The 72089-nt window shown below is 32.8% G+C and overlaps 1 long non-coding RNA gene and 1 pseudogene across 2 annotated transcripts; one reads left to right on the top strand and one right to left on the bottom strand.

Annotated features, from left to right (window-relative positions):
• Window positions 1-22218: 22218 nt before the first annotated feature.
• LOC137233911 (uncharacterized) lies at window positions 22219-34207 on the bottom strand. 2 transcript variants are annotated; one of them, XR_010947602.1, is made up of 3 exons: window positions 33512-34207; window positions 22906-24219; window positions 22219-22844 (listed from the first exon to the last, which is right to left on the bottom strand). It is a non-coding gene; the product is annotated as an uncharacterized lncRNA (long non-coding RNA). The 2 variants fall into 2 exon arrangements; XR_010947601.1 differs by having other exon boundaries at window positions 22219-24219.
• Window positions 25627-55560, top strand: LOC137233910 (mitochondrial uncoupling protein 4-like; annotated as a pseudogene).
• Window positions 55561-72089: the final 16529 nt, after the last annotated feature.

Here is a 72089-nt window from a genome sequence, read left to right as displayed (position 1 = left end):
AAGATTGAAAATTTTTAGGCTATTTTGATTATATTTATGACTTATCGCGTTTCAAGTGTTTTTGACTAATTAAGGGCTTTTGAATAATCAAATAAAGCGTAGCGAATTTTTTTAAAAAAATTGGGAAAAGTTTAAACAGCGTTAAATTAACACTTTTGAATAACAACAAAGATTCTACTTAAGTCAATAGGAAGTATATCTGTTTACTGTTATGAATTTTTTTGTGTTTGTTAATGAAGAAAGTGTTTACACACTGACATATGGTTTTATAACAATAGTTTATTTAGTTAAAAATAAGAGTTGTTTGCTGCGTAAAATCACTAAATGCCATCAGATCTGAAGATGGAAAATTTTCAAGCTAGCTTGATTATATTTATGACTTATGGCGTTTCAAGTGTTTTTGACTAATTAAGGGATTTTGAATAATCAAATAAGGTGTAGCGAATTTTATTAAAAAAATTGGGAAAAGTTTAAACAACATTAAATTAACACTTTTGAATAACAACAAAGATTCTGCGTGAGTCAATAGGAAGTATATCTTGTTTACTGTTATGAATTTTTTTTGTTTGTTAATGAAGAAAGTGTTTACACACTGACATATGGCTTTATAACAATAGTCACTAAATGCCATCAGATCTGAAGATGGAAAATTTTTAGGCTAGTTTGATTATTTTTATGACTTATGGCGTTTCAAGTGTTTTTGACTAATTAAGGACTTTAGAATAATCAAATAAAGCGTAGCGAATTTTATTAAAAAAATTGAGAAAAGTTTAAACAACGTTAAATTAACACTTTTGAATAACAACAAAAATTCTACGTAAGTCAATAGGAAGTATATCTTGTTTACTGTTATGATTCTACGTAAGTCAATAGGAAGTATATCTTGTTTACTCTTGTGAATTTTTTTGTGTTTGTTAATGAGGAAAGTGTTTACACACTGACATATGGCTTTATAACAATAGTTTAATTAGTTAAAAATAAGAGTTGTTTGCTGTGTAAAATCACTACGTGCCATCAGATCTGAAGATGGAAAATTTTTAGGCTAGTTTGATTATATTTATGACTTATGGTATTTCAAGTGTTTTTGACTAATTAAGGGCTTTTGAATAATCAAACAAAGCGTAGCGAATTTTATTTAAAAAAATTGGAAAAAGTTTAAAAAACGTTAAATTAACACTTTTGAATAACAACAAAGATTCTACGTGATTCAATAGGAAGTATATCTTGTTTACTGTTATGAATTTTTTTTTTTTTTGTTAATGAAGAAAGTGTTTACACACTGGCATATGGCTTTATAACAATAGTCACTAAATGCCATCAGATCTGAAGATGGAAAATTTTTAGGCTAATTTTTAGTGTTTTTGACTAATTAAGGGCTTTTGAATAATCAAATAAAGCGTAGCGAATTTTATTAAAAAAATTGGGAAAAGTTTAAACAACGCTAAATTAACACTTTTGAATAACAACAAAGATTCTACGTAAGTAAATAGGAAGTATATCTTGTTTACTATTATGAATTTTTTTGTGTTTGTTAATGAAGAAAGTGTTTACACACTGACATATGGCTTTATAACAATAGTTTATTTAGTTAAAAATAAGAGTTGTTTGCTGCGTAAAATCACTAAATGCCATCAGATCTGAAGATGGACTATATTTAGGCTATTTTGATTATATTTACGACTTATGGCGTTTCAAGTGTTTTTGACTAATTAAGGGCTTTTGAATAATCAAATAAAGCGTAGCGAATTTTATTAAAAAAATTGGGAAAAGTTTAAACAACGTTAAATTAACACTTTTGAATAACAACAAAGATTCTACGTGAGTCAATAGGAAGTATATCATGTTTACTGTTATGAATTTTTTTTGTATGTTAATGAAGAAAGTGTTTACACACTGACATATGGCTTTATAACAATAGTCACTAAATTCCATCAGATCTGAAGATGGAAAATTTTTAGGCTAATTTGATATTATTTATGACTTATGGCGTTTCAAGTGTTTTTGACTAATTAAGGGCTTTTGAATAATCAAATAAAGCGTAGCTAATTTTATTAAAAAATTTGGGAAATGTTTAAACAACGTTAAACTAACACTTTTGAATAACAACAAAGATTATACGCAAGTCAGTAGGAAGTATATCTTCTTTACTGTTATGAATTTTTTTGTTTGTTAATGAAGAAAGTGTTTACACACTGACAAATGGCTTTATAACAATAGTTTATTTAGATAAAAATAAGAGTTGTTTGCTGCGTAAAATCTCTAAATGCCATCAGATCTAAATTTGGAAAATATTTAGGCTATTTTGATTATATTTATGACTTATGGCGTTTCAGGTGTTTTTGACCAATTAAGGGCTTTTTAATAATCAAATAAAGCGTAACGAAATTTATTAAAAAATTTTGGAAAATTTAAACAACGTTAAATTAACACTCTTGAATAACAACAAAGATTCTACGTAAGTCAACAGGAAGTATGTCTTGTTTACTGTTATGAATTTTTTTGTTTGTTAATGAAGAAAGTGTTTACACACTGACATATGCCTTTATAACAATAGTTTATTTAGTTAAAAATAAGAGTTGTTTGCTGTGTAAAATCAATATGCCATCAGATCTGAAGATGGAAAATGTTTAGGCTAGTTTGATTATATTTATGAATTATGGCGTTTCAAGTGTTTTTGACTAATTAAGGGCTTTAGAATAATCAAATAAAGCGTAGCAAATTTTATTATAAAAACTGGGAAAAGTTTAAACAACGTTAAATTAACACTTTTGAATAACAACAAAGATTCTACGTAAGTCAATAGGAAGTATATCTTGTTTATTGTTATGAATTTTTTTGTGTTTGTTAATGAATAAAGTGTTTAGACACTGACATATGGCTTTATAACTATAGTTTATTTAGTTAAAAATAAGAGTTGTTTGCTGCGTAAAACCACTAAATGCCACCAGATCTGAAGATGGAAAATTGATAATATTTATGACTTATGTCGTTTCAAGTGTTTTTGACTAATTAAGGGCTTTTGAATAATTAAATAAAGAGTAACGAAATTTATTAAAAATTTTTGGAAAATTTAAACAACGTTAAATTAACACTCTTGAATAACAACAAAGATTCTACGTAAGTCAACAGGAAGTATGTCTTGTTTACTGTTATGAATTTTTTTGTTTGTTAATGAAGAAAGTGTTTACACACTGACATATGCCTTTATAACAATAGTTTATTTAGTTAAAAATAAGAGTTGTTTGCTGTGTAAAATCACTATATGCCATCAGATCTGAAGATGGAAAATTTTTAGGCTATTTTGATTATATTTATGACTTATGGCGTTTCAAGTGTTTAAGGGCTTTTGAATAATCAAATAAAGCGTAGCGCTTTTTATTAAAATAATTGGGAAAAGTTTAAACAACGTTAAATTAACACTTTTGAATAACAACAAACGTAAGTCAGTAGGAAGTATATATTGTTTACTATTATGAATTTTTTTGTGTTTGTTAATGAAGAAAGTGTTTACACACTGACATATGGCTTTATAACAATATTTTATTTATGATAATTTTTATAGCCTTATGCGTTTACGATATGTTAATAATAATGAGCTTAAAGGCCGTGGTTAAATAAAACACAATGTTTAAAATTTCATTGGTTTTTTTAATTTGTCAATATTTCGGCTTCAGTCTGAAGCCATCTTCAGGACTGTAAGTAAACACAAATGTATAAAAAGGGGGCATTCATTTCAGATACATGGTCATTAAAATTTACGTTATGCAACTAGGTATACATATAAACGAGACACAACTTACACTTGTGGTTATTCTTTATCGACTGATCATATGTTGGGAAAACAAAAGTAAAATAAACATCAAAAATGTATACAATTTTAAAGTACAGTAAGTGTAAACTAAAATATGCACAAACAAATATATAGGGATACAAACAATAGATCAACGAATATGTCGTCATCCAACATTATGATTTGTTGATCCCAAGTATGCTGCTAGCGGAATAATTTCTGTACGCTGCTTTCTTTCATGTGCGCCGTGAGACTTGCATTTTGTGTTGTTGCTTAAGCAATAAATTGCGATATGCATATGCGCATTGGTCTGTGTCACTTTTAAAATTAATTCTCTTATCATTAGGCGTGTTCATAATGTGGAGCATTTCCATGGTGAAGCGCTTATTATATTGTTTCTCTATGTCCAATATAGTAACATTCTGGAAATCGGGATAGTGGCCCGTATCCTTACAGTGGGCCGTTAAGGCCGTTTTATTTTCCGAAGCGTTGTTTCTAAGTTTAATATTGGACTTATGGCCGGAAATCCTTGTCTTTAATTTTAATTTTGTTGTCCCCACATATACCTTCTCTCATAAGTGAGACCCGTCACCGTTGCATGGGATTCTGTATATTAGGTTGGATTTCTCATCCTTTGGAATTCTGTCCTTTGTATTACTGTAAATTTGTTTCAATGTATTGTTGTATGTGAACGCTATTTTGACCTTTTCTTTGTCATATAAATCCGATCTCTTGATCCTCTCTGCTATTCTTGGGACATAGGTTATCGCTTTGTATATTTTGTTATTTGCTTCTTCAGGTTTACGTTCATTACGTGCTCTGGTATAGAAATTTCGGACCAGTTTATTGACCAAGCTACTTGGAAACTCATTATCCTCTAGAGTTTTTTTGATGATCGTGATATTTTTCTTGTGGTACATTCTGTCGCTTATTGTAAGTACCCGTCTTATGAAGCTTTTGGCAGTATTTATTATTGTACTTTTTCGTGTTTTGAATAATAGTTAATTAGTCTTCCCGAAGCTGTGGGTTTTCTGTACCAGTCAATATATAATTTGTTGTTTCTCCTATTGATTAACGTGTCCAAGTACGATAGTTGACCATCTTTCTCAACCTCTATTGTAAATTTAATGTTTCTGCTGTAGCTGTTGAGTTCAGTGAGAATGTTTCCAATTTGTTCAGTTTTTACAATGGCAAATAAGTCATCTACATACTTTGTAAGTAGGCGTGGTTTGCTAGTAGTTTCATTTTCGAATCTTGTTAGCAGCTCCTCCATGACAATGTCAGCTATGACTGGGGAGGCTGGTGAGCCCATGGGCATTCCTGTACGTTGTTCGTATATTTTTTCATTGTATTTAAAATATCGATTCTCTTTTATGCAAAATTTCACCATTGTGATAAATAGTTCCCTTGTTAAGGATGTATATTCTTTTATGTTTTCCCACTTTGCGGATATGATTTCAATGGCTAAATCAACCGGAATGCTTGGGAACAAGGAGACTACGTCCAAGGAAACAAGGCTTTCATCATCATAAATATATGTGCCATTGACCTTACTTTTAAATTCTGTTGAGTCATCGACATTATATTTAGAAGAACAAGTGATATTTTTGAGTATTCTCACGACATATTTACAGAGGTTGTATGACGGGGAGTCGATAGATGAACAAATAGGTCGGAGTGGTATACCTTCTTTATGAATTTTTGGTAATCCATAGATTCTGGGAGTAATAGCATTTTTACACAGTAGCTTGTTCTTTTCTTGGATATCTATGGCACCGCTGTTGAACATCCTTTGAACAATCTCATTTTTTTTGTCTTGTAGCTTGTTCGTCGGATCGCGTTTTAAAACTCTGTTACGTTATGCAACTAGGTATACATATAATGACCATGTATCTGAAATGAATGCCCCCTTTTTATACATTTGTGTTTACTTACAGTCCTGAAGATGGCTTCAGACTGAAGCCGAAATATTGACAAATTAAAAAAACCAATGAAATTTTAAACATTGTGTTTTATTTAACCACGGCCTTTAAGCTCATTATTATTAACATAACGTAAACGCATAAGGCTATAAAAATTACCAAAAATGTTCAAACGGAGAGCACACCAAAAGAACGGAGACACCCTTAAGGTGTACCAAACCATCAAACACAAATATAATACACGGATCAACAGGGACATCAAACAATACCAGCAAAAAACACAACAAATTATTAAAATATCAGAGTCGACGAAATTCTTGGAGAGATGCAAGCGAAGTGGAATAACACCAAATTTTTTAAGAGATGCAACAAAAGATATTATGTACATCATAAAAAACAACACCAATAATTGCAGAATTCCACGTAAGTACACAAACAAAGTTGTCGCATTCATTAATCAAGTGCAGGCGAAGCTTTTAAATATGATAATATGTATCAAACATGACCTCCTAAGACAAAACAGAAGGGAGGCAAATAGACTGAGAACAGAAATCGATCACACTCTTAATTCTCACCATTCAACCAAATTCTACGAAAGTGAAAATATACTGTTGGACAACCTCACAAGCAAGATTAAACAGAGACAAACAAAAAAGTACGAAAAACTAAGACAACAAGAGAAGGAAAAACTCAATATTAGGGTGGTACCACAATGGTTCCGAAATACCACACACACTGAAATACCACATGATATACAATGGCTGTTATCACTGGGCCCGAAATATGCCCTCTCGACCGAAAACAAGAAATTTCCTCTATTTAAGTTTATAGCAGACGGGGAAAACATTATACAAACGGCGAAAGATAAGGAATCACAAGAAGTGGCAAGAAACAACTTCACGACACTGATACACGACCATCTAAAAAACAATACGATTTCCACACGAGACAAATTCACACGCAAAATACTGGAAGAGACAAAACGGTTCCTCAAACACAACAAACAATTACTTGTACTCAATGCCGACAAGGGCAACGCTACAGTGGTGATAGACAAAAACGAATACGATACAAAGATTCAGACACTGGTGAACGACATCTCTACCTACAGAGTTTTAAAACGCGATCCGACGAACAAGCTACAAGACAAAAACAATGAGATTGTTCAAAGGATGTTCAACAGCGGTGCCATAGATATCCAAGAAAAGAACAAGCTACTGTGTAAAAATGCTATTACTCCCAGAATCTATGGATTACCAAAAATTCATAAAGAAGGTATACCACTCCGACCTATTTGTTCATCTATCGACTCCCCGTCATACAACCTCTGTAAATATGTCGTGAGAATACTCAAAAATATCACTTGTTCTTCTAAATATAATGTCGATGACTCAACAGAATTTAAAAGTAAGGTCAATGGCACATATATTTATGATGATGAAAGCCTTGTTTCCTTGGACGTAGTCTCCTTGTTCCCAAGCATTCCGGTTGATTTAGCCATTGAAATCATATCCGCAAAGTGGGAAAACATAAAAGAATATACATCCTTAACAAGGGAACTATTTATCACAATGGTGAAATTTTGCATAAAAGAGAATCGATATTTTAAATACAATGAAAAAATATACGAACAACGTACAGGAATGCCCATGGGCTCACCAGCCTCCCCAGTCATAGCTGACATTGTCATGGAGGAGCTGCTAACAAGATTCGAAAATGAAACTACTAGCAAACCACGCCTACTTACAAAGTATGTAGATGACTTATTTGCCATTGTAAAAACTGAACAAATTGGAAACATTCTCACTGAACTCAACAGCTACAGCAGAAACATTAAATTTACAATAGAGGTTGAGAAAGATGGTCAACTACCGTACTTGGACACGTTAATCAATAGGAGAAACAACAAATTATATATTGACTGGTACAGAAAACCCACAGCTTCGGGAAGACTAATTAACTATTATTCAAAACACGAAAAAGTACAATAATAAATACTGCCAAAAGCTTCATAAGACGGGTACTTACAATAAGCGACAGAATGTACCACAAGAAAAATATCACGATCATCAAAAAAACTCTAGAGGATAATGAGTTTCCAAGTAGCTTGGTCAATAAACTGGTCCGAAATTTCTATACCAGAGCACGTAATGAACGTAAACCTGAAGAAGCAAATAACAAAATATACAAAGCGATAACCTATGTCCCAAGAATAGCAGAGAGGATCAAGAGATCGGATTTATATGACAAAGAAAAGGTCAAAATAGCGTTCACATACAACAATACATTGAAACAAATTTACAGTAATACAAAGGACAGAATTCCAAAGGATGAGAAATCCAACCTAATATACAGAATCCCATGCAACGGTGACGGGTCTCACTTATGCGAGAAGGTATATGTGGGGACAACAAAATTAAAATTAAAGACAAGGATTTCCGGCCATAAGTCCAATATTAAACTTAGAAACAACGCTTCGGAAAATAAAACGGCCTTAACGGCCCACTGTAAGGATACGGGCCACTATCCCGATTTCCAGAATGTTACTATATTGGACATAGAGAAACAATATAATAAGCGCTTCACCATGGAAATGCTCCACATTATGAACACGCCTAATGATAAGAGAATTAATTTTAAAAGTGACACAGACCAATGCGCATATGCATATCGCAATTTATTGCTTAAGCAACAACACAAAATGCAAGTCTCACGGCGCACATGAAAGAAAGCAGCGTACAGAAATTATTCCGCTAGTAGCATACTTGGGATCAACAAATCATAATGTTGGATGACGACATATTCGTTGATCTATTGTTTGTATCCCTATATATTTGTTTGTGCATATTTTAGTTTACACTTACTGTACTTTAAAATTGTATACATTTTTGATGTTTATTTTACTTTTGTTTTCCCAACATATGATCAGTCGATAAAGAATAACCACAAGTGTAAGTTGTGTCTCGTTTATATGTATACCTAGTTGCATAACGTAAATTTTAATGACCATGTATCTGAAATGAATGCCCCCTTTTTATACATTTGTGTTTACTTACAGTCCTGAAGATGGCTTCAGACTAAATAGTTTATTTAGTTAAAAATAAGAGTTGTTTGCTGCGTAAAATCACTAAATGCCATCAGATCTGAAGATGGAAAATTTTTAGGCTATTTTGATTATATTTATGACTTATGGCGTTTCAAGTGTTTTTGACTAATTAAGAGCTTTTGAATAATCAAATAAAGCGTAGCGAATTTTATTAAAAAAATTGGGAAAAGTTTAAACAACGTTAAATTAACACTTTTGAATAACAACAAAGATTCTACGGAAGTCAATAAGAAGTACATTTTGTTTACTGTTATGAATTTTTTTGTGTTTGTTAATGAAGAAAGTGTTTACACATTGACATATGGTTTTATAACAATAGTTTTTTTTAGTTAAAAATAAGAGTTGTTTGCTGCGTAAAATCACTAAATGCCATCAGATCTGAAGATGGAACATTTTTAAGCTAGTTTGATTATATTTATGACTTATGGCGTTTCAAGTGTTTTTGACTAATTAAGGGCTTTTGAATAATCAAATAAAGTGTAGCGAATTTTGTTTTTGTTGTTTTTGTTGTGTAGCGAGTTTTATTAAAAAAATTGGGAAAATTTAAACAACGTTAAATTAACACTTTTGAATAACAACAAAGATTCCACGTGAGTCAATAGGAAGTATATCTTGTTTACTGTTATGAATTTTTTTTGTTTGTTAATGAAGAAAGTGTTTATACAATGACATATGGCTTTATAACAATAGTCACTAAATGCCGTCAGATCTGAAGATGGAAAATTTTTAGGCTAGTTTGATTATATTTATGACTTATGGCGTTTCAAGTGTTTTTGACAAATTAAGGGCTTTTGAATAATCAAATAAAGCGTAGCTAATTTTATTAAAAATATTGGGAAAAGTTTAAACAACGTTAAATTTACACTTTTGAATAACAACAAAGATTCTACGTAAGTCAATAGGAAGTATATCTTGTTTACTCTTGTGAATTTTTTTGTGTTTGTTAATGAAGAATGACATATGCCTTTATAACAATAGTTTATTTAGTTAAAAATAAGAGTTGTTTGCTGCGTAAAATCACTAAATGCCATCAGATCTGAAGATGGAAAATTTTTAGGCTAGTTTGATTATATTTATGACTTATGGCGTTTCAAGTGTTTTGGCTAATTAAGGGCTTTTGAATAATCAAATAAAGTGTAGCGAATTTTATTAAAAAAATTAGAAAAGTTTAAACAACTTTAAATTAACACTTTTGAATAACAACAAAGATTCTGCGTGAGTCAATAGGAAGTATATCTTGTTTACTGTTATGATTTTTTTTTTTTTGTTAATGAAGAAAGTGTTTACACACTGACATATGGATTTATAACAATAGTCACTAAATGCCATCAGATCTGAAGACGGAAAATTTTTAGGCTAGTTTGACTATATTTATGACTTATGGCGTTTCAAGTGTTTTTGGCTAATTAAGGGCTTTTGAATAATCAAATACAGCGTAGCGAATTTTATTAAAAAATTGGGAAAAGTTTAAACAACGTTAATTAACACTTTTGAATAACAACAAAGATTCTACGTAAGTAAATAGGAAGTATATCTTGTTTACTATTATGAATTTTTTTGTGTTTGTTAATGAAGAAAGTGTTTACACACTGACATATGGCTTTATAACAATAGTTTATTTAGTTAAAAATAAGAGTTGTTTGCTGCGTAAAATCACTAAATGCCATCAGATCTGAAGATGGAAAATTTTTAAGCTATTTTGATTATATTTATGACTTATGGCATTTCAAGTGTTTTTGAATAATTAAGGGCTTTTGAATAATCAAATAAAAGGTAGCGAATTTTATTAAAAAAATTGGGAAAAGTTTAAACAACGTTAAATTAACACATTTGAATAACAACAAAGATTCTACGTGAGTCAATAGGAAGTATATCATGTTTACTGTTATGAATTTTTTTTGTTTGTTAATGAAGAAATTGTTTACACACTGACATATGGCTTTATAACAGTAGTCACTAAATTCCATCAGATCTGAAGATGGAAAATTTTTAGGCTAATTTGATTATATTTGTGACTTATGGCTTTTAAAGTGTTTTTGACTAATTAAGGGCTTTTGAATAATCAAATAAAGCGTAGCTAATTTTATTAAAAAATTTGGGAAACGTTTAAACAACGTTAAATTAACACTTTTGAATAACAACAAAGATTCTACGTAAGTCAATAGGAAGTATATCTTGTTTACTGTTATGAATTTTTTTGTTTGCTAATAAGGAAAGTGTTTACACACTGACATATGGCTTTATAACAATAGTTTATTTAGTTAAAAATAAGAGTTGTTTGCTGCATAAAATCACTAAATGACATCTGATCTGAAGATGTAAAATTTTTAGGCTAATTTGATAATATTTGTGACTTATGGCTTTTCAAGTGTTTTTGACTAATTAAGGGCTTTTGAATAATCAAATAAAGCGTAGCGAATTTTATTAAAAAATTTGGGAAAAGTTTAAACAACGTTAAATTAACACTTTTGAATAACAACAAAGATTCTACGTATGTCAATAGGAAAAAATTTGGTTACTGTTATGAATTTTTTTTGTTTGTTAATGAGGAAAGTGTTTACACACTGACATATGGCTTTATAATAATAGTTTGTTTAATTAAAAATAAGAGTTGTTTGCTGCGTAAAATCTCTAAATGCCATCAGATCTAAATTTGGAAAATTTTTAGGCTATTTTGATTATATTTATGACTTATGGCGTTTCAGGTGTTTTTGACTAATTAAGGGCTTTTGAATAATCAAATAAAGCGTAACGAAGTTTATTAAAAAATTTGGGAAAATTTAAACAACGTTAAATTAACACTCTTGAATAACAAAAAAGATTCTACGTAAGTCAATAGGAAGTATATCTTGTTTACTGTAATGAATTTATTTGTTTGTTAATGAAGAAAGTGTTTACACACTGACATATGGCTTTATAACAATAGTTTATTTAGTTAAAAATAAGAGTTGTTTGCTGCGTAAAATCTCTAAATGCCATCAGATCTAAAGATGGACAATTTTTAGGCTATTTTGATTATATTTATGACTTATGGCGTTTCAGGTGTTTTCGACTAATTAAGGGCTTTTGAATAATCAAATAAAGCGTAACGAAATTTATTAAAAAATTTGGGAAAATTTAAACAACGTTAAATTAACACTCTTGAATAACAACAAAGATTCTGCGTAAGTCAATAGGAAGTATATCTTGTTTACTGTTATGAATTTTTTTATTTGTTAATGAAGAAAGTGTTTACACACTGACATATGGCTTTATAACAATAGTTTATTTAGTTAAAAATAAGAGTTGTTTGCTGCGTAAAATCTCTAAATGCCATCAGATCTAAAGATGGAAAATTTTTAGGCTATTTTGATTATATTTATGACTTATGGCGTTTCAAGTGTTTTTGACTAATTAAGGGCTTTTGAATAATCAAATAAAGCGTAGCGAATTTTATTAAAAAAATTGGGAAAAGTTTAAACAACGTTAAATTAACACTTTTGAATAACAACAAAGATTCTACGTATGTCAATAGGAAAAAATTTGGTTACTGTTATGAATTTTTTTTCTTTGTTAATGAGGAAAGTGTTTACACACTGACATATGGCTTTATAATAATAGTTTGTTTAATTAAAAATAAGAGTTGTTTGCTGCGTAAAATCTCTAAATGCCATCAGATCTAAATTTGGAAAATTTTTAGGCTATTTTGATTATAGTTATGACTTATGGCGTTTCAGGTGTTTTTGACTAATTAAGGGCTTTTGAATAATCAAATAAAGCGTAACGAAGTTTATTAAAAAATTTGGGAAAATTTAAACAACGTTAAATTAACACTCTTGAATAACAAAAAAGATTCTACGTAAGTCAATAGGAAGTATATCTTGTTTACTGTAATGAATTTTTTTGTTTGTTAATGAAGAAAGTGTTTACACACTGACATTTGGCTTTATAACAATAGTTTATTTAGTTAAAAATAAGAGTTGTTTGCTGCGTAAAATCTCTAAATGCCATCAGATCTAAAGATGGAAAAGTTTTAGGCTATTTTGATTATATTTATGACTTATGGCGTTTCAAGTGTTTTTGACTAATTAAGGGCTTTTGAATAATCAAATAAAGCGTAGCTAATTTTATTAAAAAATTTGGGAAACGTTTAAACAACGTTAAATTAACACTTTTGAATAACAACAAAGATTCTACGTAAGTCAATAGGAAGTATACCTTGTTTACTGTTATGAATTTTTTTGTTTGTTAATAAGGAAATTGTTTACACACTGACATATGGCTTTATAACAATAGTTTGTTTAGTTAAAAATAAGAGTTGTTTGCTGCATAAAATCACTAAATGCCATCTGATCTGAAGATGGAAAATTTTTAGGCTAATTTGATAATATTTGTGACTTATGGCTTTTCAAGTGTTTTTGACTAATTAAGGGCTTTTGAATAATCAAATAAAGCGTAGCGAATTTTATTAAAAATTTGGGAAAAGTTTAAACAACGTTAAATTAACACTTTTGAATAACAACAAAGATTCTACGTATGCCAATAGGAAAAAATTTGGTTACTGTTATGAATTTTTTTTGTTTGTTAATGAGGAAAGTGTTTACACACTGACATATGGCTTTATAATAATAGTTTATTTAATTAAAAATAAAAGTTGTTTGCTGCGTAAAATCTCTAAATGCCATCAGATCTAAATTTGGAAAATTTTTAGGCTATTTTGATTATATTTATGACTTATGGCGTTTCAGGTGTTTTTGACTAATCAAATAAAGCGTAACGAAGTTTATTAAAAAATTTGGGAAAATTTAAACAACGTTAAATTAACACTCTTGAATAACAAAAAAGATTCTACGTAAGTCAATAGGAAGTATATCTTGTTTACTGTAATGAATTTTTTTGTTTGTTAATGAAGAAAGTGTTTACACACTGACATATGGCTTTATAACAATAGTTTATTTAGTTAAAAATAAGAGTATTTTGCTGCGTAAAATCTCTAAATGCCATCAGATCTAAAGATGGAAAATTTTTAGGCTATTTTGATTATATTTATGACTTATGGCGTTTCAAGTGTTTTCGACTAATTAAGGGCTTTTGAATAATCAAATAAAGCGTAACGAAATTTATTAAAAAATTTGGGAAAATTTAAACAACGTTAAATTAACACTCTTGAATAACAACAAAGATTCTGCGTAAGTCAATAGGAAGTATATCTTGTTTACTGTTATGAATTTTTTTATTTGTTAATGAAGAAAGTGTTTACACACTGACATATGGCTTTATAACAATAGTTTATTTAGTTAAAAATAAGAGTTGTTTGCTGCGTAAAATCACTAAATGCCATCAGATCTGAAGATGGAAAATTTTTAGGCTAATTTGATAATATTTATGACTTATGGCGTTTCAAGTGTTTTTGACTCATTAAGGGCTTTTGAATAATCAAATAAAGCGTAGCTAATTTTATTAAAAAATTTGGGAAACGTTTAAACAACGTTAAATTAACACTTTTGAATAACAACAAAGATTCTACGTAAGTCAATAGGAAGTATATCTTGTTTACTGTTATGAATTTTTTTGTTTGTTAATGAAGAAAGTGTTTACACACTGACATATGGCTTTATAACAATAGTTTATTTAGTTAAAAATAAGAGTTGTTTGCTGCGTAAAATCACTAAATGCCATCAGATCTGAAGATGGAAAATTTTTAGGCTATTTTGATTATATTTATGACTTATGGCGTTTCAAGTGTTTTTGACTAATTAAGGGCTTTTGAATAATCAAATAAAGCGTAGCGAATTTTATTAAAAAAATTGGGAAAAGTTTAAGCAACGTTGTCAAGCAGTTTGATTAAGACGATATCTAGCGAGCAATAGCAGTGTTATTTTGAATAGTAGAGTTTCATTGAGCTATCAATCAGTGTGGTTATTAAGCAAGCTATTCGTTGCACAGTTTGTTATTGTGAAGTACTTTAATAAAAGCCGTTTTGCATTATTACAAATTGGAGTTATTTATTCAACAGTTTAGCGATACGAACGTTGGCAGTAGATTGCAAATAAGAGCATTTGCAGTAAATTCGTTATAATTGGTTTGAATAACAACAACGATTCTACGTAAGTCAATAAGAAGTATATTTTGTTTACTGTTATGAATTTGTTTGTGTTTGTTAATGAAGAAAGTGTTTGCACACTGACAAATGGCTTTATAACAATAGTTTATTTAGTTAAAAATAAGAGTTGTTTGCTGCGTAAAATCACTAAATGCCATCAGATCTGAAGATGGAAAATTTTTAAGCTAGTTTGATTATATTTATGACTTATGGCTTTTCAAGTGTTTTTGACTAATTAAGGGCTTTTGAATAATCAAATAAAGTGTAGCGAATTTTGTTTTTGTTGGTTTTGTTGTGTAGCGAATTTTATGAAAAAAATTGGGAAAATTTAAACAACGTTAAATTAACACTTTTGAATAACAACAAAGATTCTACGTGAGTCAATAGGAAGTATATCTTGTTTACTGTTATGAATTTTTTTTGTTTGTTAATGAAGAAAGTGCTTACACAATGACATGTGGCTTTATAACAATAGTCACTAAATGCCATCAGATCTGAAGATGGAAAATTTTTAGGCTAGTTTGATTATATTTATGACTTATGGCGTTTCAAGTGTTTTTGATTAATTAAGGGCTTTTGAATAATCAAATAAGGCGTAGCGAATTTTATTAAAAAAATTGGGAAAAGTTTAAACAACGTTAAATTAACACTTTTGAATAACAACAAAGATTCTACGTGAGTCAATAGGAAGTATATCTTGTTTACTGTTATGAATTTTTTTTTTTTTTTTTTTTGTTAATGAAGAAAGTGTTTACACACTGACATATGGCTTTATAACAATAGTCACTAAATGCCATCAGATCTGAAGATGGAAAATTTTTAGGCTAGTTTGATTATATTTATGACTTATGGCGTTTCAAGTGTTTTTGATTAATTAAGGGCTTTTGAATAATCAAATAAAGCGTAGCGAATTTTATTAAACAATTTGGAAAAAGTTCAAACAATGATAAATTAACACTTTTGAATAACAACAAAGATTCTACGTATGTCAACAGGAAAAAATTTGGTTACTGTTATGAATTTTTTTTGTTTGTTAATGAGGAAAGTGTTTACACACTGACATATGGCTTTATTACAATAGTTTATTTAGTTAAAAATAAGAGTTGTTTGCTGCATAAAATCACTAAATGCCATCGGATCTGAAGATGGAAAATTTTTAGGCTAATTTGATCATATTTATGACTTATGGATTTTCAAGTGTTTTTGACTAATTAAGGGCTTTTGAATAATCAAATAAAGCGTAGCGAATTTTATTAAAAAATTTGGGAAAAGTATAACAACGTTAAATTAATACTTTTGAATAACAACAAAGATTCTACGTATGCCAATAGGAAAAAATTTGGTTACTGTTATGAATTTTTTTTGTTTGTTAATGAGGAAAGTGTTTACACACTGACATATGGCTTTATAAAAATAGTTTATTTAATTAAAAATAAGAGTTGTTTGCTGCGTAAAATCTCTAAATGCCATCAGATCTAAATTTGGAAAATTTTTAGGCTATTTTGATTATATTTATGACTTATGGCGTTTCAGGTGTTTTTGACTAATTAAGGGCTTTTGAATAATCAAATAAAGAGTATCGAAATTTATTAAAAAATTTGGGAAAATTTAAACAACGTTAAATTAACACTCTTTAATAACTAAAAAGATTCTACGTAAGTCAATAGGAAGTATATCTTGTTTACTGTTATGAATTTTTTTGTTTGTTAATGAAGAAAGTGTTTACACACTGACATATGGCTTTATAACAATAGTTTATTTAGTTAAAAATAAGAGTTGTTTGCTGCGTAAAATCTCTAAATTCCATCAGATCTAAAGATGGAAAATTTTTAGGCTCTTGAATAACAAGAAAGATTTTGCGTAAGCCAATAGGAAGTATATCTTGTTTACTGTTATGAATTTTTTTGTTTGTTAATGAAGAAAGTGTTTACACACTGACATATGGCTTTATAACAATAGTTTATTTAGTTAAAAATAAGAGTTGTTTGCTGCGTAAAATCACTAAATGCCATCAGATCTGAAGATGGAAAATTTTTAGGCTATTTTGATTATATTTATGACTTATGGCGTTTCAAGTGTTTTTGACTAATTAAGGGCTTTTGAATAATCAAATAAAGCGTAGCTAATTTTATTAAAAAATTTGGGAAACGTTTAAACAACGTTAAATTAACACTTTTGAATAACAACAAAGATTCTACGTAAGTCAATAGGAAGTATATCTTGTTTACTGTTATGAATTTTTTTGTTTGTTAATGAAGAAAGTGTTTACACACTGACATATGACTTTATAACAATAGTTTATTTAGTTAAAAATTAGAGTTGTTTGCTGCGTAAAATCACTAAATGCCATCAGATCTGAAGATGGAAAATTTTTAGGCTATTTTGATTATATTTATGACTTATGGCGTTTCAAGTGTTTTTGACTAATTAAGGGCTTTTGAATAATCAAATAAAGCGTAGCGAATTTTATTAAAAAAATTGGGAAAAGTTTAAACAACGTTAAATTAACACTTTTGAATAACAACAAAGATTCTACGTAAGTCAATAAGAAGTATATTTTGTTTACTGTTATGAATTTTTTTGTATTTGTTAATGAAGAAAGTGTTTACACATTGACATATGGTTTTATAACAATAGTTTATTTAGTTAAAAATAAGAGTTGTTTGCTGCGTAAAATCACTAAATGCCATCATATCTGAAGATGGAAAATTTTTAAGCTAGTTTGATTATATTTATGACTTATGGCGTTTCAAGTGTTTTTGACTAATTAAGGGCTTTTGAATAATCAAATAAAGTGTAGCGAATTTTGTTTTTGTTGTTTTTGTTGTGTAGCGAATTTTATGAAAAAAATTGGGAAAATTTAAACAACGTTAAATTAACACTTTTGAATAACAACAAAGATTCTACGTGAGTCAATAGGAAGTATATCTTGTTTACTGTTATGAATTTTTTTTGTTTGTTAATGAAGAAAGTGTTTACACAATGACATGTGGCTTTATAACAATAGTCACTAAATGCCATCAGATCTGAAGATGGAAAATTTTTAGGCTATTTTGATTATATTTATGACTTATGGCGTTTCAAGTGTTTTTGACTAATTAAGGGCTTTTGAATAATCAAATAAAGCGTAGCGAATTTTATTAAAAAAATTGGGAAAAGTTTAAACAACGTTAAATTAACACTTTTGAATAACAACAAAGATTCTACGTAAGTCAATAAGAAGTATATTTTGTTTACTGTTATGAATTTTTTTGTATTTGTTAATGAAGAAAGTGTTTACACATTGACATATGGTTTTATAACAATAGTTTATTTAGTTAAAAATAAGAGTTGTTTGCTGCGTAAAATCACTAAATGCCATCAGATCTGAAGATGGAAAATTTTTAAGCTAGTTTGATTATATTTATGACTTATGGCGTTTCAAGTGTTTTTGACTAATTAAGGGCTTTTGATTAATCAAATAAAGTGTAGCGAATTTTATTTTTGTTGTTTTTGTTGTGTAGCGAATTTTATTAAAAAAATTGGGAAAATTTAAACAACGTTAAATTAACACTTTTGAATAACAACAAAAATTCTACGCGAGTCAATAGGAAGTATATCTTGTTTACTGTTATGCATTTTTTTTGTTTGTTAATGAAGAAAGTGTTTATACAGTAACATATGGCTTTATAACAATAGTCACTAAATGCCATCAGATCTGAAGATGGAAAATTTTTAGGCTCGTTTGATTATATTTATGACTTATGGCGTTTCAAGTGTTTTTGATTAATTAAGGGCTTTTGAATAATCAAATAAAGCGTAGCGAATTTTACTAAAATAATTGGGAAAATTTAAACAACTTTAAATTAACACTTTTGAATAACAACAAAGATTCTACGTGAGTTAATAGGAATTATATCTTGTTTACTGTTATGAATTTTTTTTTTTTTTTTGTTAATGAAGAAAGTGTTTACACACTGACATATGGCTTTATAACAATAGTCACTAAATGCCATCAGATCTGAAGATGGAAAATTTTTAGGCTAGTTTGATTATAGTTATGACTTATGGCGTTTCAAGTGTTTTTGATTAATTAAGGGCTTTTGAATAATCAAATAAAGCGTAGCGAATTTTATTAAAAAATTTGGAAAAAGTTCAAACAATGATAAATTAACACTTTTGAATAACAACAAAGATTCTACGTATGTCAACAGGAAAAAATTTGGTTACTGTTATGAATTTTTTTTGTTTGTTAATGAGGAAAGTGTTTACACACTGACATATGGCTTTATAACAATAGTTTATTTAGTTAAAAATAAGAGTTGTTTGCTGCGTAAAATCACTAAATGCCATCAGATCTGAAGATGGAACTTTTTTAGGCTAATTTGATAATATTTATGACTTATGGCGTTTCAAGTGTTTTTGACTAAATAAGGGCTTTTGAATAATCAAATTAAGCGTAGCGAATTTTATTAAAAATTTGGGAAAATTTAAACAACGTTAAATTAACACTTTTGAATAACAACAAAGATTCTACGTATGTCAATAGGAAAAAATTTGGTTACTGTTATGAATTTTTTTTGTTTGTTAATGAGGAAAGTGTTTACACACTGACATATGGCTTTATTACAATAGTTTATTTAGTTAAAAATAAGAGTTGTTTGCTGCATAAAATCACTAAATGCCATCGGATCTGAAGATGGAAAATTTTTTGGCTAATTTGATCATATTTATGACTTATGGCGTTTCAAGTGTTTTTGACTAATTAAGGGCTTTTGAATAATCAAATAAAGCGTAGCGAATTTTATTAAAAAATTTGGGAAAAGTTTAAACAACGTTCAATTAACACTTTTGAATAACAACAAAGATTCTACGTGAGTCAATAGGAAGTATATCTTGTTTACTGTTATGAATTTTTTTGTGTTTGTCAATGAAGAAAGTGTTTATACACTGACATATGGCTTTATAACAATAGTTTATTTAGTTAAAAAATAAGAGTTGTTTGCTGCGTAAAATAACTAAATGTCATCAGATCTGAAGATGGGAAATTTTTAGGCTAATTTGACTATATTTATGACTTATGGCGTTTCAAGTGTTTTTGACTAACTAAGGGCTTTTGGATAATCAAATAAAGCGTAGCTAATTTTATTAAACAATTTGGGAAACGTTTAAACAACGTTAAATTAACACTTTTGAATAACAACAAAGATTCTACGTAAGTCAATAGGAAGTATATCTTGTTTACTGTTATGAATTTTTTTGTTTGTTAATAAGGAAAGTGTTTACACACTGACATATGGCTTTATAACAATAGTTTATTTAGTTAAAAATAAGAGTTGTTTGCTGCATAAAATCACTAAATGCCATCTGATCTGAAGACGGAAAATTTTTAGGCTAATTTGATAATATTTATGACTTATGGCGTTTCAAGTGTTTTGTGGAAGTGGAAGTATATCTTGTTTACTGTTATGAATTTTTTTGTTTGTTAATGAAGCAAGTGTTTACACACTGACATATGGCTTTATAACAATAGTTTATTTAGTTAAAAGTAAGAGTTGTTTGCTGCGTAAAATCTCTAAATGCCATCAGATCTAAAGATGGAACATTTTTAGGCTATTTTGATTATATTTATGACTTATGGCGTTTCAGGTGTTTTCGACTAATTAAGGGCTTTTGAATAATCAAATAAAGCGTAACGAAATTTATTAAAAAATTTGGGAAAATTTAAACAACGTTAAATTAACACTCTTGAATAACAAGAAAGATTCTGCGTAAGTCAATAGGAAGTATATCTTGTTTACTGTTATGAATTTTTTTGTTTGTTAATGAAGAAAGTGTTTACACACTGACATATGGCTTTATAACAATAGTTTATTTAGTTAAAAATAAGAGTTGTTGCTGCGTAAAATCACTAAATGCCATCAGATCTGAAGATGGAAAATTTTTAGGCTAATTTGATAATATTTATGACTTATGGCGTTTCAAGTGTTTTTGACTAATTAAGGGCTTTTGAATAATCAAATAAAGCGTAGCTAATTTTATTAAAAAATTTGGCAAACGTTTAAACAACGTTAAATTAACACTTTTGAATAACAACAAAGATTCTACGTAAGTCAATAGGAAGTATATCTTGTTTACTGTTATGAATTTTTTTGTTTGTTAATGAAGAAAGTGTTTACACACTGACATATGACTTTATAACAATAGTTTATTTAGTTAAAAATAAGAGTTGTTTGCTGCGTAAAATCACTAAATGCCATCAGATCTGAAGATGGAAAATTTTTAGGCTATTTTGATTATATTTATGACTTATGGCGTTTCAAGTGTTTTTGACTAATTAAGGGCTTTTGAATAATCAAATAAAGCGTAGCTAATTTTATTAAAAAATTTGGCAAACGTTTAAACAACGTTAAATTAACACTTTTGAATAACAACAAAGATTCTACGTAAGTCAATAGGAAGTATATCTTGTTTACTGTTATGAATTTTTTTGTTTGTTAATGAAGAAAGTGTTTACACACTGACATATGACTTTATAACAATAGTTTATTTAGTTAAAAATAAGAGTTGTTTGCTGCGTAAAATCACTAAATGCCATCAGATCTGAAGATGGAAAATTTTTAAGCTAGTTTGATTATATTTATGACTTATGGCGTTTCAAGTGTTTTTGACTAATTAAAATTGGGAAAATTTAAACAACGTTAAATTAACACTTTTGAATAACAACAAAAATTCTACGTGAGTCAATAGGAGTATATCTTGTTTACTGTTATGAATTTTTTTTTTTTTTTGTTAATGAAGAAAGTGTTTACACACTGACATATGGCTTTATAAGAATAGTTTATTTAGTTAAAAATAAGAGTTGTTTGCTGCGTAAAATCACTAAATGCCATCAGATCCGAAGATGGAAAATTTTTAGGCTATTTTGATTATATTTATGACTTATGGCGTTTCAAGTGTTTTTGACTAATTAAGGGCTTTTGAATAATCAAATAAAGCGTAGCGAATTTTATTAAAAAAATTGGGAAAAGTTTAAACAACGTTAAACTAACACTTTTGAATAACAACAAAGATTCTACGTGAGTCAATAGGAAGTATATCATGTTTACTGTTATGAATTTTTTTTGTTTGTTAATGAAGAAAGTGTTTACACACTGACATATGGCTTTATAACAATAGTCACTAAATTCCATCAGATCTGAAGATGGAAAATTTTTAGGCTAATTTGATAATATTAGGTGAAAAAACCTCTTGGGGCTTCGATAGCTCAAGTGAGTTCCCAAGGGGTTTTTGCGCTCGTTGAAAAAAAGATAAAAAAAGGAAAAGAACACACCGCAGATTAAATTCAAGTATTTAACAATTTAATTACTTTTAGTTCAAAGCTAACTCACAATATATATATACAAAAGCTAATTCACACTTTAATTGATTATATATAGGTTAGGTTATACAAATTAAAAAGAAAAGCTTACCTATGACAGGGCTGATGGCTGCAGTTGGCACGGAGGTTTCCAAAAAAGAAGTGAAAGAGTTTCTTTCTTGTAAAACGCGTTCACCCTTCAATTCCGTCGAAAAGCGGTTTTGAGGGGTAATAGAACGAAAGTTAAATTGGAAAGTTAAATTGGAAAGTCGCGCACCAACACGTACACATACGCCTGCACGGACATATATAGGCGTTGGTGTTAGTGCGCGAAAGTAGATAGAAGCAAACACAAATAGTTTACATTAGGCTGGGTCACTATTGGCAGTGCTCATTCTTGGGTTTAGCTTGGTGGCCTAAACATGCCGGCCCCCCTTGCTAGAAGCAACATCGGTAGATCCCTGCGGCCATCTCCCCTGATCAACTTAATACTAACTAATATTTAAATGCACAAAATTCATGGATGTCCCAATAAGGGCAGCGGCATGGCGACCTTTTGCTTGATACAGTAATTGGTATTTCGGTTCCATCCGTAAATCGTGGAGCTGTAGTAAAGAAAAAGTAAACGTTAGGAAATAGTACGTGGTTGAGTTCAATTTTTTGCACCTCTTTTCACACGAATGGCACGTGAAGCTAGTTCGAGGGTTGAGGCAGATTTAGGAGCGGCATGCTCCAGACAAGAGCCAGCCAAATATACTGCTCTGCGCTAAAAAAGGGCCAAACGTAGATGGCAATGTGCCCGGCAGTATCAGCTCCGGATATATATCGGCTCCCAACACGAGTCGAACCGGACTTGACACAAAAAATGTTGGATCGGCGAGCTGCATATGGGTATAGGGTGTCGCGACCGAAGGGTCGACGTTCGCGCTTGGACTCACACGGGCGTAGTTGGGAACGATCGTAGCGTGAATCGTGAGCCTACGGTTCTGCCCATGTTTACCCCTTATTCGCAAGAGGCACCCTCGTTGTGATCCGTAGTTTTCTTCGTCGAGGTGTAACTGTCGAGCCAGGTCGCGTGAAATTATAGAAGTTGTGGCGCACGCGTCGATGAGTGCGCGTATCAGGTGCAACCGCCCTCGCGCCTCGATTTTGATCACGGCAGTTGGCGATATCGATGTAAAGGGCCGAAGTGCTACGATCTCCCGCGTAATTTGCCCAGTTCTGAAGGCAGCTGGCAGTCGTCGAGAATGTCGTTCAAGCTGGCCCTGCGAACCTACTCTCTCTAACTCGTATCCTTGACGGGGGCGGAAAGTCCGTGATTCCGCTCCTCGTGTGCGTTGACGCCGGTTCGGGCTGCGGAAAGTCCGTGATTCCGCTATTCCCTTGTGACGATCTGAGCCCCGCTTCCTCGCTCCTTGGTGACGTTGGTGTGTAGTTGATGGGCGGAAAGTCCGTGATTCCGCTCCATCTTTGCGGCGTTCGTGTGCGAGTGGGGGCCGGAACTTCCTTGGTTCCACCTTCCTACTGGTGGCCGGGCGGAAAGGCCGTGATTCCGCTCCAGCTTCGTCCAACTCTCCTTCTTCTAGCTCGCGTGGTCCGCTGTCAGTTCCTATTTCTGATGCTTGAAGAGACAGAATATGTTCGTCCTCGCTATCCATCTGAACGCTCCATGGCCTGGTATCAACTTCCTGGGGCTCCGGATTGTCGAAGCTCTGGTGTAACGTGGTGTGGTGGTCCCCTTGGCACTGGTGACAACGTCCTTTGCTCGTGCAGTCGGCGGTGCGGTGTGCTACTGACAGGCAATTGCCGCAGTACCGTCCTAATGCGGCTTCCCTTTGCCTTTCCTCGGGCGATTTGGCTCGGTAGACCGGGCATAACCGGATCGGATGTCGTTTGTCGCACAGGTGGCATGGTTTCGGGTACCGCTGGGCCATGCGTTCCGCCTTCCTGCGGAGAGTCGTGTACCGGGTCATACTGGACCTGAAAAGGGGTAATTGTCATTGGTCAGGGTTTAGAATTTGAGGGGATTTCATCATGCGTGAGGGGAGTTGGGTGTCGAGAAGATATTCGCAAGAGGTTGGCAACAAGCTACAATTACTTAGGGAGTTAGCTGCACAAGAGCCTTGATTTTGTGTTTTTTTTTTTTTTGATTTATTTTGAACACAAATTCGGTATACATCGTGGTTTTTACGTAAATTATCTTAATGTCCACGCAATTTGTTTAAAAAGGCAATTACTTCTCTTTGACGGTGCGCTTCGCGTGCGATCTGACAGGTTTGGCTTTAAGTGTGGCCACGCGGTAAGCTTTTGGCCAGTTGTCAGTATTTTGCCGACAGATGGCGCATGGGGGTAGCTTTTGTGGAACGTATTTGGTTGTGTGGCTAATTAATCATTTTAAAGCAGCAATCAAGGATGCCGAACGTGTCAAAGAAAACAGAGGTAAGTTTTATTTATTCCTTAATCTGAGGTAAACATTGATTGAAACTCTCTTATTTTTCATTTGTTTTCTATAGATTGTGAAGCCAGTACCACGAGTTGGACGGAGGAAGGGAGCTGCGGAGCCTGCACGAGGGGCAGGGACACCTGACGGTCGGAGTCGGCGCACGTGCTCAGGCAAGGTTCTGGGGCCGGCTTTCTCGGATTGGGGAATTTTTCTTCGGGATCCGACTCCACTTGATCTATCGCGTTGTCCCGTGGCCTTTGAGTTCTTTCAGGCGATGACTGATTGCACCCAGGTGGTGCGAAAGATATTGGGGGGCATTCGTGACGCGATTGGTCTGAGTTTTTTTGGTGACATGGTGATGGAAGAGCGGATCCTGAAGAATTATTTCTTCGAGTACTATACTCGCCCGGAGATCCGGCACTGGTTGCCTTTGGTTATAAAGCCGAGCCCTATTTGTGTAAAACGACGGTTACTTGGCCTGCCGCCGTCCTCGGGGGGGGGGGGGGGGGCATCGGTTGAGGCGTTCCGCCCATATACGCCCCTACGTCTGACTATACATTTCCGCTCCTAACTTTATGTTTGTATAGTGTAATCAAAACAAAACTATTGTAAAGTGTGATAAATACATTGTACATTAACCCCACTATAAGAAATCAGGTGTATTTGATCTGGGTGGTAATAGGATATTTGTAGAAGATCAATTATTTCAGGTTATAAATTCGTAAAACACGGCCCAAAAAGGGAAGGCAGGGGGAAAAAAATAAATGTGATCGCGTTTTTCCCGGTTTGCCGCCCTAGCATCTGGCAACACCATATGAGTTTTTGTAGTGTACCTTGTGTTATTGTGAAAGTGGATTGTATTACCCTTCAATGAATTTCCTGTCATTGAAGAAAAAAACGAGGTACGCATCAATTGTAATTTTTACGCACATTGTTAATTTTCATTTTCTTTCTTTTTCTTTCAGGTGAGCTGCACAGTCTGGGAGCAACATGAAATTTAAAAAGCGCAAATGTTTTGATGGGGCTGACTTGCCTAATATGTTTTTGTACGGACATCCCGGAACTGGTAAAACCAGTACAATTCTTGGTGCCAGAGATAATGCTTGCCGATACGGAGCTGACAATTGCTGATTCTATAGCCAGGAGGAGCAATAATAACAGGTGTTGGCAACGAATTACATCTTCATATACAAAATGCAAACAGGAGCTGCGTGCTTTCACAAAAGTTAAGAGCAAAGGTACTGCGGCAACAACCAGTGAAGGCTATGGACGATTAATTGCACACGGGGAAAAGGAGTGCATGTTGCTACAATACAATTTTCGAAATGAACAGTATAGTTTTAATGAGATCAATACATTTGCAATTACTGATTGGATAAGTTCAGCGTCCTTCTTGCAAGACCCAAATGAATTTGTTTTGGTAACCTCTCACAGCGTGGTGCTTCGAATAATTTACAAGGAAAAGTTTGTTGGAAAAAATGTATGTAAAATTGCATCGAAAGTCTCGTGTAGCGATAAAACCACACTTTATTGTTCCTACATTCATGGCTGCACTACGTCGAACCATGGAGAAGGGAAGTTGTAGTACACGCTTTCGCGTTGCACAAAATTTCGTTTTAAAGCGTTGGGTGAATTGTATATGAAATTTATTGAGAGTCATCAGCATCCTATGGAATGCTATGAGCAACTATTCAATGCAGGTATGGGAACCATGGTTGCGGATTTTTATATATGCTTGGCATATCATTATGATTCATGTGGTAGTACACGTAAAGCCGATGGAATCTTTCGCCGTGGCATAGCATGAGGGAGAACGTTCAGTAATTTTTTCTTAATTTTATTTACTCATTCTCTAATTTTTGGTTTTCTTTTACTAGAGATATCAAAATCGTCTACCTTTAACCAATAAAAACGTCACTATGCAAAGCCAACTCGGAGTAAGTCCGGTGCAGAGTGTACTCCACCTCCACCACCAATTACCACATCTTCCACACGCAATCAAATGCGTCCAGTGGAGTATGATCATGCAGATTCTTTTGGTTGCATTTATGTGGTATTCGTTGTAGCTGCTTCACTTGCTGAACTAACCACCTATCCACTAGATCTGACTACAACCACGGTTACAAATTCAGGGGGAAGCAGCAGTTGATACAAATACAAGCATTAAGCCTGAATATCGTGGTATGATAGCGACAGCGTATGGCATTGTCAGGGAGGAGGGCACTATAAAGCTGTGGCAAGGTATCTCACCAGCACCTTACCGTCATGTAGCCTATAGTGGCATACGTATGTGTAGCTATGATTTCCTACGTTGCACATTGGGGAGCGATGAGAGTGGCCATATGACATTACCATTGTGGAGGTCTGCTCTCTGTGTTGTGTCTGCAGGAGCAGTATCACAATGGCTAGCTTCACCAGCTGATCTTGTTAAGGTACAAGTTAAAATGGAGAACAAACGCCGGCTAATGGGTGAACCTACACGTGTTCACGGTGCTACACATGCCTTTAACGAAATTATGCGTCGTGGTGGTATAGCTGGTTTATGGAAGGGTAGCGTACGGAATGTGCAACGCGCAGCACTTGTTAATTTTGGTGATCTCACAACATATGATACTACTATAAAGCATATGATAATGGTCCAATTGAGTCTGCCTGATTGTCATACGGTACATGTACTTTCCTCTATTTGTGCTGGGTTTGTGGCTGCGATTATGGGAACACCAGCTGATGTGGTAAAAACAAGAAATATGAATCAATCGAATGACGATAAGGGCAGGTGAGTGTTTACATGACGCTGTTTATATTTAGGATATGTAGAAATCTTTGCTCAGAATGTAATTTTACTGAGAAAAGAAAGGCGTTTTAATTTTTCTAAAGCATTTTTGTTTTTTAAATGCTGCCACGGTGGGCAATTTCGTTTTATAAAATGTTATGTTTTCTCATTGCTACCTGAACCTTCACTTTTCAATAAGTGCAGGGAAAAGGTGTAAGCAAAGGTCCATTGTTTGGCTTGTTTTCGTGTGTTCACAAGAGATTTTTGCAATTTCTCCTAAAAAATGTTCACAGTTATCGATTTAACCGGGGGTTGGTCACAATGTGTTGGTGAAAACGAAAATGACAAATGAAACTATCTGATAGATTGCTATTCTCCAGGTAAAATCTAACTTTACTGGAGATAGTGAAAATGGTTTTTAGTTACGGTGAGTCAAGCTCCAAAAGAACTTTTAACGTTCAGAGCAGCTTAAGCGTCGGTTGGATTTAAGAAAATGTTATGTTCAATTTTAGTAATATTTTTCCCATTCTGATAAAGAGAAAGCAGTTTGATCGCTTTTTTTTTTTTTTTTTTTTTGGGGGGAGAGCCTAAGTGCATGTTGTTGTTGTTGGTGTAGCGATAAGGTTGCTCCCCGAAGGTTTTGGGGGGTGTTATCGATGTGTTGGTCCTTTGCCAGATACAGATCCGGTACGCTCCGGTAACACAGCACCATTAAGGTTCTGGCCCGACCATTTCGGGAACGATTTATGTGGCTACATTAAACCTCCAGGCCACCCCTCCTCTCCGCCCTCAAGTTCCATGAAGAGCTTGGGGTCGCCAGAGCCTCGTGTTAGTGAAACAGGATTTGCCGCGGATAGGTGAGGTTGACAAGGGGGTTTGGAGAAGCTGTATATATATTGCGCTGGCAACCTGAAGGGTTGCGCTACGCAGCCCCTTGACTCTGGAACATAGTCGCCTCTTACGACAGGCATACCTACCGCGAGTATATTCTGACCCCCTAACCCGCTGGGGGAGGTAGTTTCTATGTTCGGTTACAGCTCTCTAGATTCCCGATCCTCTTCGCTGGATGGGAGTAGCACGAGTTTAGTGAGGGGTCTTGTGACCTTTCCCTTTGTCGTCATGAGATCCACTACTCGTACTCGTCCATCCGATCCAGGATGGAGGTTGATAACCCTCCCGAGCCTCCACTCATTGGGTTGCAGGTTGTCTTCTTTTATGACAACTAGATCGTCAAGCTTCATATTTGCTTTAGGTTGGCGCCATTTGTTCCTTTTTTGAAGTTCGACGAGGTATTCCGTCTTCCATCGTCGACAAAAGGTGTGGTGCAGGGCCTTTAGTCGCTGCCATCGATTAATAATTGATGCGGGGTTTTCGTTCGCGTCTGGCTCCGGGGGTGCTAGTAGGTGTCCCCCTATTAAAAAGTGCCCCGGGGTTAGTGGTTCTAGGTCGGACGGTTGATTGGAAGAGGGCGTTAGGGGGCGGGAGTTGAGGCAGGATTCTATCCTGCAAAGCAGGGTAGAAAATTCCTCAAAAGTGTATTTAAGGTTGGATGCTACCCTTTTGAAGTGATATTTAAAACTTTTCACTCCCGCTTCCCACAATCCCCCCATATGAGGAGCAGACGCAGGAATAAAATGCCAGTTCAGGTTTTGGTATGTATAGGTTGTTACTACCTCGGCGCGTGAGTCAGCCATGAAGGTTTTGAACTCCGCCCTGAGGGCTCTGGATGCCCCGACAAAATTGGTTCCGTTGTCGGAATACACATTCTTCGGGCAGCCTCGTCGCGCGACGAATCTGGCAAAAGCCGCCAAGAATGACCGGGTGCTCAGATCGGTAGTCGCTTCCAAGTGGATGGCCCTAGTGGAGAAACACACAAAGAGGCAGACATATCCCTTGGACACGCGACAGCCTCGCCCTTGATAATTCTTTATCTCAAAGGGGCCGGCAAAATCTACCCCGGTGTTAGTGAATTCCCGGGTATAGGTGGTTCGTTCGGTCGGTAGAATGCCCATCAATTGTGTTTGCGCCTGTTTCCTATGCACTGCGCATACCTTGCACTTGTGAATTTCTGATCGTATCATATTTTTCACGCGAGGTATCCAGTACTGTGTGCGGATCAGGCGCAGCATAAGCTGATTTCCCCCATGTAACGAGATTTTATGGACAAATCGTGTGATGAGACGAGACAGTCCACTGTGATAAGGCAGAATTATGGGGTGGCGTTCGTTATACGAGAGGTCCTTGGACGCCTCGAGCCGCCCCCGACTCTGATTGTCTCGTCCTCATCGAGAAATGGGTGCAAGGGTTGTAAATCGCTCTTTGGCTTGATTAAGCCTTTTTCTTGGAGTGCTCTGTACTCCTCCGCATAATGGCTTCGTTGAGCATTGACGATCAGTCGACACATCGTTGCTTTAATCTCGATGGGTGAAATCGTCAGTGATGTTTCATTGAAGGAGGTTTTCAGATGAGTCCTTTTGTAAAAGGTATCTGCGTGGGCGTTCCACCTGATGCCAAGTGCTTTAACCATACTGGTATCCTCGAAGTCTAGGAAATCTTCGTTTAGGAGGTGAGCCTTTGGTAGGCCTTTAAGTAGTTTGTTCGAATTGGCGGTCCATTTCCTCAGCGAGAATCCTGCTGTCCCCAGGGCTGTAGTTATTTGATCCCTTGCTTTAATGGCGTCGGTAATAGTGTGGCCTCCTGCTAGCACGTCGTCAACGTACATTGCATTTCGTAGTATATCTGATGCTATAGGGTAGCTGTGTTCCACGTCGTCCGCTAACTGGAGCAGTGTTCGTATTGCCAGGTACGGTGCACAGTTAACTCCGAAGGTGACCGTTTTCAACTCATATAGTTGTATGGGCTGCGTACTTTCTGTTCGGAATACAATCCGTTGATACTTAGTGTGATCATCGTGTAACAGAATCTGTCTGTACATTTTTTCTATGTCGCTATTGAAGACATATTTGAAGAAACGCCACCTTAATATGAGAATGGTTAAATCATTCTGTAGAACTGGCCCCGGATGGAGGATGTCGTTGAGGCTGACTCCGTTTGCAGTTGATGATGACGCATTGAACACCACTCTCACTTTGGTTGTTGTGCTTTCTTCCTTTTTGACGGCATGATGTGGTAAAAAATAGGTATCACAGTCTTCAGCGGGGATGTGTGTTGGTACCCGGGACATATGCCCCAAGGTTTCATACTCTGCTAAGACCCTGTTGTATTCTGACTGTAATGGTGGGTCTTTAGCTAAACGCGTTTCCATTCGGAAGAATTGTGAACACGCAATTTTTAATGAGGGACCTAGTTGTTTATATTTTGGAAATTCCTGTTTAAAAGGCAAGGATACAATATATTTACCCTTATCATTTCGAATCGTTGTGTTCTTATACAATTCTTCACAATACTTGTCATCATGGTTGTACGTTTTGTCCTTGGGGACTTCCTCTGTTTCCCAAAATGATCGTAGCTCTCTGTCTAATTGCACTTCACTGACAAAGGACACATATTTCTCGCTGGGTGAGATTGTTTCGGTTTGGCCGGTCAATATCCAGCCGAATACCGTCTCTTGGGCTAGCAGTGTTCCTAACACGTCTTTCTTTATTCCCCCTAACATCACCTGTGCATAAATGTCGCCTCCTAATATCAGGTCGACTTGCTCATTGACAAAAAAACGTTTGTCAGCTAATACTAAGTTCGGGAAGGCCTGCATGGCCATGGCATCCACCTTGCATGTTGGTAGATTGCCAGTTAATTGCGGCAGCACAAGCGCGGTGGTAGCAATATTTATTGTCGGATCAATTGGAGACCGCAGTTGTATATGACACGCCTCCTTTACTTGTGCTGACACTTGATTGGTGATGCCTGACACATGTGCAGACATCCGCTGAGATGGCAAGTTTATGCGACGTTTAAGTCTTTCAGTGATGAAAGTACATTCTGACCCCGAATCTATAAGTGCCCGCGCGGAGAAGTTGGTGTTGTTGTGGAATATATTGATGCGGGCCGTACCTAGTAAAACCCCTTTACTTGTGTTTGTAAAGCAGGCCTTGAAGTGGTTATTTCCATTGCTTTGGTTATTTCCAGTGCTTTGGTTATTGGAATAGGTGCGCCTCTGTTGCGATTGGGCAGATGGGCCAGGGTTGGTATTATTGTTGTTTGCGTTTTGGTTGGTGTCCGTTGCCTGAATATGTAGGAGCGTATTGTGTCTTTGCTTGCAGGTGGCGCAATTGTAGGAGCTTGAACACCTAGACACAGTATGTCCTGAGGATAGGCAGTTAATACACCCTTTCTTGTTTTTAATGAAGGTGATTCTATCGGAAACCGACAATGTGCGGAACCGTTGGCAATGTTGTAGTTTGTGCTCAGTGGATTTACACATCTTGCACGCACCTTTGGTTACACTCGTCTTAAAAGCACCTAGCTTTCTGTGAGAGTTTTCAGTGGATTGTCTACCATTATGGGTTTTCGGGTTCTTGGTTTCCAGGCTATCCTCAGTTATGCCAGAGACTGTCTCAAGTGTCTGGAAACGGTTTTGTAAAAATTTATCCATGTCTTCCCACTTGGATATTTCTGTTTTATTTTGAACCGTTTGCTCCCATAAGGCTAGTGTGCTTTTTGGTAATTTCGTTGAGCACAAATAAGTTATAATCGCATCCCAATTGGACACGTCGATTTGATGTGTCTTTAAGGATGCGATACAGTTGTTGATGTCTCGCTGCAGCTTTTTAATTGAAGTGCCGCATTCCTTTTCAACCGCCTCTAAGCTGAACAACGTTTTCAGCTGAGTGTTCACTAGTATGCGTTTGTTTTCGTATCTGTCTACCAGATTTTGCCACGCTATACCGAAACCTTCGTTTGTGAGTGGGCACTTTTGCACTATCTCTTTAGCCTCACCCTGGGTCTTTTGAATCAAGTGGTACAATCTCTCTACCGGAGTGAGTCGCTTATTTAAAATATATATGGCCGTAAAGAGGTCTCTGAATGTAGGCCAGGATAAGTAATCTCCCTTGAACACATCAGTGTCACACGGAGGTAGACGCATATTTGTATCCCTTTCGTGCTGTTCTTCGGGCTTAGGGTCGGGTTTGTTGAATGTGGCCTGTCGCGTTGATATGTTTGACATGCAACGCAAGTAGACTGCATAAGCACTTTTGTGTTTTATCTTAACAGCTGATATATTTTTTCCCTCTAGAGTGTCCCCAGCTAATATCTCATCATGGGCTGTTTTTACTTTTTTCCACTTTGCCTTTAACTCTTCTTGCTGGATAGCCAGAGTATACTTGGTATGTTCGGAGTCGGGTGTGGAGTTGAAGTCAGCTTCAAACTCTATGACTTCATCAGCCATCCTGATGTAACTTTCCATCGCTTTCGACATGGTATCAGTACTGAGATTAAGGGCAAAATGGATCTAACTTGTTAATAGGGTAGTTCACGAGGGCACGTTCAGCTTAAGATAGGACGATGTAGCTAGTGGGTATATGCCCAATATAATGGATTGCCGCCAAGGGGGTAAACACGCAAATTTTTAATAATTTTTTTTATTTTTATTTTTTTTTTTTTTCCCTCAGCCGATTGTGCTTTTATGCGAACACTCTTGTCACCCAACTCACCGCAGTGTTAGTGTTGTGTATACAAGAAAATATGGTTAAGTGACTTTGATTTAATGGTAGTAACGCTGGTTTACGTCAGAACCTAATGAATTGGTTCAATTTATTACACTTAAGTGTCTAGTGTTTCTAAAGTATTGGCAGTGACTTGTGATAAAGTGCTTTAAAGTGTTGTTGCAAAGAAATTGCCACACTACAGTGAAAAAGTGGGGTTATGTTGAATTTGTGCAGCTGGCTGCAATATTACTCGAAAATATGCGCTACAGCAAACAAAATACTAAATCAAAAGACTTTAAGTAAATCTGTGTGACTTAATTGCCACACATACGTATAATTATCTGGTTTTTATTTAATAAAATCGCGATATTGCTACGCCGAGAAGTTAGTATAAGTAAATTCCCTACTTGTGCAAAAAACAAACAAAAAAATTGAACTCAAACCACGTACCTTTGTGACTTTGTTTGACCGCTCGTTTTTGTTTGCTGGTGTAACGCTTGTCGCTTTTGAAACGCTCAGGTGGTGCTAACTGCTAACTTTTGAAACGCTTTTGTGTGGTGCTGCTAACTGGTAGCTTGTGAAACGCTTTTGTGTGGTTCTGCTAACGGCTAGCTTTTGAAACGCTTTTGGTTATAGATGAATACTTTTGAAACGCTTTTGTGTGGTGCAGCTAACTGCTAGCTTGTGAAACGCTTTTGTGTGGTTATATTGATGGCTACTTTTGAAACGCTCAGGTGGGCTGTGTTTATCCAGTCGGTCGCTGGTATTCAATTGTGTCTGTAATTATTCCGGCGTAGTAGGACCATGAAAAAACCTCTTGGGGCTTCGATAGCTCAAGTGAGTTCCCAAGGGGTTTTTGCGCTCGTTGAAAAAAAGATAAAAAAAGGAAAAGAACACACCGCAGATTAAATTCAAGTATTTAACAATTTAATTACTTTTAGTTCAAAGCTAACTCACAATATATATATACAAAAGCTAATTCACACTTTAATTGATTATATATAGGTTAGGTTATACAAATTAAAAAGAAAAGCTTACCTATGACAGGGCTGATGGCTGCAGTTGGCACGGAGGTTTCCAAAAAAGAAGTGAAAGAGTTTCTTTCTTGTAAAACGCGTTCACCCTTCAATTCCGTCGAAAAGCGGTTTTGAGGGGTAATAGAACGAAAGTTAAATTGGAAAGTTAAATTGGAAAGTCGCGCACCAACACGTACACATACGCCTGCACGGACATATATAGGCGTTGGTGTTAGTGCGCGAAAGTCGATAGAAGCAAACACAAATAGTTTACATTAGGCTGGGTCACTATTGGCAGTGCTCATTCTTGGGTTTAGCTTGGTGGCCTAAACATTAGGGCTTTTGAATAATCAAATAAAGCGTAGCGAATTTTATTAAAAAATTTGGGAAAAGTTTAAACAACGTTAAATTAACACTTTTGAATAACAACAAAGATTCTACGTATGTCAATAGGAAAAAATTTGGTTACTGTTATGAATTTTTTTTGTTAGTTAATGAGGAAAGCGTTTACACATTGACATATGGCTTTATAATAATAGTTATTTTAGTTAAAAATAACAGTTGTTTGCTGCGTAAAATCTCTAAATGCCATCAGATCTAAATTTGGAAAATGTTTACTCTATTTTGATTATATTTATGACTTATGGCGTTTCAGGTGTTTTTGACTAATTAAGGGTTTTTGAATAATCAAATAAAGCGTAACGAAATTTATTAAAAAATTTGGGAAAATTTAAACAACGTTAAATTAACACTCTTGAATAACAACAAAGATTCTACGTAAGTCAATAGGAAGTATATCTTGTTTACTGTTATGAATTTTTTTGTTTGTTAATGAAGAAAGTGTTTACACACTGTCATATGGCTTTATAACAATAGTTTATTTAGTTAAAAATAAGAGTTGTTTGCTGCATAAAATCACTAAATGCCATCTGATCTGAAGATGGAAAATTTTTACGCTAATTTGATAATATTTATGACTTATGGCGTTTCAAGTGTTTTTGACTAATTAAGGGCTTTTGAATAATCAAATAAAGCGTAGCTAATTTTATTAAAAAATTTGGGAAACGTTTAAATAACGTTAAATTAACACTTTTGAATAACAACAAAGATTCTACGTAAGTCAATAGGAAGTATATCTTATTTACTGTTATGAATTTTTTTGTTTGTTAATGAAGAAAGTGTTTACACACTGACATATGGCTTTATAACAATAGTTTATTTAGTTAAAAATAAGAGATGTTTGCTGCGTAAAATCACTAAATGCCATCAGATCTGAAGATGGAAAATGTTTAGGCTAATTTGATAATATTTATGACTTATGGCGTTTCAGGTGTTTTTGACTAATTAAGGGCTTTTGAATAATCAAATAAAGCGTAACGAAATTTATTAAAAAATTTGGGAAAATTTAAACAGCGTTAAATTAACACTCTTGAATAACAACAAAGATTCTACGTAAGTCAATAGGAAGTATATCTTGTTTACTGTTATGAATTTTTTTTGTTTGTTAATGAGGAAAGCGTTTACACACTGACATATGGCTTTATAATAATAGTTTATTTAGTTAAAAATAAGAGTTGTTTGCTGCGTAAAATCTCTAAATGCCATCAGATCTGAAGATGGAAAATGTTTACGCTAATTTGATAATATTTATGACTTATGGCGTTTCAGGTGTTTTTGACTAATTAAGGGCTTTTGAATAATCAAATAAAGCGTAACGAAATTTATTAAAAAATTTGGGAAAATTTAAACAACGTTAAATTAACACTCTTGAATAACAACAAAGATTCTACGTAAGTCAATAGGAAGTATATCTTGTTTACTGTTATGAATTTTTTTGTTTGTTAATGAAGAAAGTGTTTACACACTGTCATATGGCTTTATAACAAAAGTTTATTTAGTTAAAAATAAGAGTTATTTGCTGCATAAAATCACTAAATGCCATCTGATCTGAAGATGGAAAATTTTTACGCTAATTTGATAATATTTATGACTTATGGAGTTTCAAGTGTTTTTGACTAATTAAGGGCTTTTGAATAATCAAATAAAGCGTAGCTAATTTTATTAAAAAATTTGGGAAACGTTTAAATAACGTTAAATTAACACTTTTGAATAACAACAAAGATTCTACGTAAGTCAATAGGAAGTATATCTTGTTTAGTGTTATGAATTTTTTTTGTTTGTTAATGAAGAAAGTGTTTACACACTGACATATGGCTTTATAACAATAGCTTATTTAGTTAAAAATAAGAGTTGTTTGCTGCGTAAAATCTCTAAATGCCATCAGATCTGAAGATGGAAAATTTTTACGCTAATTTGATAATATTTATGACTTATGGCGTTTCAGGTGTTTTTGACTAATTAAGGGCTTTTGAATAATCAAATAAAGCGTAACGAAATTTATTAAAAAATTTGGGAAAATTTAAACAACGTTAAATTAACACTCTTGAATAACAACAAAGATTCTACGTAAGTCAATAGGAAGTATATCTTGTTTACTGTTATGAATTTTTTTGTTTGTTAATGAAGAAAGTGTTTACACACTGACATATGGCTTTATAACAATAGTTTATTTAGTTAAAAATAAGAGATGTTTGCTGCGTAAAATCATTAAATGCCATCAGATCTGAAGATGGAAAATGTTTAGGCTAATTTGATAATATTTATGACTTATGGCGTTTCAGGTGTTTTTGACTAATTAAGGGCTTTTGAATAATCAAATAAAGCGTAACGAAATTTATTAAAAAATTTGGGAAAATTTAAACAACGTTAAATTAACACTCTTGAATAACAACAAAGATTCTACGTAAGTCAATAGGAAGTATATCTTGTTTACTGTTATGAATTTTTTTTGTTTGTTAATGAGGAAAGCGTTTACACACTGACATATGGCTTTATAATAATAGTTTATTTAGTTAAAAATAAGAGTTGTTTGCTGCGTAAAATCTCTAAATGCCATCAGATCTGAAGATGGAAAATTTTTACGCTAATTTGATAATATTTATGACTTATGGCGTTTCAGGTGTTTTTGACTAATTAAGGGCTTTTGAATAATCAAATAAAGCGTAACGAAATTTATTAAAAAATTTGGGAAAATTTAAACAACGTTAAATTAACACTCTTGAATAACAACAAAGATTCTACGTAAGTCAATAGGAAGTATATCTTGTTTACTGTTATGAATTTTTTTGTTTGTTAATGAAGAAAGTGTTTACACACTGACATATGGCTTTATAACAATAGTTTATTTAGTTAAAAATAAGAGATGTTTGCTGCGTAAAATCACTAAATGCCATCAGATCTGAAGATGGAAAATGTTTAGGCTAATTTGATAATATTTATGACTTATGGCGTTTCAGGTGTTTTTGACTAATTAAGGGCTTTTGAATAATCAAATAAAGCGTATCGAAATTTATTAAAAAATTTGGGAAAATTTAAACAACGTTAAATTAACACTCTTGAATAACAACAAAGATTCTACGTAAGTCAATAGGAAGTATATCTTGTTTACTGTTATGAATTTTTTTGTTTGTTAATGAAGAAAGTGTTTACACACTGACATATGGCTTTATAACAATAGTTTATTTAGTTAAAAATAAGAGATGTTTGCTGCGTAAAATCACTAAATGCCATCAGATCTGAAGATGGAAAATTTTTACGCTAATTTGATAATATTTATGACTTATGGCGTTTCAGGTGTTTTTGACTAATTAAGGGCTTTTGAATAATCAAATAAAGCGTAACGAAATTTATTAAAAAATTTGGGAAAATTTAAACAACGTTAAATTAACACTCTTGAATAACAACAAAGATTCTACGTAAGTCAATAGGAAGTATATCTTGTTTACTGTTATGAATTTTTTTGGTTGTTAATGAAGAAAGTGTTTACACACTGACATATGGCTTTATAACAATAGTTTATTTGTTAAAAATAAGAGATGTTTGCTGCGTAAAATCACTAAATGCCATCAGATCTGAAGATGGAAAATGTTTAGGCTAATTTGATAATATTTATGACTTATGGCGTTTCAAGTGTTTTTGACTAATTAAGGGCTTTTGAATAATCAAATAAAGCGTAGCTAATTTTATTAAAAAATTTGGGAAACGTTTAAATAACGTTAAATTAACACTTTTGAATAACAACAAAGATTCTACGTAAGTCAATAGGAAGTATATCTTATTTACTGTTATGAATTTTTTTGTTTGTTAATGAAGAAAGTGTTTACACACTGACATATGGCTTTATAACAATAGTTTATTTAGTTAAAAATAAGAGATGTTTGCTGCGTAAAATCACTAAATGCCATCAGATCTGAAGATGGAAAATTTTTACGCTAATTTGATAATATTTATGACTTATGGCGTTTCAGGTGTTTTTGACTAATTAAGGGCTTTTGAATAATCAAATAAAGCGTAACGAAATTTATTAAAAAATTTGGGAAAATTTAAACAACGTTAAATTAACACTCTTGAATAACAACAAAGATTCTACGTAAGTCAATAGGAAGTATATCTTGTTTACTGTTATGAATTTTTTTGTTTGTTAATGAAGAAAGTGTTTACACACTGACATATGGCTTTATAACAATAGTTTATTTAGTTAAAAATAAGAGATGTTTGCTGCGTAAAATCACTAAATGCCATCAGATCTGAAGATGGCAAATGTTTAGGCTAATTTGATAATATTTATGACTTATGGCGTTTCAAGTGTTTTTGACTAATTAAGGGCTTTTGAATAATCAAATAAAGCGTAGCGAATTTTATTAAAAAATTTGGGAAAAGTTTAAACAACGTTAAATTAACACTTTTGAATAACAACAAAGATTCTATGTAAGTCAATAGGAAGTATACTTGTTTACTGTTATGGTTTTTTTGATTGTTTATGAAGAAAGTCAATAGGAAAAAATTTGGTTACTGTTATGAATTTTTTTTGTTTGTTAATGAGGAAAGTGTATACACACTGACATATGGCTTTATAACAATAGTTTATTTAGATAAAAATTAGAGTTGTTTGCTGCGTAAAATCTCTAAATGCCATCAGATCTAAAGATGGACAATTTTTAGGCTATTTTGATTATATTTATGACTTATGGCGTTTCAAGTGTTTTTGACTAATTAAGGGCTTTTGAATAATCAAATAAAGCGTAGCGAATTTTATTAAAAAATTTTGGAAAAGTTTAAACAACGTTAAATTAACACTTTTGAATAACAACAAAGATTCTATGTAAGTCAATAGGAAGTATACTTGTTTACTGTTATGGTTTTTTTGTTTGTTTATGAAGAAAGTCAATAGGAAAAAATTTGGTTACTGTTATGAATTTTTTTTGTTTGTTAATGAGGAAAGTGTATACACACTGACATATGGCTTTATAATAATAGTTTATTTAGATAAAAATTAGAGTTGTTTGCTGCGTAAAATCACTAAATGCCATCAGATCTGAAGATGGAAAATGTTTAGGCTAATTTGATAATATTTATGACTTATGGCGTTTCAGGTGTTTTTGACTAATTAAGGGCTTTTGAATAATCAAATAAAGCGTAACGAAATTTATTAAAAAATTTGGGAAAATTTAACCAACGTTAAATTAACACTTTTGAATAACAGCAAAGATTCTATGTAAGTCAATAGGAAGTATACTTGTTTACTGTTATGGTTTTTTTATTTGTTTATGAAGAAAGTGTTTACACACTGACATATGGCTTTATAACAATAGTTTATTTAGTTAAAAATAAGAGTTGTTTGCTGCGTAAAATCACTAAATGCCATCAGATCTGAAGATGGAAAATTTTTAGGCTAATTTGATAATATTTATGACTTATGGCGTTTCAAGTGTTTTTGACTAATTAAGGGCTTTTGAATAATCAAATAAAGCGTAGCGAATTTTATTAAAAAATTTGGGAAAAGTTTAAACAACGTTAAATTAACACTTTTGAATAACAACAAAGATTCTATGTCAATAGGAAAAAATTTGGTTACTGTTATGAATTTTTTTTGTTTGTTAATGAGGAAAGTGTTTACACACTGACATATGGCTTTATAACAATAGTTTATTTAGTTAAAAATAAGAGTTGTTTGCTGCGTAAAATCACTAAATGCCATCAGATCTGAAGATGGACAATTTTTAGGCTAATTTGATAATATTTATGACTTATGGCGTTTCAAGTGTTTTTGACTAATTAAGGGCTTTTGAATAATCAAATAAAGCGTAGCGAATTTTATTAAAAAATTTTGGAAAAGTTTAAACAACGTTAAATTAACACGTTTGAATAACAGCAAAGATTCTACGTAAGTCAATAGGAAGTATATCTTGTTTACTGTTATGAGTTTTTTTGTTTGTTTATGAAGAAAGTGATTACACACTGACATATGGCTTTATAACAATAGTTTATTTAGTTAAAAATAAGAGTTGTTTGCTGTGTAAAATCACTAAGTGCCACCAGATCTGAAGATAGACAATTTTTAGGCTAATTTGATAATATTTATGACTTATGGCGTTTCAAGTGTTTTTGACTAATTAAGGGCTTTTGAATAATCAAATAAAGCGTAACGAAATTTATTAAAAAATTTGGGAAAATTTAAACAACTTTAAATTAACACTTTTGAATAACAGCAAAGATTCTACCTAAGTCAATAGGAAGTATATCTTGTTTACAGTTATGAGTTTTTTTGTTTGTTTATGAAGAAAGGGTTTACACACTGACATATGGCTTCATAACAATAGTTTATTTAGTTAAAAATAAGAGTTGTTTGCTGCGTAAAATCACTAAATGCCATCAGATCTGAAGATGGACAATTTTTAGGCTAATTTGATAATATTTATGACTTATGGCGTTTCAAGTGTTTTTGACTAATTAAGGGCTTTTGAATAATCAAATAAAGCGTAACGAAATTTATTAAAAAATTTGGGAAAATTTAAACAACTTTAAATTAACACTTTTGAATAACAGCAAAGATTCTACCTAAGTCAATAGGAAGTATATCTTGTTTACAGTTATGAGTTTTTTTGTTTGTTTATGAAGAAAGGGTTTACACACTGACATATGGCTTCATAACAATAGTTTATTTAGTTAAAAATAAGAGTTGTTTGCTGCGTAAAATCACTAAATGCCATCAGATCTGAAGATGGACAATTTTTAGGCTAATTTGATAATATTTATGACTTATGGCGTTTCAAGCGTTTTTGACTAATTAAGGGCTTTTGAATAACCAAATAAAGCGTTGCGAATTTTATTAAAAAATTTGGGAAAAGTTTAAACAACGTTAAATTAACACTTTTGAATAACAACAAAGATTCTATGTCAATAGGAAAAAATTTGGTTACTGTTATGAATTTTTTTTTTGTTTGTTAATGAGGAAAGTGTTTACACACTGACATATGGCTTTATAACAATAGTTTATTTAGTTAAAAATAAGATTTGTTTGCTGCGTAAAATCTCTAAATGTCATCAGATCTAAAGATGGACAATTTTTAGGCTATTTTGATTATATTTATGACTTATGGCGTTTCAGGTGTTTTCAGGCTAATTACGGGCTTTTGAATAATCAAATAAAGCGTAACGAAATTTATTAAAAAATTTGGGAAAATTTAAACAACTCTAAATTAACACTTTTGAATAACAGCAAAGATTCTACCTAAGTCAATAGGAAGTATATCCTGTTTGCAGTTATGAGTTTTTTTGTTTGTTTATGAAGAAAGTGTTTACACACTGACATATGGCTTTATAACAATAGTTTATTTAGTTAAAAAGATGGAAAATTTTTAGGCTATTTTGATTATATTTATGACTTATGGCGTTTCAGGTGTTTTGGGTAATTAAGGGCTTTTGGATAATCAAATAAAGCGTAACGAAATTTATTAAAAAATTTGGGAAAATTTAAACAACTTTAAATTAACACTTTTGAATAACAGCAAAGATTCTACGTAAGTCAATAGGAAGTATATTTTGTTTACTGTTATGAATTTTTTGTTTGTTAATAAAGAAAGTGTTTACACACTGACATATGGCTTTATAACAATAGTTTATTTAGTTAAAAATAAGAGTTGTTTGCTGCGTAAAATCACTAAATGCCATCAGATCTGAAGATGGACAATGTTTAGGCTAATTTGATAATATTTACGACTTGTGGCGTTTCAAGTGTTTTTGACTAATTAAGGGCTTTTGAATAATCAAATAAAGCGTAGCGAATTTTATTAAAAAATTTGGGAAAAGTTTAAACAACGTTAAATTAACACGTTTGAATAACAGCAAAGATTCTACGTAAGTCAATAGGAAGTATATTTTGTTTACTGTTATGAATTTTTTTGTTTGTTAATGAAGAAAGTGTTTACACACTGACATATGGCTTTATAAGAATAGTTTATTTAGTTAAAAAGATGGAAAATTTTTAGGCTATTTTGATTATATTTATGACTTATGGCGTTTCAGGTGTTTTTGGCTAATTAAGGGCTTTTGAATAATCAAATAAAGCGTAGCGAATTTTATTAAAAAATTTGGGAAAAGTTTAAACAACGTTAAATTAACAATTTTGAATAACAAAAAAGATTCTTCGTATGTCAATAGGAAAAAATTTGGTTACTGTTATGCATTTTTTTTGTTTGTTAATGAGGAAAGTGTTTACACACTGACATATGGCTTTATTACAATAGTTTATTTAGTTAAAAATAAGATTTGTTTGCTGCGTAAAATCTCTAAATGTCATCAGATCTAAAGATGGAAAATGTTTAGGCTATTTTGATTATATTTATGACTTATGGCGTTTCAGGTGTTTTCAGGCTAATTAAGGGCTTTTGAATAATCAAATAAAGCGTAACGAAATTTATTAAAAAATTTGGGAAAATTTAAACAACTTTAAATTAACACTTTTGAATAACAGCAAAGATTCTACGTAAGTCAATAGGAAGTATATCTTGTTTACTGTTATGAGTTTTTTTGTTTGTTTATGAAGAAATTGTTTACACACTGACATATGGCTTTATAACAATAGTTTATTTAGTTAAAAATAAGAGTTGTTTTCTGCGTAAAATCTCTAAATGCCATCAGATCTAAAGATGGAAAATTTTTAGGCTATTTTGATTATATTTATGACTTATGGCATTTCAGGTGTTTTTGACTAATTAAGGGCTTTTGTATAATCAAATAAAGCGTAACGAAATTTATTAAAAAATTTGGGAAAATTTAAACAACTTTAAATTAACACTTTTGAATAACAGCAAAGATTCTACGTAAGTCAATAGGAAGTATATTTTGTTTACTGTTATGAATTTTTTTGTTTGTTAATGAAGAAAGTGTTTACACACTGACATATGGCTTTATAAGAATAGTTTATTTAGTTAAAAAGATGGAAAATTTTTAGGCTATTTTGATTATATTTATGACTTATGGCGTTTCAGGTGTTTTTGGCTAATTAAGGGCTTTTGGATAATCAAATAAAGCGTAACGAAATTTATTAAAAAATTTGGGAAAATTTAAACAACTTTAAATTAGCACTTTTGAATAACAGCAAAGATTCTACGTAAGTCAATAGGAAGTATATTTTGTTTACTGTTATGAATTTTTTTGTTTGTTAATGAAGAAAGTGTTTACACACTGACATATGGCTTTATAACAATAGTTTATTTAGTTAAAAATAAGAGTTGTTTGCTGCGCAAAATCACTAAATGCCATCAGATCTGAAGATGGAAAATGTTTAGGCTAATATGATAATATTTATGACTTATCGCGTTTCAAGTATTTTTGACTAATTAAGGGCTTTTGAATAATCAAATAAAGCGTAGCGAATTTTATTAAAAAATTTGGGAAAAGTTTAAACAACGTTAAATTAACACTTTTGAATAACAACAAAGATTCTACGTATGTCAATAGGAAAAAATTTGGTTACTGTGGGGGCTTTTGAATAATCAAATAAAGCGTAGCTAATTTTATTAAAAAATTTGGGAAACGTTTAAATAACGTTAAATTAACACTTTTGACTAACAACAAAGATTCTACGTAAGTCAATAGGAAGTATATCTTGTTTACTGTTATGAATTTTTTTGTTTGTTAATGAAGAAAGTGTTTACACACTGACATATGGCTTTATAACAATAGTTTATTTAGTTAAAAATAAGAGATGTTTGCTGCGTAAAATCACTAAATACCATCAGATCTGAAGATGGAAAATGTTTAGGCTAATTTGATAATATTTATGACTTATGGCGTTTCAAGTGTTTTTGACTAATTAAGGGCTTTTGAATAATCAAATAAAGCGTAGCGAATTTTATTAAAAAATTTGGGAAAAGTTTAAACAACGTTAAATTAACACTTTTGAATAACAACAAAGATTTTACGTATGTCAATAAGAAAAAATTTGGTTACTGTTATGATTTTTTTTTGTTTGTTAATGAGGAAAGTCTATACACGCTGACATATGGCTTTATAACAATAGTTTATTTAGATAAAAATTAGAGTTGTTTGCTGCGTAAAATCTCTAAATGCCATCAGATCTAAAGATGGACAATTTTTAGGCTATTTTGATTATATTTATGACTTATGGCGTTTCAGGTGTTTTTGACTAATTAAGGGCTTTTGAATAATCAAATAAAGCGTAACGAAATTTATTAAAAAATTTGGGAAAATTTAACCAACGTTAAATTAACACTTTTGAATAACAGCAAAGATTCTAGGTAAGTCAATAGGAAGTATACTTGTTTACTGTTATGGTTTTTTTGTTTGTTTATGAAGAAAGTGTTTACACACTGACATATGGCTTTATAACAATAGTTTATTTAGTTAAAAATAAGAGTTGTTTGCTGCGTAAAATCTCTAAATGCCATCAGATCTGAAGATGGAAAATTTTTAGGCTAATTTGATAATATTTATGACTTATGGCGTTTCAAGTGTTTTTGACTAATTAAGGGCTTTTGAATAATCAAATAAGCGTAGCGAATTTTATTAAAAAATTTGGAAAAAGTTCAAACAATGATAAATTAACACTTTTGAATAACAACAAAGATTCTACGTATGCCAACAGGAAAAAATTTGGTTACTGTTATGAATTTTTTTTGTTTGTTAATGAGGAAAGTGTTTACACACTGACATATGGCTTTATAACAATAGTTTATTTAGTTAAAAATAAGAGTTGTTTGCTGCGTAAAATCACTAAATGCCATCAGATCTGAAGATGGAACTTTTTTAGGCTAATTTGATAATATTTATGACTTATGGTGTTTCAAGTGTTTTTGACTAATTAAGGGCTTTTGAATAATCAAATAAAGCGTAGCGAATTTTATTAAAAATTTGGGAAAAGTTTAAACAACGTTAAATTAACACTTTTGAATAACAACAAAGATTCTACGTATGTCAATAGGAAAAAATTTGGTTACTGTTATGAATTTTTTTTGTTTGTTAATGAGGAAAGTGTTTACACACTGACATATGGCTTTATTACAATAGTTTATTTAGTTAAAAATAAGAGTTGTTTGCTGCGTAAAATCTCTAAATGCCATCAGATTTAAAGATGGAAAATTTTTAGGCTAATTTGATAATATTTATCACTTATGGCGTTTCAAGTGTTTTTGACTAATTAAGGGCTTTTGAATAATCAAATAAAGTGTAGCTAATTTTATTGAAAAACTTGGGAAACATTTAAACAACGTTAAATTAACACTTTTGAATAACAACAAAGATTTTACGTGAGTCAATAGGAAGTATATCATGTTTACTGTTATGAATTTTTTTTGTTTGTTAATGAAGAAAGTCTTTACACACTGACATATAGCTTTATAACAATAGTTTATTTAGTTAAAAATAAGAGTTGTTTGTTGCGTAAAATCACTAAATGCCATCAGATCTGAAGATGGGCAATTTTTAGGCTAATTTGATAATATTTATGACTTATGGCGTTTCAAGCGTTTTTGACTAATTAAGGGCTTTTGAATAACCAAATAAAGCGTTGCGAATTTTATTAAAAAATTTGGGAAAAGTTTAAACAACGTTAAATTAACACTTTTGAATAACAACAAAGATTCTATGTCAATAGGAATAAATTTGGTTACTGTTATGAATTTTTTTTTGTTTGTTAATGAGGAAAGTGTTTACACACTGACATATGGCTTTATAACAATAGTTTATTTAGTTAAAAATAAGAGTTGTTTGCTGCGTAAAATCACTAAATGCCATCAGATCTGAAGATGGATAATTTTTAGGCTAATTTGATAATATTTATGACTTATGGCGTTTCAAGTGTTTTTGACTAATTAAGGGCTTTTGAATAATCAAATAAAGCGTAGCGAATTTTATTAAAAAATTTGGGAAAAGTTTAAACAACGTTAAATTAACACGTTTGAATAACAGCAAAGATTCTACGGAAGTCAATAGGAAGTATATCTTGTTTACTGTTATGCGTTTTTTTGTTTGTTTATGAAGAAAGTGTTTACACACTAACATATGGCTTTATAACAATAGTTTATTTAGTTAAAAATAAGAGTTGTTTGCTGCGTAAAATCACTAAGTGCCACCAGATCTGAAGATGGACAATTTTTAGGCTAATTTGATAATATTTATGACTTATGGCGTTTCAAGTGTTTTTGACTAATTAAGGGCTTTTGAATAATCAAATAAAGCGTAGCGAATTTTATTAAAAAATTTGGGAAAAGTTTAAACAACGTTAAATTAACACTTTTGAATAACAACAAAGATTCTATGTCAATAGGAAAAAATTTGGTTACTGTTATGAATTTTTTTTGTTTGTTAATGAGGAAAGTGTTTACACACTGACATATGGCTTTATAACAATAGTTTATTTAGTTAAAAATAAGATTTGTTTGCTGCGTAAAATCTCTAAATGTCATCAGATCTAAAGATGGAAAATTTTTAGGCTATTTTGATTATATTTATGACTTATGGCGTTTCAGGTGTTTTCAGGCTAATTAAGGGCTTTTGAATAATCAAATAAAGCCGTAACGAAATTTATTAAAAATTTGGGAAAATTTAAACAACTTTAAATTAACACTTTTGAATAACAGCAAAGATTCTACCTAAATCAATAGGAAGTATATCCTGTTTACAGTTATGAGTTTTTTTGTTTGTTTATGAAGAAAGTGTTTACACACTGACATATGGCTTTATAACAATAGTTTATTTAGTTAAAAAGATGGAAAATTTTTACGCTATTTTGATTATATTTATGACTTATGGCGTTTCAGGTGTTTTGGGCAATTAAGGGCTTTTGGATAATCAAATAAAGCGTAACGAAATTTATTAAAAAATTTGGGAAAATTTAAACAACTTTAAATTAACACTTTTGAATAACAGCAAAGATTCTACGTAAGTCAATAGGAAGTATATTTTGTTTACTGTTATGAATTTTTTGTTTGTTAATAAAGAAAGTGTTTACACACTGACATATGGCTTTATAACAATAGTTTATTTAGTTAAAAATAAGAGTTGTTTGCTACGTAAAATCACTAAATGCCATCAGATCTGAAGATGGACAATGTTTAGGCTAATTTGATAATATTTACGACTTATGGCGTTTCAAGTGTTTTTGACTAATTAAGGGCTTTTGAATAATCAAATAAAGCGTAGCGAATTTTATTAAAAAATTTGGAAAAAGTTCAAACAATGATAAATTAACACTTTTGAATAACAACAAAGATTCTACGTATGCCAACAGGAAAAAATTTGGTTACTGTTATGAATTTTTTTTGTTTGTTAATGAGGAAAGTGTTTACACACTGACATATGGCTTTATAACAATAGTTTATTTAGTTAAAAATAAGAGTTGTTTGCTGCGTAAAATCACTAAATGCCATCAGATCTGAAGATGGAACTTTTTTAGGCTAATTTGATAATATTTATGACTTATGGCGTTTCAAGTGTTTTTGACTAATTAAGAGCTTTTGAATAATCAAATAAAGCGTAGCGAATTTTATTAAAAATTTGGGAAAAGTTTAAACAACGTTAAATTAACACTTTTGAATAACAACAAAGATTCTACGTATGTCAATAGGAAAAAATTTGGTTACTGTTATGAATTTTTTTGTTTGTTAATGAGGAAAGTGTTTACACACTGACATATGGCTTTATTACAATAGTTTATTTAGTTAAAAATAAGAGTTGTTTGCTGCGTAAAATCTCTAAATGCCATCAGATTTAAAGATGGAAAATTTTTAGGCTAATTTGATAATATTTATCACTTATGGCGTTTCAAGTGTTTTTGACTAATTAAGGGCTTTTGAATAATCAAATAAAGTGTAGCTAATTTTATTGAAAAACTTAGGAAACATTTAAACAACGTTAAATTAACACTTTTGAATAACAACAAAGATTTTACGTGAGTCAATAGGAAGTATATCATGTTTACTGTTATGAATTTTTTTTGTTTGTTAATGAAGAAAGTATTTACACACTGACATATGGCTTTATAACAATAGTTTATTTAGTTAAAAATAAGAGTTGTTTGCTGCGTAAAATCACTAAATGCCATCAGATCTGAAGATGGGCAATTTTTAGGCTAATTTGATAATATTTATGACTTATGGCGTTTCAAGCGTTTTTGACTAATTAAGGGCTCTTGAATAACCAAATAAAGCGTTGCGAATTTTATTAAAAAATTTGGGAAAAGTTTAAACAACGTTAAATTAACACTTTTGAATAACAACAAAGATTCTATGTCAATAGGAAAAAATTTGGTTACTGTTATGAATTTTTTTTGTTTGTTAATGAGGAAAGTGTTTACACACTTACATATGGCTTTATAACAATAGTTTATTTAGTTAAAAATAAGAGCTGTTTGCTGCGTAAAATCACTAAGTGCCACCAGATCTGAAGATAGACAATTTTTAGGCTAATTTGATAATATTTATGACTTATGGCGTTTCAAGTGTTTTTGACTAATTAAGGGCTTTTGAATAATCAAATATAGCGTAGCGAATTTTATTAAAAAATTTGGGAAAAGTTTAAACAACGTTAAATTAACACTTTTGAATAACAACAAAGATTCTATGTCAATAGGAAAAAATTTGGTTACTGTTATGAATTTTTTTTGTTTGTTAATGAGGAAAGTGTTTACACACTGACATATGGCTTTATAACAATAGTTTATTTAGTTAAAAATAAGATTTGTTTGCTGCGTAAAATCTCTAAATGTCATCAGATCTAAAGATGGAAAATTTTTAGGCTATTTTGATTATATTTATGACTTATGGCGTTTCAGGTGTTTTCAGGCTAATTAAGGGCTTTTGAATAATCAAATAAAGCCGTAACGAAATTTATTAAAAATTTGGGAAAATTTAAACAACTTTAAATTAACACTTTTGAATAACAGCAAAGATTCTACCTAAATCAATAGGAAGTATATCTTGTTTACAGTTATGAGTTTTTTTGTTTGTTTATGAAGAAAGTGTTTACACACTGACATATGGCTTTATAACAATAGTTTATTTACAATTTTTGTTGTTATATCGGCCTACTGATTTGTAAGATCGCGAGTTTGAATCGAGCTCAAGGCCTAACAATAATTATTTTATCATTATTATTGTTATAATATATTTTTTCTTAATTGAAAAAATTTTTAAATTAGAATAGAAGAAAGAAAAAATTTAGACAACTGCCAAAGCTCGTTGTATAGATCCATTTCGGGAACTGCTAAATTCCTTCATCGGCAAGGTTTAGGCGCCGCTGCTATAACCATTCAGCCACCACAGCGGTTTTTTGTTTGTCTCCATTATTGCTACTTCAATTCTGGTTCTTGCCAATTGATATTGACAGCACTGCGACATCTGTTACAGAATAGTTGTGAAAATTGGACTTTGCTTATGGCGATGATGCCATAGTGTCATATTTTATTGACACTTTTTCCCCGTGCTCTGGGATGTATTAACAATTTTTGTTGTTATATCGGCCTACTGATTTGTAAGATCGCGAGTTTGAATCTAGCTCAAGGCCTAACAAAAATTATTTTATCATTATTATTGTTATAATATATTTTTTCTTAATTGAAAAAAAATTTTAAATAAGAATAGAAGAAAGAAAAAATTTAGACAACTGCCAAAGCTCGTTGTATAGATCCATTTCGGGAACTGCTATCATTGGAAAAACCGCTGTAGTGGCTGAATGGTTATAGCAGCGGCGCCTAAACGTTGCCGATGAAGGAATTTAGCAGTTCCCGAAATGGATCTATACAACGAGCTTTGGCAGTTGTCTAAATTTTTTCTTTCTTCTATTCTAATTTAAAAATTTTTTCAATTAAGAAAAAATAGTTTATTTAGTTAAAAAGATGGAAAATTTTTAGGCTATTTTGATTATATTTATGACTTATGGCGTTTCAAGTGTTTTTGGCTAATTAAGGGCTTTTGAATAATCAAATAAAGCGTAGCGAATTTTATTAAAAAATTTGGGAAAAGTTTAAACAACGTTAAATTAACACTTTTGAATAACAAAAAAGATTCTACGTATGTCAATAGGAAAAAATTTGGTTACTGTTATGCATTTTTTTTTGTTTGTTAATGAGGAAAGTGTTTACACACTGACATATGGCTTTATTACAATAGTTTATTTAGTTAAAAATAAGATTTGTTTGCTGCGTAAAATCTCTAAATGTCATCAGATCTAAAGGTGGAAAATTTTTAGGCTATTTTGATTATATTTATGACTTATGGCGTTTCAGGTGTTTTCAGGCTAATTAAGGGCTTTTGAATAATCAAATAAAGCGTAACGAAATTTATTAAAAAATTTGGGAAAATTTAAATAACTTTAAATTAACACTTTTGAATAACAGCAAAGATTCTACGTAAGTCAATAGGAAGTATATCTTGTTTACTGTTATAAATTTTTTTGTTTGTTAATAAAGAAAGTGTTTACACACTGGCATATGGCTTTATAACAATAGTTTATTTAGTTAAAAATAAGAGTTGTTTGCTGCGTAAAATCTCTAAATGCCATCAGATCTGAAGATGGAAATTTTTTAGGCTAATTTGATAATTAAGGGCTTTTGAATAACCAAATAAAGCGTTGCGAATTTTATTAAAAAATTTGGGAAAAGTTTAAACAACGTTAAATTAACACTTTTGAATAACAAAAAAGATTCTACGTATGTCAATAGGAAAAAATTTGGTTACTGTTATGCATTTTTTTGTTTGTTAATGAGGAAAGTGTTTACACACTGACATATGGCTTTATAACAATAGTTTATTTAGTTAAAAATAAGAGTTGTTTGCTGCGCAAAATCACTAAATGCCATCAGATCTGAAGATGGAAAATTTTTAGGCTAATATGATAATATTTATGACTTATCGCGTTTCAAGTATTTTTGACTAATTAAGGGCTTTTGAATAATCAAATAAAGCGTAGCGAATTTTATTAAAAAATTTGGGAAAAGTTTAAACAACTTTAAATTAACACTTTTGAATAACAACAAAGATTCTACGGATGTCAATAGGAAAAAATTTGGTTACTGTTATGAATTTTTTTGTTTGTTAATGAGGAAAGTGTTTACACACTGACATATGGCTTTGTAACAATAGTTTATTTAGTTAAAAATAAGAGTTGTTTGCTGCGTAAAATCTCCAAATGCCATCAGATCTGAAGATGGAAAATTTTTAGGCTATTTTGATTATATTTATGACTTATGGCGTTTCAGGTGTTTTTGACTAATTAAGGGCTTTTGAATAATCAAATAAATTTGGGAAAAGTTTAAACAACGGTAAATTAACACTTTTGAATAACAACAAATATTCTACGTAAGTCAATAGGAAGTATATCTTGTTTACTGTTATGCATTTTTATACTCAGTTGAGCAGAGCTCACATAGTATATTAACTTTGATTGGATAACGGTTGGTTGTACAGGTGTAAAGGAATCGAGAAAGCTATAGACTTCCATATATCAAAATCATCAGGATCGAAAAAAAATTTGATTAAGCCATGTCCGTCCGTCCGTTAACACGATAACTTGAGTAAATTTTGAGGTATCTTGATGAAATTTGGCACGTAGGTTCCTGAGCACTCATCTCAGATCGCTATTTAAAATGAACGATATCGGACTTTAACCACGCCCACTTTTTCGATATCGAAAATTTCGAAAAACCGAAAAAGTGCAATAATTCATTACCAAAGACAGATAAAGCGATGAAATTTGGTAGGTGAGTTGAACTTATGACTCAGAATAGAAAATTAGTAAAATTTTGGACAATGGGCGTGGTACCGCCCACTTTTAAAAGAAGGTAATTTAAAATTTTTGCAAGCTGCAATTTGGCAGTCGTTGAAGATATCATGATGAAATTAGGCATGAACGTTACTCCTATTACTATATGCACGCTTAATAAAAATTAGCAAAATCGGAGAAGGAACACGCCCACTTTTAAAAAAAATTTTTTTTTGAAGTAAAATTTTAACAAAAATTTAATATCTTTACAGTATATAAGTAAATTATGTCAACACTCAACTCCAGTAATGATCTGGTGCAACAAAATACAAAAATAAAAGAAAATTTGGGTGTGGCTCCGCCCTTTTTCATTTAATTTGTCTAGGATACTTTTAATGCCATAAGTCGAACAAAAATTTACCAATCCTTTTGAAATTTGGTAGGGGCATATATTTTATGACGTTTACTGTTTTCTGTGAAAATGGGCGAAATCGGTTCAAGCCACGCCCAGTTTTTATACACAGTCTGTCCTTCCGCATGGCCGTTAACACGATAACTTGAGCAAAAATCGATATATCTTTACCGAACTTAGTTCACGTACTTATCTGAACGTACTTTATCTTGGTATAAAAAATGAACGAAATCCGACTATGACCACGCCCACTTTTTCGATATCGAAAATTACAAAAATGAAAAAATGCCATAATTCTATAACAAATACGAAAAAAGGGATGAAAATGGTATTTGGATTGGTTTATTGACGCGAAATATAACCTTAGAAAAAAAAAAAAATGGTTGTGACACCTACCATATTAAGTAGAAGAAAATGAAAAAGTTCTGCAGGGCGAAATAAAAAACCCTTGAAATCTTGGCAGGTATTACATATATAAATAAATTAGCGGTATCCAACAGATGATGTTCTGGGTCACCCTGGTCCACATTTTGGTCGATATCTGGAAAACGCCTTCACATATACAATTACCACCACTCCCTTTTAAAACTCTCATTAATACCTTTAATTTGATACCAATATCGTACAAACACATTCTAGAGTCACCCCTGGTCCACCTTTATGGCGATATCTCGAAAAGGCGTCCACCTATAGAACTAAGCCCCACACCCTTTTAACATACTCACTAACACCTTTCATTTGATACCCATATCGTACAAACATATTCTAGAGTCACCCCTGGTCCACCTTTATGGCAATATCTCGAAAAGGCGACCACCTATAGAACGAAGGCCCACTCCCTTTTAAAAATACTCATTAACACCTTTCATTTGATACCCATATCGTGCAAACAAAGTCTAGAGTCACCCCTGGTCCACCCTTATAGCGATATTTCGAAACGGCGTCCACCTATAGAACTAAGGCCTACTCCCTTTTAAAATACTCATTAACACCTTTCGTTTGATACCCATATTGTACAAACGCATTCTAGAGTCACCCCTGGTCCACCTTTATGGCGATATCTCGAAACGGCGTCCACTTATAGAACTAAGGATTACTCCCTTTTAAAATACTCATTAACACCTTTCATTTGATACCCATATCGTACAAACAAATTCTAGAGTCAACCCTGATCCACCTTTATGGCGATATCTCTAAATGGCGTCCACCTATAGAACTATGGCCCACTTCCTCATAAAACACTCTTTAATGCCTTTCGTTTCATACACATGTCATACAAACACATTCCGGGGTTTCCCTCGGTTCATTTTCCTACATGGTTATTTTCCCTTATGTTGTCACCATAGCTCTTAACTGAGTATGTAATGTTCGGTTACACCCGAACTTAACCTTCCTTTCTTGTTTTTGTTTGTTTATGAAGAAAGTGTTTACACACTGACTTATGGCTTTATAACAATAGTTTATTTAGTTAAAAATAAGAGTTGTTTGCTGCGTAAAATCTCTAAATGCCATCAGATCTGAAGATGGAAAAATTTTAGGCTATTTTGATTATATTTATGACTTATGGCGTTTCAGGTGTTTTTGACTAATTAAGGGCTTTTGAATAATCAAATAAGGCGTAGCGAATTTTAATTAACACTTTTGAATAATTGTTGAAGACATGAGTCAAATATACATATGCATACACGTACAATAATATATATAATCCTTACATCTTAATACTTACCTTAAATTTGTAATATATACCTACCCTTTTTAATTATATATAGACATTTCAGAAATACTTACCCTTATTTGAAATACTTACCATTCAGAAATATTTACATTGTATAAAATCACATACTGATACTCATATTTTACATTCACCCTGTATCGATTTAGTAAGCTACCGTTCGCATAAAATATGCAGATTTAAGAAATGCATACATATTTTCCTATTTACTTATTTATACACTTACCGTTTTTCTCTCTCCTTAAGTTAAAAAGTAAGCGGTCCAACTGAATGCATTGGACCACTTTTAAGTTAGTTATTCGCCATCAGCCTATCTATATTCACGCTTCTAAAATTAAAGAGCCTAAAATCGCGTCACAGATACATACCTACTAAATAAATAAAAGTGTTAAATCCCAAATCGCTGAAACAAAGACTTAAATAATAAACATTAATATTAATAAAGTATATATTTATATATATACAAACCGAAAGTTATCGCATTGTTTTATTTCTTTCGCAGTGAACTGCTTTCCCCTTATCTCCCGTGTGCACATACCCCACATTGTGCAAATTTAGACATGGTCCTTTTGGAGCCATAAAATTGAGCTAGTGACCTACAAAATACTCAAAATTTAAATAAAAATTAAATATAATTAAATCGATTTTCGCGACGCGTTGACTTTTTAAAATTGTGAAAATAAAGTAAAAAATTAAAAAGAAGAGTGCAGTGAAACATTAATCTAATCACGTACATACATATGTACATACAAAAAATACCGCACATTAGGCTGAACTAAGAAAAAGAATTCGTTAAAAAAAAAAAAAAAAAAACAGAAAGAATACAATAATCAACAAAACTTTGTAAAGCCTACTGTACAAATACAAAACAAAAAACGAAATACTTAAAGGCTTACATTGTACACAAGTGAAAATAAAGAAACAAAAAAGAAGTATAATTGAGAAAATTTTTAGAAAGAAAAAATTAAAAGTGGATGATTTAAAGTAAAAAAGAATTTTGTGCATGCCAAAAGGAAAACCGCAAAAGAGTACCGACATATAAATAGAGCGGTGCGAAAAAAAAAAAAGAAATCAACAGAGTGAATAAATTTACAATTGGAAAAAGCCGAGAAACAGTATAATTGAGAAAAAAAATTTTTTGTGGAAGTGGAAAAAAGACGGTTTTGGAGCAGAGTTACATATAATAATAAATAGTGCATAATAGGGTGTGCAACAAAAATATTACAATAGAAAATCCAAAAAAAACGAAAAAAGGTACAATTTATCTAAAATATATTGTGGATATAATAAAAGAGCATACTTATACTTACCTGACCTTACTTACCTTTGAGGAAAAAAATTGTATACCTACCTGTGGAGAAAAATATTAGCTTACGTTCGAAAAAAAAATATTTATTCACCGTAAAGATTCCTGCGGAAAAGAAGTAGAGAGGTATAAATTTTTAAAAGAGCTGTGAAAAATAAAACCACACGAATAAATATTTCTTTTTAACACGAGCAGTATACCTGCAAAAGTGGTGCACCAGAACAGTGAAAAAAAAAAACACCTGAAAAAATATAAAAAAGGTTAATATAAATGCGGTGTTCGAAAAAGTCGGAAAAAGAAAAGAATTAGCGGGATTTACATAACTGTGGTGCTCCGGAAAACCTGCAAGGAAACGAATAAATTGTTGAAAGAAGAATCAAAATTTAGCAAAGAGGTGATCTGCAAACCTGAAAAATAAAGTTAATAAGAAAAAACAAAAAAAAAAACAGCACGAAATCTTCCCTTCCACAACAGCAACAACAACATTCAGCAAGGTACAGTCCCAAAAAAGCAAAAAAGCCCTAGTAACAGCAGACTAGCGGTAAGTCTCAATTTAATAAGTATATAAGTAGCGGTCGTTAATTAAAGTTAGTGAACTTTAACTCTCCTCCAAACGGTAACAATATATATCCTACATATACTTAGCGATATTTCATTTTCTCAACACACTCTTGTTCACAAGAAATCTCTGGAAACAAACCGTTACTAATATACTTATAACATAATATTCTCAAATCCCATCACGTATATACCCCACGGCGTATAAACTCTCCATACCCACTGGCACATTCCCGTTATCAATTGCTGTCTCACAGGCATAAGAGCACTGTATTGAGTCTCTCATTCTCAATCCCAACAAAAGAACAAAATATAACCGCAAAATTCCCAAATTGGAGTCTCCCACTTGTGCCAGTTTATATATTATACATATATATATAAAAAACAAAAATCTAACCCCAAACCGCTAACTGCACTTAGACGCGCTAAGGCAGTACAGAAACAAGTAAAACAAAACACCTTCACTAGGGTGTATTAACAAAACCCCAGCAACGAGCATAATTGTAATTAAGTAAATAATATTTTAAAATATTTGCACAACTGCTAAATATTTCGCCTACTTAATTTTTCCACACAAAAAAAAAAAAAAAAACAACAACGACCCACCCTAATATAAACAAAGTACTGGCACACAATTAAATACATATAAATAACATCCAGCTATTTGCTCATTTTCTCATCTCGCTGTAAATTCCCGTTCCTGTGTACAAGCATTAGACTGTGTCACAAAATTTATAAGCCGGAAAATAGTTAAGACCAAAATTATATTTCAAACATAGTAGAATTAAAGTGTCCTATCAATTAATATACTACTACCTCACTCAGCACTGCTTAAAATTTAACCAAGCAATACATTTGGAACCCTTCTCATTTGGTATCCCATATTATAATATTTTAATTAACACCTGTTTACCCTGAACAAAATCAATATGAGCAAAAAAGCAAATGACACTCTTGACGTAGGTCAACCCGACACAAGTCTCGATACTTTCATTTTCGAAAGCAATAGACTAGAGGCCTTTTACTCAAAGTGGTCAGCAACCCTGATAGCTGACCAAACTGAGTCACTTCTTAAGGTAAAAACACAACAGCTCGAAAGATTGTGGGAATCACTCCTAGATTCCTACAGAAATGTATCTCTTTCTCCATTCCATGAGGAGTCCACCGATTCAATAGAGCAAAAATACCAAAAGTGCTCTGAAAGCTATGAAATTTGCATGTAACAAATTATGGACGCCATACAACTACTGCGACCCTCGCCTCAAATATCTCAGCCCTTAAATCCCACAAATACTTCTAACTCATCACAAGTATACCTCAAAGTACCACCCTGCGATACTAAAATATTCCACGGCGGATACGAAGACTGGCCGGCATTCCGGGATATGTTTACGGCAGTCTACGGCAATCATCCCAAACTCACTCAAGCTCAAAAACTATATCACCTACGGCAGAAAACGAGAGGCCAAGCAGGTCAGTTAGTGAAGCAATACCCTCTCACAGACAACAGTTTTCAGTTAGCATGGGACGCCCTCAAAGCTCGGTACGAAAACCGAAGAATATTGGTTGATAACCAACTGAAGACCCTCTTTAGTCTTCAGCAAATTTTCTCAGAAAATGGCGAGCAAATTCAAAAGCTGCAAACTACCAGAAATAATTGTTTGTGTACCCTGGAAGCACAAGGTATCCCAACCTCTAATTGGGACCCCATTCTTGTGTATATTTGCTCCTCAAAGCTGCCCAGTGAAACCCTGTCCCTATGGGAGCAATCTCTTACTTCTCGGAAAGAGTTGCCACTGTGGTCAGATATGGACAAATTTTTGACTTCCAGATATGAAGTAGTAGAGAGACTCCACAATTACCGACCAGGTAAGCCTAGGAATCCTCTACCAAACTTCACACCCAGGTCCACAAACCAAAACTCAATCCACAACTCCACGTTCTCAAATAAAAACAGAACAAATAATTTTCACTCTAATAATCATCACTCAAAACCACAGGAAGTCTCTTGCAAGCTGTGTAACTCAAACCACTCAATGATGTTTTGCGTGAAATTCAAAGAGCTTACGGTAGCAGACCGCCTCAAATTTGTAAAAGAAAACAATTATTGCGAGAATTGTTTGTCATACTCACATCTCAAGCGTGATTGTCAGAGCAAGTTTTCATGCGTTTATTGCCAAAAACGACATCACTATCTCCTCCATTGTCAACAACATCAGAACGCATCTCGGGCAACAGGCCTCAGACCCCAAAATACACTAGCCCAAACCACAATCCCATATCAAATAAATGATGAACAATCATTGACATCAAGGCAAGCAGCGATTGAAGCAGTGGCGCAGAAACACCAGGACTCAACCACACACACGGTCTCGTCACATTTCTCCAGTAGCTGTGAAACAACACTACTCCCAACGGCACTAGTCCCCATTCACCATGCCGGGGAGTACCATAAAATTCACGCACTTATTGACCAAGGCTCTCAGAATACATTTTTGGCAACCCGAATCCCAAAAATGTTAGGCCTCCCAACAAAAAATGCAAGATATGAAATCTCAGGAATGGGAGGCACAGTGGTGCAAAAAGCAAACAAAATCTGCGAGGTAACTCTTTGCTCCTCAGACTTAAGCAAAGAGATTAGCACCAACGCAATTTTGCTCCCACAACTCACTCATTTTCTTCCTAATAAGAAAATCTCAAAAGTCAGCTTAGAGGCATTCCACTCTCTCCAGCTCGCAGATCCTAACTGTCTCAATCCCTCAAAAATAGACATGGTTATAGGAAGCGATATAATTCCCCAAATACTGCTCGATGGTCTGCAACGAAATCCGCAAGAAACCCTTATAGCTCAAAACACAATATTTGGATGGGTTCTCAGCGGACTAGTAAAAGAACTAGTCTCCACCTACTCTACACAAGCCAGTGAATCAACAGAACCGGACATCAGCACTCTACTCAAACGGTTCTGGGAACAGGAAGAGATCCAAACAACTCTATCCAGATCACCGGAGGACCAATTTTATGAGGCCCTCTACACATCTACAACCACAAGAAGAGAAGATGGGTTACGTCGTAAAACTTCCCTTTAAAGCCAATTTCCCCCACTCATTGGCACTAGGGCACTCCCGCCCAGCAGCGCAGCAACAATACATTAGTGTAGAAAGGAGTCTGGAAAAAAAACCCGAATTATGTGAAAAGTACTCAGAAGTACTCACAGAGTACCTCCAAATGGACCACATGCAGCCCGCTCCAAACACAGAAGTAATCAGAAATGGTAAATATTTCTCATTTTATCTCCCTCATCACGCTGTTCTCAAACCCGGCAGCAAAACCACAAAGGTTCGCGTGGTATTTAATGCATCAAAGACATCGCACTCAGGAAACTCTCTGAATGATGTTTTATACCCAGGCCCGATTCTCCAAAACGACTTGACGTCAATAATTCTCAATTGGCGCCTCTACAAGTTCGTGTTCAATGGCGATATCGAAAAAATGTATCGCCAAATTCTCGTCAAGGAAGAGGATCAAGACTTTCAGAGAATTCTCTTTCGGAAAGCTCCTCACCAGCCACTCCAAGACTTTAAGTTGAAAACCGTCACTTTCGGTGTAAACTGCGCTCCATATCTCGCAATCCGTACACTCCACCAACTCGCTCAGGATTGCGAAGAAACTCACCCGCTCGCTAAAGACATCATTCTTCGAGAAACTTACGTAGATGACGTCCTCTCAGGCGGGCATAATAAACAGTCCACTCTCGCTTCCATGAATCAAACTATCGAAGCTCTAAAATCGGCTGGCTTTCCACTCAAAAAAATCACTGCAAACAGAGCAGAAATTCTCAATTCGATTCCAGCCTCTGATGTCTTAGATGCGGAATTTCTTAAATTCCATGACACCAGCTCCACTAAAACTCTGGGCATAAGATGGAATGCTCTAACTGACTCCTTTTCGTACTCTTACGACCCAATACCGGACTCTACGTCACACACAAAACGGCAAATACTCTCGGCCGTAGCTAAGCTGTTTGATCCCGCAGGATGGCTTTCGCCAATAATGATCCAAGCCAAAATTCTCCTCTAACAGCTATGGTTAGAAGGTACCACCTGGGATGAACAGGTCAAACCCGCATCTGTTCATAAGTGGAACACTTTCCGGGAAAGTCTCCCAGAAATATTTACATTGTATAAAATCACATACTCATACTCATATTTTACATTCACCCTGTATCGATTTAGTAAGCTACCGTTCGCATAAAATATGCAGATTTAAGAAATGCATACATATTTTCCTATTTACCTATTTATACACTTACCGTTTTTCTCTATCCTTAAGTTAATAAGCGGTCCAACTGAATGCATTGGACCGCTTTTAAGTTAGTTATTCGCCATCAGCCTATCTATATTCACGCTTCTAAAATTAAAGAGCCTAAAATCGCGTCAGAGATACATACCTACTAAATAAATAAAAGTGTTAAATCCCAAATCGCTGAAACAAAGACTTAAATAATAAACATTAATATTAATAAAGTTTATATTTATATATATACAAACCGAAAGTTATCGCATTGTTTTATTTCTTTCGCAGTGAACTGCTTTCCCCTTATCTCCCGTGTGCACATACCCCACATAGTGCAAATTTAGACAATAATAACAAAGATTCTACGTATGTCAATAGGAAAAAATTTGGTTACTGTTATGAATTTTTTTTGTTTGTTAATGAGGAAAGTGTTTACACACTGGCATATGGCTTTATAACAATAGTTTATTTAGTTAAAAATAAGAGTTGTTTGCTGCGTAAAATCACTAAATACCATAAGACCTGAAGATGGAAAATTTTTAGGCTAGTTTGATTATATTTATGACTTATGGCGTTTGAAATGTCTTTGACTAATTAAGGGCTTTTGAATAATCAAATAAAACGTAGCGAATTTTAATTAACACTTTTGAATAATAACAAAGATTCTACGTATGTCAATAGGAAAAAATTTGGTTACTGTTATGAATTTTTTTGTTTGTTAATGAAGAAAGTGTTTACACACTGACATATGGCTTTATAACAATAGTTTATTTAGTTAAAAATAAGAGTTGTTTGCTGCGTAAAATCACTAAATGCCATCAGATCTGAAGATGGAAAATGTTTAGGCTATTTTGATTATATTTATGACTTATGGCGTTTGACATGTCTTTGACTAATTAAGGGCTTTTGAATAATCAAATAAAACGTAGCGAATTTTAATTAACACTTTTGAATAATAACAAAGATTCTACGTATGTCAATAGGAAAAAATTTGGTTACTGTTATACATTTTTTTTGTTTGTTAATGAGAAAGTGTTTACACACTGACATATGGCTTTATAACAATAGTTCGATATCGTAAATTTCGAAAAACCGAAAAAGTGACGAAAAGTGAAAACTTATGACGCAGAATAGAAAATTAGTAAAATTTTGGACAATGGGCGTGGCACCGCCAACTTTTAAAAGAAGGTAATTTAAAATTTTTGCAATCTGTAATTTGGCAGTCGTTGAAGATATCATGATGAAATTTGCCACGAACGTTACTCTATTTCTATATGCACGTCTAATAAAACTTAGCAAAATCGAAGAAGGAACACGCCCACTTTTAAAAAAAATTTTTTTTTGAAGTAAAATTTTAACAAAAAATTTAATATCTTTACAGTATATAAGTAAATTATGTCAACACTCAACTCTAATAATGATCTGGTGCAACAAAATACAAAAATAAAATAAAATTTCAAAATGGGTGTGGCTCCGCCCTTTTTCATTTAATTTGTCTAGGATACTTTTAATGCCATAAGTCGAACAAAAATTTACCAATCCTTTTGAAATTTGGTAGGGGCATAGATTTTATGACGTTTACTGTTTTCTGTGAAAATGGACGAAATCGGTTGAAGCCACGCCCAGTTTTTATACACAGTCTGTCCTTCCGCATGGCCGTTAACACGATAACTTGAGCAAAACTCTGAACTTAGTTCGCGTACTTATCTGAACGTACTTTATCTTTGTATAAAAAATGAACGAAATCCGACTATGACCACGCCCACTTTTTCGATATCGAAAATTACGAAAAAAGAAAAAATGCCCTAATTCTATAACAAATACGAAAAGAGGGATGAAACATGGTATTTGGATTGGTTTATTGACGCGAAATATAACCTTAGAAAAAACTTTGTAAAATGGTTGTGACACCTACCATATTAAGTAGAAGAAAATGAAAAAGTTCTGCAGGGCGAAATAAAAAACCCTTGAAATCTTGGCAGGTATTACATATATAAATAAATTAGTGGTATCAAACGGATGATGTTCTGGGTCACCCTGGTCCACATTTTGGTCGATATCTGGAAAACGCCTTCACATATACAATTACCACCACTCCCTTTTAAACTCTCATTAATACCTTTAATTTGATACCAATATCGTACAAACACATTCTAGAGTCACCCCAGGTCCACCTTTATGGCGATATCTCGAAAAGCCGTCCACCTATAGAACTAAGCCCCACACCCTTTTAACATACTCACTAACACCTTTCATTTGATACCCATATCGTACAAACATATTCTAGAGTCACCCCTGGTCCACCTTTATGGCGATATCTCGAAAAGGGGACCACCTATAGAACGAAGGCCTACTCCCTTTTAAAAATACTCATTAACACCTTTCATTTGAAACCCATATCGTACAAACAAAGTCTAGAGTCACCCCTGGTCCACCCTTATAGCGATATTTCGAAACGGCGTCCACCTATAGAACTAAGGCCCACTCCCTTTTAAAATACTCATTAACACCTTTCGTTTGATACCCATATTGTACAAACGCATTCTAGAGTCACCCCTGGTCCACCTTTATGGCGATATCTCGAAACGGCGTCCACTTATAGAACTAAGGATTACTCCCGTTTAAAATACTCATTAACACATTTCATTTGATACCCATATCGTACAAACAAATTCTAGAGTCAACCCTGATCCACCTTTATGGCGATATCTCTAAATGGCGTCCACCTATAGACCTATGGCCCACTCCCTCATAAAATACTATTTAATGCCTTTCGTTTGATACACATGTCATACAAACACATTCCAGGGTTTCCCTCGGTTCATTTTCCTACCTGGTTATTTTCCCTTACGTTGTCACCATAGCTCTCAACTGAGTATGTAATGTTCGGTTACACCCGAACTTAACCTTCCTTTCTTGTTTTTCTTTGTTTATGAAGAAAGTGTTTACACACTATTATATGGCTTTATAACAATAGTTTATTTAGTTAAAAATAAGAGTTGTTTGCTGCGTAAAACCTCTAAATGCCATCAGATCTGAAGATGGAAAATTTTTTGGCTAGTTTGATAATATTTATGACTTATGGCGTTTCAAGTGTTTTTGACTAATTAAGGGCTTTTGAATAATCAAATAAAGCGAAGCGAATTTTATTAAACAATTTGGGAAAAGTTTAAACAACGTTAAGTTAACACTTTTGAATAACAACAACAATTCTACGTATGTCAATAGGAAGTATATCTTGTTTACTGTTATGTATTTGTTTGTTTGTTGATGAAGAAAGCGTTTAGACACTGACATATGGCTTTATAACAATAGTTTATTTATTTAAAAATAAGAGTGGTTTGCTGCGTAAAATCACTAAATACCATAAGATCTGAAGATGGAAAATTTTTAGGCTAGTTTGATTATATTTATGACTTATGGCGTCTGAAATGTTTTTGACTAATTAAGGGCTTTTGAATAATCAAATAAAGCGTAGCGAATTTTACTAAAAAATTTGGGAAAAGTTTAAACAACGTTAAATTAACACTTTTGAATAACAACAAAAATTCTACGTAAGTCAATAGGAAGTATATCTTGTTTACTGTTATGCATTTTTTTGTTTGTTGATGAAGAAAGCGTTTACACACTGACATATGGCTTTATAACAATAGTTTATTTAGTTAAAAATAAGAGTTGTTTGCTGCGTAAAATCACTAAATACCATAAGATCTGAAGATGGACAATTTTTGGGCTAGTTTGATTATATTTATGACTTATGGCGTCTGAAATGTTTTTGACTAATTAAGGGCTTTTGAATAATCAAATAAAATGTAGCGAATTTTAATTAACAATTTTGAGTAACCACAAAGATTCTACGTATGTCAATAGGAAAAAATTTGGTTACTCTTATGCATTTTTTTGTTTGTTAATGAGGAAAGTGTTTACACACTGACATATGGCTTTATTACAAGAGTTTAATTAGTTAAAAACAAGAGTTGTTTGCTGCGTAAAATCACTATATGCCATCAGATCTGAAGATGGCAAATAAATAATAACAAAGATTCTACGTATGCCAATAAGAAAAAATTTGGTTACTGTTATGAATTTTTTTTGTTTGTTAATGAGGAAAGTGTTTACACACTGACATATGGCTTTATAACAATAGTTTATTTAGTTAAAAATAAGAGTTGTTTGCTGCGTAAAATCACTAAATACCATAAGATCTGAAGATGGAAAATTTTTAGGCTAGTTTGATTATATTTATGACTTCTGGCGTCTGAAATGTTTTTGACTAATTAAGTGCTTTTGAATAATCAAATAAAACGTAGCGAATTTTAATTAACACTTTTGAATAATAACAAGGATTCTACGTATGTCAATAGGAAGTATATCTTGTTTACTGTTATGTATTTTTTTGTTTGTTGATGAAGAAAGCGTTTAGACACTGACATATGGCTTTATAACAATAGTTTATTTAGTTAAAAATAAGAGTTGTTTGCTGCGTAAAATCACTAACTACCATAAGATCTGAAGATGGAAAATGTTTAGGCTAGTTTGATTATATTTATGACTTATGGCGTTTCAAGTGTTTTTGACTAATTAAGGGCTTTTGAATAATCAAATAAAGCGAAGCGAATTTTATTAAACAATTTGGGAAAAGTTTAAACAACGTTAAGTTAACACTTTTGAATAACAACAACAATTCTACGTATGTCAATAGGAAGTATATCTTGTTTACTGTTATGTATTTGTTTGTTTGTTGATGAAGAAAGCGTTTAGACACTGACATATGGCTTTATAACAATAGTTTATTTATTTAAAAATAAGAGTGGTTTGCTGCGTAAAATCACTAAATACCATAAGATCTGAAGATGGAAAATTTTTAGGCTAGTTTGATTATATTTATGACTTATGGCGTTTGAAATGTTTTTGACTAATTAAGGGCTTTTGAATAATCAAATAAAACGTAGCGAATTTTAATTAACAATTTTGCGTAACCACAAGGATTCTACGTATGTCAATAGGAAAAAATTTGGTTACTCTTATGCATTTTTTTTGTTTGTTAATGAGGAAAGTGTTTACACACTGACATATGGCTTTATAACAATAGTTTAATTATTTAAAAATAAGAGTTGTTTGCTGCGTAAAATCACTAACTACCATAAGATCTGAAGATGGAAAATGTTTAGGCTAGTTTGATTATATTTATGACTTATGGCGTTTCAAGTGTTTTTGACTAATTAAGGGCTTTTGAATAATCAAATAAAGCGAAGCGAATTTTATTAAACAATTTGGGAAAAGTTTAAACAACGTTAAGTTAACACTTTTGAATAACAACAACAATTCTACGTATGTCAATAGGAAGTATATCTTGTTTACTGTTATGTATTTTTTTGTTTGTTGATGAAGAAAGCGTTTAGACACTGACATATGGCTTTATAACAATAGTTTATTTAGTTAAAAATAAGAGTGGTTTGCTGCGTAAAATCACTAAATGCCATCAGATCTGAAGATGGAAAATTTTTAGGATAGTTTGATTATATTTATGACTTATGGCGTTTGAAATGTTTTTGACTAATTAAGGGCTTTCGAATAATCAAATAAAACGTAACAAATTTTAATTAACACTTTTGTTTGTTATTGAGAAAGTGTTTAAACACTGACATATGGCTTTATTACAATAGTTTAATTTGTTAAAAATAAGAGTTGTTTGTTGTGTAAAATCACTGCGTGCCATCAGATCTGAAGATGGAAAGTTTTTAGGCTATTTTGATTATATTTATGACTTATGGCGTTTCAAGTGTTTTTGACTAATTAAGGGCTTTTGAATAATCAAATAAAGCGTAGCGAATTTTATTAAAAAAAAATTGGAAAAAGTTTAACAACGTTAAATTAACACTTTTGAATAACAACTAAGATTCTACGTAAGTCAATAGGAAGTATATCTTGTTTACTGTTATGAATTTTTTTGTTTGTTAATTAAGAAAGTGTTTACACACTGACATATGGCTCTATAACAATAGTTTATTTAGTTAAAAGTAAGAGTTGTTTGCTGCGTAAAATCACTAAATACCATAAGATCTGAAGATGGAAAATTTTTAGGCTAGTCTGAATATATTTATGACTTATGGCGTTTGAAATGCTTTTGACTAATTAAGGGCTTTTGAATAATCAAATAAAACGTAGCGAATTTTATTAAAAAAAAATTGGAAAAAGTTTAACAACGTTAAATTAACACTTTTGAATAACAACAAAGATTCTACGTAAGTCAATAGGAAGTATATCTTGTTTACTGTTATGAATTTTTTTGTTTGTTAATTAAGAAAGTGTTTACACACTGACATATGGCTTTATAACAATAGTTTATTTAGTTAAAAATAAGAGTTGTTTGCTGCGTAAAATCACTAAATACCATAAGATCTGAAGATGGAAAATTTTTATGCTAGTCTGAATATATTTATGACTTATGGCGTTTGAAATGCTTTTGACTAATTAAGGGCTTTTGAATAATAAAAAAAAAGGTACCGAATTTTAATTAACAATTTTGAATAACCACAAAGATTCTACGTATGTCAATAGGAAAAAATTTGGTTACTGTTATGAATTTTTTTTGTTTGTTAATGAGAAAGTGTTTAAACACTGACATATGGCTTTACTACAATAGTTTAATTAGTTAAAAATAAGAGTTGTTTGCTGTGTTAAATCACTACGTGCCATCAGATCTGAAGATGGAAAATTTTTAGGCTATTTTGATTATATTTATGACTTATGGTGTTTCAAGTGTTTTTGGCTAATTAAGGGCTTTTGAATAATCAAATAAAGCGTAGCGAATTTTATTAAAAAATTTGGGAAAAGTTTAAACTTCGTTAAATTAACACTTTTGAATAACAACAAAGATTCTACGTAAAGCAATAGGAAGTATATCTTGTTTACTGTTATGAATTTTTTTATTTGTTAATGAAGAAAATGTTTACACACTGACATATGGCTTTATAACAATAGTTTATTTAGTTAAAAATAAGAGTTGTTTGCTGCGTAAAATCACTAAATACCATAAGATCTGAAGATGGGAAATTTTTAGGCTAGTTTGATTATATTTATGACTTATGGCGTTTGAAGTGTTTTTGACTAATTAAGGGCTTTTTAATAATCAAATAAAACGTAGCGAATTTTAATTAACTCTTTTGAATAACAACAAAGATTCTACGTATGTCAATAGGAAAAAATTTGGTTACTGTTATGAATTTTTTTGTTTGTTAATGAGGGAAGTGTTTACACACTGACATATGGCTTTATAACAATAGTTAATTAGTTAAAAATAAGAGTTGTTTGCTGCGTAAAATCACTAAATGCCATCAGATCTGAAGATGGAAAATGTTAAGCTATTTTGATTATATTTATGACTTATGGCGTTTCAAGGGTTTTTGACTAATTAAGGGCTTTTGAATAATCAAATAAAGCGTAGCGAATTTTATTAAAAAATTTGGGAAAAGTTTAAACATCGTTAAATTAACACTTTTGAATAACAACAAAGATTCTACGTAAAGCAATAGGAAGTATATCTTGTTTACTGTTATGAATTTTTATGTTTGTTAATGAAGAAAATGTTTACACACTGACATATGGCTTTATAACAATAGTTTATTTAGTTAAAAATAAGAGTTGTTTGCTGCGTAAAATCACTAAATGCCATCATATCTGAAGATAGAAAATTTTAAGGCTCGTTTGATTATATTTATGACTTATGGCGTTTCAAGTGTTTTTGACTAATTAAGGGCTTTTGAATAATCAAATAAAGCGTAGCGAATTTTATTAAAAAAAAATTGGAAAAAGTTTAACAACGTTAAATTAACACTTTTGAATAACAACAAAGATTCTACGTAAAGCAATAGGAAGTATATCTTGTTTACTGTTATGAATTTTTATGTTTGTTAATGAAGAAAATGTTTACACACTGACATATGGCTTTATAACAATAGTTTATTTAGTTAAAAATAAGAGTTGTTTGCTGCGTAAAATCACTAAATGCTATCAGATCTGAAGATGGAAAATGTTTAGGCTATTTTGATTATATTTATGCCTTATGGTGTTTCAAGTGTTTTTGACTAATTAAGGGCTTTTGAATAATCAAATAAAGCGTAGCGAATTTTATTAAAAAATTTGGGAAAAGTTTAAACAACGTTAAATTAACACCTTTGAATAACAATAAAGATTCTACGTAAGGCAATAGGAAGTATATCTTGTTTACTGTTATGTTTTTTTTTTTTTTGTTTGTTAATGAAGAAAGTGTTTACACACTGACATATGGCTTTATATCAATAGTTTATTTAGTTAGAAATAAGAATTGTTTGCTGCGTAAAATCACTAAATACCATAAGATCTGAAGATGAAAATTTTTAGGCTAGTTTGATTATATTTATGACTTATGGCGTTTCAAGGGTTTTTGACTAATTAAGGGCTTTTGAATAATCAAATAAAGCGTAGCGAATTTTATTAAAAAAATTGGGAAAAGTTTAAACAACGTTAAATTAACACCTTTGAATAACAATAAACATTCTACGTAAGGCAATAGGAAGTATATCTTGTTTACTGTTATGTTTTTTTTTTTTTTGTTTGTTAATGAAGAAAGTGTTTACACACTGACATATGGCTTAATAACAATAGTTTATTTAGTTAGGTAGGTTGAACTGGCCGGTCCATGAGGACCTCACATAGACTGATTGAGTCCGTAGTGTTACCAGAAGTTTGTTTTAACGACCAAACTGAAAAACCCTATCAAAAACCAGGACCTATGTTATAAAATAACTCCGTCCCCTTGGCAAATACTAGAAGCTTCCTAGGACTTAAGCCACTTGCTGCTTCTAGATCTGACAGCTGTATCACTCCTAATAGCTGGAGTCTTAGGCTGGCAAGTGCAGGGCACGAGCACAGAACGTGCTCGATCGTTTCCTCCTCCAACCCGCACTTCCTACACCTGCTATCACTGACCAAGCCTAATTTAAAGGCATGTGATGCCAGAAGGCAGTGTCCAGTCAGAATACCGTCATGAGTCTACAGTCCTCTCTTTTTAATGATAGAAGCAACTGTGTTAGTCTAAGGTTGTAAGACCTACACATAATCTTCGACACTTTACAGCCCCGCGCTTGAACCCACGCCTTTCCTGCTTGGTCTATCATGTGCACCTCTCGCCTTCGCTTAATCTCGCCCAATCTAATTGGGTCGTCTACGGAGCAAGCTTCAAGGGATGCGCCCTTTTTAGCTAATTCGTCCGCTTTTTCATTCCCATCTATTCCCATATGCCCTGGGACCCAATATAGATGTATGCTTCTCCCTGTCCCGATTCTCTCCAGAGACTGCTTACACTCTAACACGCATTTAGATGCTGTGCTATGCGAGATTATTGCCTTAATTGCTGCTTGAATGTCAATATAAAAGTTAACACGGTTGCAGCTTAAGCTATTCTCTTCCAGGGTTTCTACTGCTTTGGTTACGGCTAATATTTCCGCTTGGAAAACGCTACAGTAATCCGGCAGCCTGTAGGATCTGCTTAATTCCGGATCAGCGCAGTATACCGCAGACCCTACTCCTTCCACTATTTTGGAACCATCGGTGTACACATGTATCGCCTCGTCCGCCATTTGCGCACCCTTGCGCCAACCGTCCACCTCTATTGTGGCCTTAAGATCTCCGTCAAAGTGCAGGTAGGGAATCATGTAGTCTGTTCGTCTTGCGACTGAGGACGCTATACTACTGTGGCCATATGGTCGGCGCTCAAGCTGCCCCGAAGCATCGAGCCTGGTTGCGGTCGTTAACGCTTTGTTCTTTGCTACCAGGTCTACAGGTGGAATGTGCAGAATGGCATACAGTGCAGCCGTCGGGGTTGTTTTCAGGGCTCCCGTAATGCAAAGCATCGATAGGCTGCATACCCCCTCTAATTTTTTGAGGTATGTTGTTTTTTGTGTGGCTTTCCACCAAAAAAGAACTCCATAGTATAGAACAGGGCTTACACAAAAAAAAAAAAAAATAAATGTAAGGCGCGATAACCTCCGAAGAGATCTAAGGCCGAGCTTCTCTTCCAATTTGCGTCGTGCTCCTCTTCATTTTCCCTACAAATTGGCCGGACGGGACCTACATGTTTTATGCCGACTCCGAACGGCATCTGCAAGGCAGATGAGTTTTCGCTGAGAGCTTTTCATGGCAGAAATACACCCGGAGCGCTTGCCAAACACTGCCGAGGGGCGACTCCGCTTAGAAAAATTTTCTTCTAATTGAAAAACCTTATTTCTAAAATTTTGATGTTGCTTTGCCCGGGAGTTGAACCCAGGGCATACGGTGTGATAGGCGGAGCACGCTACCATCACACCACGGGGCTTACAATCGCTGTAAAAACCCAATGAGAAAGAGAGGGCGATAGGCCCCACGTACACCCCAGCATTCTTTTACATGCATAGAGTGCCGTTGAGGCCTTCTTGACCCTCTCCTCCACGTTGAGCTTCCATGACAGTTTACTGTCTAGGATGATTCCTAGATATTTTGTGCAAGGTTTCTCCTGTAAGGTCACCGCTCCTAACTTAGGCCTGGTCCAATTTGGGACCTTGTACCTCTTTGTAAACAAGACCATATCCGTCTTCTCCGCATTGACTTTCAGCCCTACATTAGATGCCCAGGTATGAATATCCCGAAGCGCCCGATCCATCAAAGAACTAATCGTTGGAAGGCATTTTCCACTTATGACAATTGCAACGTCATCTGCGTAAGCCGTAAGTTTTACGGGTCCCTCATCGAATTGCCTGAGCAGTTGGTTGATGACCAGTGTCCACAGCATAGGTGATAGCACCCCTCCCTGCGGCGTGCCCCTGTCCACTGATTTCGTGGCCTCGTACAATCCCCATTGTGATGTAATCTTTCTGCAATTTAACATGCAGCCGATCCATCTGATTAAGGCAGGATGTACTTTAATGTAATTAAGACCATCCATAATCGCCCATTTTGCAACATTATTGAAAGCCCCGGCAATGTCCAAGAAGACTCCTAGAGCATACTCCTTATATTCCAGGGATTTCTCTATGCTTATTACCACCCTATGCAATGCGGTGTCTACCTACTTGCCTTTGGTGTACGCATGCTGTGTTGTGCAGAGCAGCTTTTCATCCACGTTGGTCTTTATGTACACATCTATCAGCCTCTCAAAGGTTTTGAGCAGAAATGATGTTAAGCTAATGGGTCTATAGTCTTTGGTATACACGTGACCGATCTTCCCCGCCTTTGGTAGAAAAGCTACACGAGCAGTTCTCCAAGAGTGCGGTACATGATTCAGTCTTATGCACCCATCGAATATTATTTTAAGCCATTCCACGACCGCCCTACTTGAGACTTGTAGCATGGCCGGGAATATACCATCTGGGCCCGGCGATTTAAACTTAGAAAACGTCTTCACTACCCACTCGATCTTGGTATCGGTCACCAAGCCCGGCACCACTAGCTCCGTGATCGAAGTGTGAGTGATGTCTGCTGGTTCTTCTAAACCGTCTCCCGATGGGAAATGTGTATCGAGAAGCACCTCAAGGGATTCCTCACTATCACGTGACCATTCCCCGTTCTCTTTC

The sequence above is a fragment of the Eurosta solidaginis genome, chromosome 5 (assembly GCF_040869045.1).
Source record: "Eurosta solidaginis isolate ZX-2024a chromosome 5, ASM4086904v1, whole genome shotgun sequence".
Classification (NCBI taxonomy): domain Eukaryota; kingdom Metazoa; phylum Arthropoda; class Insecta; order Diptera; family Tephritidae; genus Eurosta; species Eurosta solidaginis.
Note: the sequence above shows the minus strand (reverse complement) of the source record. Positions and strands in the feature narration are given on the sequence as shown.